Source organism: Malania oleifera, chromosome 4 (genome assembly GCF_029873635.1).
Source record: "Malania oleifera isolate guangnan ecotype guangnan chromosome 4, ASM2987363v1, whole genome shotgun sequence".
Lineage (NCBI taxonomy): Eukaryota > Viridiplantae > Streptophyta > Magnoliopsida > Santalales > Ximeniaceae > Malania > Malania oleifera.
Window position 1 is genome coordinate 116,814,632 of NC_080420.1, and position 72,089 is coordinate 116,886,720.

Consider the following 72,089-nt stretch of genomic DNA (forward strand, 5'->3'; position numbering starts at 1 on the left):
GTTTTCTAATAAAGAAAAGAGGTGCTATCCTCTTTTACCAAAGAAAAATAAAATAAAATTGTCCAACCAATACTTTTGAAGGTAATAAATCAAAACAAAGTAGATGCTCTTGGGATTATAGAATTTTCAAAAAATGGACATATTTTCGTCTACTTTATTTTATAAAATTACTAAAAATGTACATGAGTTATACATGTTTGAGTTGGATTCCATATGAGAATCTTATTTGACATCTAAATAAGATTTCTAATAAGATTACCCCAAAATACCCTTAACCAACATATGTAACAATAGACACGCGCGCGCGCGCACACACACACACACAACCATATTTTCATAGCATGAAGAGAATTATTTTAGCATTGTAATATTACAGTCTATATTATACACTATAGTACATTATTTGTTGTCATAATGTAAAAATATTGCATTCTTAAAATACAATTTAATATTATTTATGTATTAAACAAGGTTATTTATATATTTCCAATAAAAACAAATTTACACCAAGCAAAACAAAATAAAATAATAGAAGACCTACAGTTAAGCATTTAAAAATATATTCCCCCATCTTATTAGGGAGAAAATTGCTTTACTATGTAAATTCACCTTTCAAAGCATTGAAACAACGAAGACAAATCATTTCAACTTTAAAGTCATAGAGATAGTTTTATATTAATCATGCCATGTGAAAGATTCGAGTATATCAACTTTATTATGTGCGATGATATGTGTATTCTGTTAAAGTCTCGTTTCACTAAATGATTGAATTATTATTTTTAATGACCTTACTTCTTGAAATATGTTCATATGTTTCGATTCGTATCAGTATTTTAGCATCATGTGAAATTTTCTTCATGCTACCTCTAGGCTTTAGTTAGCTTAAATTAGTAATACTTATATTTTGATTGTTCGTTAATTTAAAAGATCAAAGTAGTCAACAAATATACGAAATAAAAAAGAGACACGATCCGTTCTCTAAAAAATTTGACAATTTTCAAAAGACAAGGAAAGAAAATTGACTTTAGTTATTATCATTTTGTCGTCCTCATGTGTATTGCAAAAATTAATGAAAAATTATTAATATTTTTTAAATTCATTAGAGCTTCAATAAACTTAAATTATATAAACAAGTTAATATATTTTATCTCAGAATTCTTTGGGCCGTTGGATGTGCCCTAAAGAATATGATCAACGGCTCAAGATTTCTCAAATATAATGATTTCATGGTTTGGACACACCTTATCCCTAACAGATGTCGGTCGAGATACAAAGGAGCACGTGTCCCAAGAGGAGATGTACAGAAAAACGCTCTATTCTGTGGTCGTGTACCTCACGGTTGGGTCGGACGGAGCACAGATCGCCGATCTGAACGCAATTGAATTCTATCTGGCCGTTTTATTCACGTAGTACAGTGGCGCGTGGAGGTAACACATCTTGGACAGCTGCATCAAACACGGTTCCTTCTTGGGGATCGGGCGAGTAGAAATCATTGGCATTCGGCGCAGCTCCTCCGCTGATTGCTCCGAGAAGGAGAAAATGGGAAAAAAGGAAAAATGATTGACCAAAACGACGTCGTATACCTGACTTTGAATCACCCTCTTAACACTCCTTTCTCCCTGCTTTTGTATATATACACATTAGCGTTCACTCTGTTTCTCCCACTCTGTTCCTGCTTCCTCTGTTTTGCGTGTGCGAGTAGAGTGAGAATGAGGGTTAAGGGGCTGTTTGGATGGGTGATATTTGTGGTGGGGTTGTGGGAGGGGGTGAGGGGGGGAGTGCCGAGGAAGGCAGTGGATGTGCCATTTCACAAGCACTACATGCCCACTTGGGGTGCTGACCATATCAAGTATATCAATGGCGGTTCCTCTGTTGAGCTTCTCCTTGACAAGTTCTCTGGTATATTTATATTTATATATACATATTCACTTGCTTATTTGATTTTCCTCTCTTTTTCTCTTCAGCTAATCTGACTTGGGCTTTATCTGCTATGTATACATTGTTTTGGTATCTCTCTCTGGCTGGATTGAAGCGCTCATACACCCTAAGGCAAAATTGGAAACCACTTATTTTTCTTTCCCGTTTTCCTTTTTAAAACGCAAAGCCTTTAGCATTAAATTTAGATTTGGACTACATTTGCATAAGATCTAATGTAAAGTTTTACTCTGTTCTTTGCAAGCAAAATTTTCGAATTTAAATTTAGATTTAAGTGAATTTAAATAAATTTTAATATAATTTTATATTATAAATCTTATTTAAATTCAATATAACTTTAAATCCAACTTCTTTTTAGAGATGGTACAATTTATTCAAATTCACCCCATTCAATTTCAAAGTTTCAAATCATGCTCACAAACCGAGTGTAAAGATGCGTAAAAATTTTAACCACAAATATCATAGGGCTCTCTCTCTTTCTCTTTCTGTGTTCTAATATATAGTAGGCATTCAGTTTGTTCATTAATCTAATTTGGGTTTTATTTGTACGTCTCTTGTTTTGGAAGGAACTGGGTTTCAGTCAAAGGGAAGTTACCTGTTTGGGCATTTCAGCATGAGATTGAAGATGGTTGGAGGTGATTCGGCTGGAGTTGTCACTGCATTCTATGTAACTAATACTTACTTGAAGCCAACTTATGCCTCCAAACACAGCCTTAGAGATTTTACTGGTGTTTACATATATTTGCTCAAGTTAAAGACTAATAACTTTGAATTTAATCATTTTTCCTTTCTGGGTTTTGGATGGTAATGGCAGCTGTCATCTCAGAGCACGGAGCACGATGAAATAGATTATGAATTCTTGGGGAACAGAACGGGGCAGCCCTACATTCTGCAGACCAATGTGTTCACAGGAGGGAAAGGGGACAGGGAGCAGAGGATTTACCTCTGGTTTGATCCTACCACTCATTTTCACACTTACTCTGTTCTCTGGAACATGCATCAGATTGTGTAAGCTACTTTTCTTAAGTGCTTTTACTTATTTCATCTTCATTGCTACCTACCATTTCTAGGTCTTAAATTTAAAGCTACTTTTTAAAAAAAGTTAAATGTGCTGTGAGGGGGTCAAAGGTTCTTTAGACTTTTTACGCAGTATTTACCCATGAATGAAGATGGAGTGACGCATAACTCAACTTTTCCAAAAAGTTCATTAATTACTTGCTGAAAGTTCTTGAACCAGCACTTTTTTTAAAAATCCGTTTATGGGCAAAAAGTTCTGATTTTCCCTTTTAAATTTTGAGGAAATAGAGACTCTTTGGAGTACAACAATAACAATAACAATAACAAAACCAAATCTTAATCCTTGTGAGATCGATTATATGAATCTTTTTTCCTCGATTTATATATTATAGATCATTTCTTTTGATAGATTTAAGGATATTAAATCCTTACTTATTATCTTTTTTTAAATTATTTTAGGCCTACTTTTATCCTTTTTATTGCCTTTCATTGTAATTAAGTCATTCTTTGCACTATGTGGTCTACGTTGCAAGTGTCCATACCATCTGCGTCGTCCCTCTCTTATCTTATCTTCTATAGATATAAAAGTTATACTCAACTTATCACGAATATATTCATTTTTTAATTTATCTTTCAATGTCCATTCATTCATCAACTTTTCATTGCCTAACATTCCAATCCATATATCATTGCTGGTCTTATAGCTGTCCTATAAAACTTTCTTTTCAATTTTAAGGGTATTCTACGATCATAGAGTACACTTGATACACTTCTTCATTTTACCCAACTTGCTTTAAGTCTATGCATTACATCATCTTCAATTTCTCTTTCAGCATGCATAATAGATCTAAGGTATCGAAATCTACGGGTGCTATTTATTTCATCTATCATCATCAAGTGATTTTAAAAATTTCACGAGATAATTTCACGAACTTCTCATGAGGTTTAATTTTTAAGATATTTATACCATTTAATTTTTCACTAAATATAAGGGAAAATATTTTATTCTTAAATTTTAAGGAAAGTTTGTGAAATTTTTAAAATTTAAAAGGAAATCATGATTTTTGAAACTTTAACAAAAGTTTGTCTATTTTTTTTTTTTTTATCAAATTTTAGAGATCAATATCTTTTTTTTTTTTTTTTTTTTATCACAATAAAAACCTAAGAAGGCAGCCCATAGATAGAAGCCTTTGAATTGACCGAGCTTGTCACAATCATCATAAGTTATTGTGAAAAATAATTATTGAATATTTAAAAAATCGGTTAAAATTTTAAAAAAATCGTAACCAAATTACCAAATGTTCGGTTCTTCGGGAATAATAAATTCAATTTGATTTTAAAAATAAACTTTTTTCATGCTTTATATTTTTTACTTTTGTAAGACTCGTTTTAACTTAGAAAATATTCAACAATTGCTTTTCACAAGGATTGTTGAGAATCAATTGGGTATTTTGATTCTTAAATATTAAATGGAACAATCATGTGTTAACATACTAATTAAGTAATTATATTAATATATATAATTTAAATTTAAATAGGTTTTTTTTTTGGTTTGGTTATATTTTGGAAACCGAAACTGAAAATTTACATTTTTTAAGATGGAAATCAAATACTGAAAAATTGAACTGCTTGTGATTTTGGTCCCATTTCGATCTGGTTTTTAATTTTTTAGTGATTTTTGTACACCCTAACGGTGAGAGAACAAATAAATTACAAAAGCAAAAAGCTATGCACGAAATGGGCTGACCCGCTGGCTGTTCAATCTGGGCTGGGCAGGCCTAACAGGGTCCGATGGGCTTGGGCTTACTTCATTTCAAAAATTGCAGATTCTTTGTGGACGACGTCCCAATTAGGATTTTCAAGAACCTGAAGGGCCTGGGCGTGAAGTTCCCATTCAACCAGCCCATGAAGATCTACTCCAGCCTGTGGAACGCCGATGACTGGGCAACCCGAGGTGGCTTGGAGAAAACCGATTGGTCGAAAGCACCCTTCGTGGCATCCTACACATCGTTCCACGTGGACGGCTGCGATGCCTCGTCACCCCAATCGGTCCAGGTGTGCAACACACGTGGCAGGAAGTGGTGGGACCAGAAAGCCTTCCACGATTTGGACGGTCCACAGTATGCAAAATTACGGATGGTTCGGAACAAGTACACCATTTATAATTACTGCACTGACAGAACCAGGTCCAAGAGTGTCCCTCCCGAGTGCGCCCGAGATAGGGATATCTAAAGATGGCCACATGGCAGGATATTATTGGGTGAAATATTGTGAGTCCCACACTATTTCATCTAGGAATGATCTGCCACATGGGTCTGGGTCATCGCCCTAAAGCTTGAAATGAAACCTATTCATTTTCCCAAGAATCGAACAGAAAAGTGATTGAAAATTTTCGTGCAGTCGGAGTTATTTACTTTTATATGTATATGTAGTATTTTCAATTTAATAAATGGGTTAATTAGTCTCTTTCTTAATTTAGTTGTTTTATTTAGAAGGAATCTTTCTCGAAGTTGTGTTGCATTTTGTGGACTTGAGGTGCAAGTAAGTACAAAAATTAGATTTAGACATCTTAACTAATCTTTGACGTTACCAAATTAAGCATGTGCATTCATGCACATCCAACAATTTTATTAATAATTTTGTTTCTTGTATTGTAAGTTTTGTTATTTTATTGTTTGACTTTCTCTCTTACTATTTAAAATTGCATATTGTGGTTCGGTGCTTCACCTCCCGGCTCTGTCTAAAATATGTGTCATCGGTCATTAGACTCATTAACATCAGACATTCATTGAGATCCATTTGTTATATGAGGATCTTATTGTTGTGAAAAATATTTAAGAATGCCGAGTTGTGTCTCGAAAATGATGGTGGATCCCACAACCATGTGATTCCCCATGTGAAATCTATGCCTAAGTTTAGGAGGGCATAGGTCTAGAAACTCTCTCTTTCTCCATTGTTGAACAAGGTTGTTTTTGGGATTTATTGGGTGTATTAATTTAATTCATATCACACAAATTCATATCATAATCCTAAACTCCAAACATGATCACTTAAGACTATTTAATAGCTCTTACTTGAAAATGATTCATGCCCACGTGTCAAAACCGCAATCCCATGTTTGAGAGATTACAATTTGTACATTAAATTTAAATTTATATAAACTTTGATAAATATAGCACAAAACCATAGCCGGTATTGTACAAGTTCATAAAAATTTATATCAAAATCCCAAAATATCTGTTAGAGACAACCCAACGTAATTTGTTAATAGCATAATGAAAATTTTCTCAAAAATTTTGTACGAGTAATTCACTCTCAAATTACGTAGAACTACTATGTTTAATCTTTCTTGTTAAAATTGGTTCTTTTGTTTTGTAAAAACAAATGATCTGGCAAGTCGTATTCATGATAAGAGAAACAATTGATTTAAAAAGGAAAAATAAAATAAAAATTAACGAACCTTATATCGGGAGGTGGGACTCATTCCAACTCAGTGTGCTTGAGATGCTTTTGGGATACGTGCTTAATATTTTTTTATTTAAATCCTTGTAGCAAAGTTGTTAGAATTTGATTCTTTGACGTAAATTTGCTGCAACTCGCCACAAAATGACGCAAATTTGTTGCAACTCGCTATGAAATTGTACCTTGTGTCACAACCACTCCGTAGTACATGCCCCTTGAACTCGCAAAGTGGACCGTCTGAAATGTAATAATAAAAAACTTAGGTGTATATAATATTATATAATTTAATATTAGACTATAAGATATGAGACAAGAAGCAAGACATAGTTAAGTATTCAATTTTTTTGACTAGTTTTTGTGATATCTAGATGCTTAATAAATTAATTCTTGATTAATAATAGCTATAGACCCTCCAAAGAATTAGAAATATAAAATTTTTGTATTTTAACTATCATGATGTCATTCTAGTACTCAAGATGATCATAGATTAATCATATAATTTAAATCTAAATATATTTACCATTTTAATTTAATATCTTAATTGATATTTTTCTTCATATGAAAGTAATGGGTCAAACGATGAATAATAAATAATAATTAACTTGATTTTAACAAAAAAAAAGGGTCGCACAATTCGTACTCCAAAATATGTCATTGGCATCTTATTTTTATTTAAAAATATATTTAATGATAATTTCGTATTTTAATTTTTACTTTACGAGTAAAAAAAAAAGTAAAAGAGAAAGGGACTAATTCGTCATTTTATTTAGTAAAAAAAATAATAGAGTTATTTTAGAGTACCGATAGTAGCATCGTACGTATGATCGATGTAGTTAATGCGTTCGTTTGGGTCGATAATGGAGCTGTCACATTTTAAATATTATAAATAAGTATTCATGTGTTTACGCATGCATGAATACGACCAAATAGAGCCTATTTGTAATTATTTAAAAAGCAAAAGGATGCACCTTTCCCTTCCATGTGGAAACAATTATGAGTGTAGCAAAATGAATGGCTCAATTTTGAAGGGGTGTACCTTTTTTCTTTTAGGATAAGAGTGAAACGATATTTATCAATAAGAGTCTGCACAATTATTTTCATTACAAAATATGATACGATTGTGATTAATTTGTTTTTAAATTAACAAAAAATACTTTTCACAAAATAAGTTATATTTGGTTTGATTGTCACGGACCTCAAATTAGACCCAATTAAGGGACCGCACGACACTCCTCATTAGGTGGGATCGGTTATATGAATCTTTTTTCACATAAAGTAATTTTTTTGAATGAATCCTAACTCAAACACTTTCTACTACTACTTTCCTTTTCAATACTTTTATATTATAAAATTAATTTAAATTATTATTTATGATTTTATTTATCTTTGGTTTATGTTTACATCCCTAATATTATAGAATTAATTCTAATTTATATTATTCAAAAATGTAGAAATATATATACTTTTAGTACATTTCTAATTACTCAAATTTTATATTTTAAATTTTCATTCAATATTAGTATGATCTATATTTTATTTATTTTTCATTAATTTTACATTTAAATTGGTCTCCCGCAAATATATTTAGATCATATAAATTTTATGTACTACATATAAATTTTATAAATATTATATTATTCATATATATTTATTAATATTTGACAATTCTGTTGAACAAATTATGTAAATTAAATAAGGTGTTAAATTATGATATTATTACTAATCCTGTATTTGGAGAAATTTTGAATTTGAATTTTTATTGAATTTAGATGAGTATAGAATTTAAAAAGTTTTAATATTTAGCTGGATGAAATTAACGTTTTATTTGCAAGATGAAACACAATATGAAAACAAAGTAAAATAAAATAAAAAAATTAAGTGATAAATTCGATTTCATTTCATTTCCGTTCATCATATATATCCTATGAGCTGATAAAAGGTGGCATGTTAATTGAAGTTAATTAAATGCATAATGACATGAGCTCGCGACATTAATTTTATTTTAGAAAAGTACTTAAGAGTTTGAAAATAAGACAAGCCTTAAATGCACAATGACACGAGTCGGTGACATTAATTTTCTTTTAGAAAAGTGGCCTTGCCTACTTTAAGAGTTTGAAAATAAGGCAAGCCCATTACTCCAAAAGGTATGCATCTTTATAGTGGTGCATTTTGATATTATTTATTTATTTATTTCTGAAATATTTTACTTGTATATTTAAAGTTTGGTGTTCAGATCTTAAATTTAGGTTTATGTAAATTTGAATAAAATGCAATATAAAATTATGTTAAAATTTTTAAATCTATAATTATTGAGATGTAAGATTCAAATTCAATACGAATCTAAATTTACCCAAATCCAAATTAAAAGCTTGAAGTTCATGATTCCACAAAAAAAAAGTAAAAAAAAATTATAAAATAAAAGAATCACAAACATTTTCACAATTTCAACAACGAAATTGCAAAATTAGGCTTATATAACAAAATTAAATTAAACATGCCCTAGTTTTATGCATATAAACACATAATGCAAGCAAGAAAACATAGTATTTAATTTACATGGTTTTGCAGTGCGTTTATGAAGCCTTTGTGAAATCTTCATTACTATGTCATTGATAGATTACAAGAAAATATATATTTTCCCTGTGAAAATTTCAAAATATATAATCTTAAAGCGTTATAATGATCACACTTAGAGGCCCTGATCACCTTCTGTGTGAAGAGTCTTATTACAAATTCAACAAACATAGATCTTATAATAAGATCAAACAGGGTGTTTTCATATATTCTTTGAAAATTTATTAACAAGAAAATCACAAATTTTTTCTTTTCTTTTTGTTTATTAATCTGTCTAAAATTTTGTTTAAATTTGATAGTTTGCATGTGTTTGTCTATTTGCACACACTCATACACACAAAACAAATGGTCGATCATTAGATCTGTAATAACCCCAAAAAGTACTATACAAGATTAGTGGGGTGATTAAAAAAAATTAATTAATTAATTAATTAATCAGATTAAAAAATAATAATTAAATTTTTTTTATTTTTTATTAATAAAATATATTATTATTAATAATTAAATATATAATAATAATAATAATAATAATTATTATTATTCTCCTGAAGCTCTAGCTTCAGGAGATTTATTTTTGTTTCTTTTGGTTTTTTTTTTTTTTTTTTCATTCTTCTTCTTCTTCTTCTTTCTTCTGTCCTGCGCGCGACACACACACACACACTCTCTCTCTCTCTCTCCTTTCATTCTCTCTCCCACTCTCCTTGATTTCGTGACGAATTTTCGCTCAATTGAAAATTGGAAGATACTGCTGGACTCCATTATCCGCTGCCGTCATTTCTACCGAAACGGATTGGTGATAAGAGCGACGTAGGAGTATCTCCTAGGGTAACTCAATTCTTATTTTTTTCTCAATTTCTTACAAATTATAAGTCCGATTAACGATCGGACACCACCACGAGAATCTAAGGATGATTCTCTACAAGTCTAGCAGGACAAATTTTTTGTGAGATCATCGTGGGTAAAATCCTAAATTTGGGATATGGAGGTTATTAAAGAGTTTATTTTTAATTAATTAGAATTAATTTATAAATACTAAAATATTGAGCATCTGAAGTTAAAGTAGAATTTTTGAAATTTAGGGCTCGGGTGAGCATTGCGGGTGTAATTTTGGGACCTACAGATAAAATTTAAAAAATTAAGTGGGGGTGTCAAATATCGGTTTGAATGTTAATTTGGAGTACATGAGACCTAAGGAAGGCTGGATGGGTAGTATTTTGGTGAAATGAATTAATTAATCTGAAAAAAATATAAATTGCAGGAGTTGAATTTCGGGCTCCAAGAGCGTAGGATTTGGGTCCTAACGAGACTCTTAGTAAGCCAGGTAAGGGGAATAAATTATAATAGCATTTTTAGAATTACTGTGTGAATTAATATGTGAAAATTAACATATGATATTTTGCCTGAAAATTACTATGATATAAATATCAGATAAATTGTGTGGCATTTGAATAATATTAATTTATGATGCTTTGAAATCTAAAATTAATTTATTATGAATATTAGATGAAAACTGTGTGGCACATGGCATGTGTTGAAAAATGTGAAATATAACGATAAGTATTTTTTGAGAAAATATTGAAATGAGAATCATTGATGTAATTAGTGAAAAATAATGAAATGTGGTATTTATTTGTGAGTGAAAATTATTTGCATGAGAAATGAGTTTGTACAAATTATTGGTATGAGTATTTTAGGAAAATGTGAAAATACGTGAAATATGATATATATTATTACGAGATGATGAAATGTGCACAGAAAATGATGAGAATATTTATGTTGAACTGAATTGTGATATACTGGAATATGATTGATGAAATGTCAATACTGTATAATGATTGCGGGTATGTGGTAGTGAACCTTGATGGATGGTTATAATATTGAGTACGGTACCGTTGCTAGTGGTGTTAGTGTGCAACCACATGGGCTCTTGGAGCGTGTGGCGTGACAGTTGACTGTGCCATTTTGTAGGGTTGTGGGCCCCCTGAGTTCGGATTAGGGCTATAGGTCGGCCAGTTGTACTACAAACGCGATATGATATTTTGATCTAACCGGGTTAGTCAACCGAGGTTAGATCCAGCCTTTGGGCCGCACAACCTTGACCATAGAGGGAAACATGACGTGGATAGAAAGATCCTCAGGGTGGCCATGAGTTACAAATGTGATGTTGGTATTTGATACCAAGGATACTCATGAACCGGAAAATAAAATGGAAACGGAAAGTGAAAGAATGATAAAATTGGCTAAAATGAGAAATGAAAGAAAGAATGGAAATTGAGAAACAGAGAATGATAAAATTGAGAAATGGAACTGTGTGAGTTAATAATATAAATAATTGAGGGGAAGTGAAACTCTCCGCCTGAGGGCTTACTGAGTAAGATGAGTGCCTTGATAGATATCAGATGTGGTCATACCTGACTGCATAACGTGTTAGGGCAGAGGGAAGCTACCTATATGGGCGGATAATCTTCCCTATTTTCTAGAACTTCGCGGATAATTATGTGTTGGAAATCATTGAATTTGATAAATGATTTTAAAGTTTATAAAAGTTTGTGTTGTATATCTATATGATTATGAGAATATATTTGTCAGTGTATTTTCTCAGGTGAAATGATGATTTGAAAAGTAAAGTGTATTATAATTGAACTCATATGGCCACACACTGTAAATAATTTATTCCTTCTTACTGAAATGTGTCTCATCCAAATTATCTAAATTTTTCAGGGAACAGGGATAGATCGAGTGATAGAGCTCCGTGATAGTGAGGAGCTGGAATCCTGATATACAAGGTGAGTTTGGACTAGGGAGGTGTGATTCCCTAGGGTTGTATCGTTTTTGGGTATAAGATAGTATTGTATATTTATATATGTTGATACTCTGAGTATTGTATTCTGGATGTTATAAATATAATGTCTTTCACTGTTAGGTTGTATAAATAAAAAAACTTTTTACCCGGTACCCAATGTGGGTCGGGTTGTATGAATGAAAGTAGGGTATTTGACGTGGCCGATTTTTGTGAATGTTATGGATGATGCATGAATATTAAATTAAATTATTTATTATTAAAAAAAAAATTGTACGAAAATCGGGACGTCACGAGATGACTCCTTTGAAAATACTTGAAAGTCCTACATGCGATCCATACATCTTCATTATAGTGGGAAAGTGATCTAATAGTCTAATTTTAGTTCTTTTTCGGAAAAGTAAAGGATGCACTCTTTACAACAACTCAAGATCCTATTGGTTTATAAGAATAGTTACGATTGAGTTGTATTGTATATCACAATGAATAAATCATATTTAAAAGGATGTATTTTTTTTCCCAAAGAAAAATGGTATTTTCAAAGAAAAAAAAGTAAAACTAAATTTATTCGAGTAAATTTAAAGCAAGCAATCGATAGTTTCCATATGCAACGCAAGATCCTATTAGTTTATAAGAACAGTCACGGTTGAGCTTTATATCACAATGAATATTTAAAAGGGTGTATTTTTGTTCCAAAGAAAAATGGTCTTTTCAAAGAAAAAAGAGTGAAACTAGATTTGTCTTAGTATGGTATTTAAGAAAAGAAAAGGAAAAAAATAATGATTTTTGAGAAACGCAATTTTTGTTTGTTATTAAGGAAAAAAACAAATTAAATTGATGTGAAATTAAATATTATAATAATAGATTTAGTGTTTTAGTCTTTTCCATACAAGAACAATAACAGTAACAAGGCATAAAATCCTCGATGCCATAATCATTTTCACTATTTTGTATAAAATTTTTGACCAAGTGAAAAAAAAAAAAAAAAACTAGCTTATAGTTAATATTAATCTTTTAATTACCTATCGAGCAATGCTTGGAGTCATCTTAATGCTAATCAAGCCCAATTAACATTGGTCATAATTTTGCAAGTCAAGATGATTGAAGATGGAATGGGTGCTTGTGTGGGGGTGGGGTGGGTTGGGTATTATAGGATAGTTATATAGAATTGTCCCTTTGAGGCATTGCAAAGTCAACATGTCTACAAAGGATGGTCCAAGTTAATTAATCTAAACATTACTCCAAATTATAATTTAATTAGTATTTTATACATTAGATGCATGGTAGACATCATGTGAAATGACTAATAAAAAATAATTCGATCATTTGATTGTTAACGAGCATGACAGGTGTAATTCATACGTATATTTTAGTCAATAATGGAGTTGTCAATATTTGAACGTCAATGAAGAGCCAACAATCATATTTCTAACTAAATTTCAAAAATACAAAAAGGGTGCATTTCTTATCACAATTAAAATCAAATACATGTCTATGACTTGATCTTTAGACCATTCTTTTAGAAACTCTAGAAAGTCTCACATGGGATCTATGCGCCTTCCCGATTACGATGAAAGAGTTAAGAAGACAATCTTTACCTTAAATTTTCTTTAACTTAATCAATAAAAGTACGATCATAATATTTTATAAAATAATCATGAATGTAGCACAATTAACGATTCATATCTAAAGGGATAACCCTTTTTCGAAAAAAAAAAAAGTGAAATTAGATTTGTCCTCATCGACGTGATCTACACAATAATTTTTCATAAAATCATTTAAAGCGTATTTATAGGAATATCATAACTTACATAAAATAACTTGGTCATGATATATGATCACTTAATTGCTTTTATAATAATTTAGCCTGCAGCTAAGCAAATGCTATGAAGCCTACTTTTATTAGGCATCTCAGGCTTTATTTGGATTGTAGAAATTATGTATCAAAAAAAAAAAAAAAACAAAAACAAAAGGAAATGGAAAGGAAAGGAGAGAGAGAAGAAATTTGGAGTGCCATTTTTTTGTTAAGAAAAAGAAAAGAATAAATGATAATTTCAAAGAAATGTAATTTTGTTTGTTACAAAGGAAAAATAAGTGGAAAAGAAAATATTATTATATCCCCTTTTTATGTACCTTATTCTTAGCCATATTTGTGTTATGTTTCCTATACCAATTGTAAGTATTTATCTCATCCATTAAATTTTTTTTATTTATTTATTTTGATAAAAGAGGGCGATACTTCCATTTATTTATTAATATATTTTCACTTTTGGCGAAAGAATATCGTGATTACAAGATAAACAAAATAGAGATTACAAAAAAAACCCTAAAAAAAAAAAAACAACATCAGCAACCAACCAAATTACGATAACAAAACTAAACATAACTAACAAAGAAGATAAAAACATAAACATAATCAAAATCAAATCAAAATACACCAAACGAAACTTTAGAGTTGAACTAACGTCGAACGAAACCGAGACCCCACCTATCCATCCGAAGAATACCTTTCAGATAACATGGTAGACGGTTTTGTTTTTCGTAGATTATATTATTTCCCATTTCTCTTTTTTTAGTAAGAAAATCAGCCGCACTATTACTTTCCCTATATTCAACTCAACTCAACCTTGATACAATACTTGAGTCGAGTTTTGAGCTTAATCAAAATTTTTTTCATTTTATTATTTTTTATATTTAGTAATTATATATTAGTCGAGCTCGAGTTTTTAAAACTTGTAGTCAAGTTTGAATTTAACAATTTTAAGATCGATTGAGTTCAAGTCAAGATTTGAGTTCAACACTTTTATGTCAAGTAAAGTTCGAGTATGTCACTTTGTTGACTCAACTCGACTAGAATGCACCCCTATATAATGCTCAAATAAACCAAAATGCATTTTAATAAACAACCTTTTATAAAGAATGAAGTAGGAATCAACGAGCTTCAAAAAAGGGTAATAACATCCTTTTAAGATTTCTTGGGGTAAGGAACTCTTATGTACTTGACTAGAATCGCAGATAGTTGGAGAGAATCACACAATATAAATATAGAAGATAACTCAGATATTTTGTTGAATAAAGTATATGGAAGGTACGAAGCAAATATACTTCACACACCAATACCTTCCCCTCCCTTAGTCGTACTTTCGAATTCGACTCCAATTTGCGTATGATCAAAACTCTCCCTTTTTATATATAAATTGTACTTAGACTTGTTATTCTTTCTTTAAAATAACAATAGTTTAGTCAACTAATAACACATAAGCAAATAAAAAAAATAGCGATAATACTATATATCAAACCAATTAAAAAAATAAACTCAATTTTTTTCTCACCTAATACTATTTTATTTTTGGAAGAAGAAGAAGAAGAAGAAGAAGGGAAGAAGAAGAGAAGGAAAAACCATGGACTATGAATGTGGAATATAAACAAGAGCAAGGGCAGATGCAGCTTTTGTTGACATGTCATTTTCTTCCATCTTCTTCTCTCATTGGAAGAGGGAAATGTGCCCTTAACTAAAATCGTCACGAGGTCAACAAAGAGTGCCTTCAATTTGGACCGACTTGGTTAATAAATGCCCTTACCCATTCTATCCACTACTTTTCTACTGTGCCATCACACGTTTATACACATCCCCCATTGACATTATTGGATTATGTAGTGAATGTTTGGTGGGAAACCACCAAGCCATTTCCTATATATGTGTGTGCTATCCCCCCCTTTTTATATATATTCTTTTATCATCATCCAAGAAATAAAAATTGTTTCAATTTACAAGTTGCCTTTTAATTTTAATATTTACAAAAAAAGAATAGATGAGTAATTTTGATAAAATTATTTTAATTTTTTTTTATTTTAAAGTTTTAAAATTTGTTCTTAATTCCTTCATTATTTCTTAAAAACATACAACCCCTTCCATTATACCTTAAAAAATAGCGTCTTTAGAAACAAAAAATAAAAAAATTACGTCATTTGGGAAAACCAATTCATCCTATCATGTCCTCTCGTCCAATAAAATCACTCCAAACAGTAATAAGAGCAAATTTGTAACTTTGGAAATCCCAAAATCACGGGTTCGATTCCATTCTAAGGCATTACACCAGTGAATTACCAGGGGTACGTCAATGGGTGGGCGGCAACATTTCACCCTTGTGGGTTTGGTGCCGCACTAGGGGATCCAGAGGACTCATCGGTAGCTGGAGTTCCCACGTCATTAAAAAAAAATAAAAAAAAAAATCACTCCAAACAGTGATTCTCATATGGTAGGACCTACATGTATTTTAGTAGGTTCTATTATTTAGAATGATTTTATTAAATGGAAAGATTTAATAGGAGGACCACGCTGAGAGGACTTATATTTTTCTTCAATTTTAAGGTTGCAAGAAAATGCGTATAAGAGGTGTCCACTAGGGGTGAGCAAATGGTCGGTTCGGTAAAATTCTGTTAATTAACCGAATTAACTAAAAATTTCGGTTAATCATTTCCATTAACCGAACCGACCGAATAAAGGGTATTAACCAAATCTCGTCCGACCGAATTACCTATTCGGGTAATTCGGTTAACCTAATTTAACCAAAATTATTTAAAAATAATTATTAAAAATAGAATTTTGGTGAAACTTAGTTATTTAACATATATTAATTTATATTTTAAATTTAATTAATTATTAAATCGGTTAATGGGTTAATCGAATTTATATTTCCTATTCACCGAACCAAAAACCGATTCACCGAATTTTTTACCCAAACCGAACAGACCAATTTCGGTCGGTTAAATCGATTAATTCTGGTTTCCCCAAATTATGCTCACCCCTAGTGCCCACCAGTATAAGTATGTATAAAGGAGGCTATTTTTTTATTTATATTTTTTTCTTCATTCTTTCTAAGATACTTTTATCTTACTAGTTTAATTTAAAATTGAAATAAAATTATAAATTGAAGGATAGTTAATAAGTTCATATTTCTTAAAAAAATGTCACATTTACTAATTACCACTAATTTATCATTTAAATTTTAATTTTGAACTTGTTGAAGAAGAACATTTTAAGAAGAAAGAGTAAAAAAAATACAGGCTAAAAACTATCATCACTTTTCTTAATTAATAATAGAGATATTTTTTACATGGTAAAAAGCTGACGGCATCACATTATCAATAAATAATGAAATAATAAATTTATATAGAAATAGAAAGAAAAGTATAATATCATAAATAGATTCTCCCGTTCTTTCCTAATCTTCCTAAGTATCGTTGTATCGTTTTTAAAAAAATATGTATATAAATCAAAATTAAATTTGTGATTTAATACATTAAAAATAACAGGGAAGTTTCAATATATATATATATATATATATATATATATATATGCTTATATACATGTATTGATAGTGATTGGGATGAATTATGAGGGGCTTTTGCTTTTTTTGTCATGTGTCTGTCCTTATCTTTACACATCTTGATAACAATTGTTCCTATAATATTTTGGAAAGATAACATTGCCACTCTCATCTTTGTTGATGCAACACTCTTTCAAAAAGTCATAGTGGGGTTTGGTTACACACCAAATGTGGACTAAAATAGTCCCTTTTTAGGTTGGATCTTGCATTTGTGGAGGTTAAATTTTGAGATTTATTGCACCAAAAAAAAAAAAAAAAAACCTATTATGGCATATTTTGTGAGTGAGTTGTAAAAAAATTGTTATTTTCGATTGTACCGGTGCAAGTGATGTCAGCTAATTAATGTTATTTAAAATCTAATTTAGATTTATTATATTTGATAAACACACATGATAAACATTGTAATGTTAACCAAATAGTATGAAGATATGAAATTAATGTAAAGAAGAATGTTCAATTTAATTAGTCTCATTTAGAACTTGAAAATAATAAGAGAAGAAAATATACGATGCAATTAATATTTAGTGTTTTTTTGTTAATTTTTGATAATATTAGAACAATTTCTTGTAGCAGCATTTAATATAGAGAGAAAAAAATATTTTTATCAAATCTGTTGTACACCCTAATCAACATTTTTCTTACCATTTAACGCTCAATTTTTCCTTAAAAAAAATTAAGAGAGGATATATGATATTATAAATAGATTTTGTTCTTTTTTTCTTCTAGTTCTTTTTTTTTTTTTTTCCAAAAATTCTTGATTGACTTGTTTCAAATAAATGCTTAAAATTCATTAATCTTCAAACAAAATAAATTTTATTTTTTTACTTGTTTTTTTAATTTTTTGATAACTCGAGGATTCCATCCACTATCATGCCACATTGGACACTATGGTATGACACAAAACTTGGGGAGGAGGGTGAAAGGCGTCCGTCTCTTGATGCACCCTTGGTAATTCACCGACGTAATGTCTCAAGAGGGAATCAAACCCACGACATTAAAGTCTCCAAAATCACAAGTTCGCCCTTACTACTTGAACTGACCGGATTAGACATAAAATTTTATTTTTTTTAGTCCAAGTATGGATAAGCATATGACCCCTTTTTCTTTCACTTTCCATGCATGTTCTTCATTCACACAATTCCCTTTTGTTAAAAATAGAGAAACATAAATGAAGGATTTGGAGTTGTTGGCGCGCGCGTATGTGTCTGTGTGTGTATATATGATAGACAAATGGTGATGCAAAAAAAATCTCAACTACCTTAGCTTCAATCTTCCTAAATACATAATAATGCTTCCTTGCATTTCCATTTTCCTTTTTTTGTGGTACCATATCAAGTCCAATTTGAGTTATGTATATATAAGAGATCACTATGATCTTCTCATAGTGGACCTCTACCATTCTTCTAAAATTATTTTATGCATCTTAATTATTTTCAATTTGATACAATAGATTTGAGTTATGTATATATAATGGAGATCACTATGATCTTCTCATAATGGATCACTAGCATTCTTTAAAAATTAGCTTATGCATCTTAATTATTTTTAATTTAATATAATAGATTTGATGTTAGCATCCAAGGAGTCCATAGATGGGCATGATAAACATGGGTGAGTACTGACTTGACCTAAAAGCTTAGGTCTATTGGGACTTGAGTCTAACCATGTATATAAGTATTAGCAAGACATTCCCCTCAATCAATTCCATCCATGAAGACATCAGTTCCGCCTATGAAGAAATTTCAAAAAATCATGAAGAAATCAATTCCATCCATGAAGACACTTCAATTCCATATATGAAAACACTTCAGCAAATTCCTTATCAATTAAAGAAGAATTCAAACATTCAAAACGTTGTTGTACACTTGTTGAAAATTTGACTCCAATATTCAAGGAGCCTCAAGGAGCCGATTTTTTTTTTTTGAAATTCAAAATACCACAATTGTATCGTTCATCCCTTATAAATACCTATGATTGTGTCTTCTCTAAAGCATGTAGTATTCACGACTCAGTACTGAAATAAAAATACTATTGTTCTTTGTGTTTATGTTTTTCTTTTATAAGCACCTACCATCCCCTCAAATTTTTTAATGTGGGACGAACTCACAAGTGAAATTATCAACAATCTCCCCCTCACTTGTAAGTCTCATTCTCTCTTGAACAGAAGTCATCTCCCTCATGGGAGCAAGTCACCAGAGGCGGAGGAGTCCATGGGTGGACATGATACACATGAGTGAGCACCAACATGACTCAAAAGTTTAAATCCGTTAGGTCTTGGGTCTAACCATGTAAATAAACACTCATAATTCACTTAATTTTTTCAATGTACGACAAACTTAGAAGGAAAATTCTCAACATTTGATATAATAGATTTTTAATTTTTTAAAAATTATTCTATGCATCTTAATTAAAAAATAAATAAATTCAACATGTACGTCAACCACATGAGTGGTTGTCTTAGATTATTTTTATTTTAACACACCAGAGTTTGCTTTTTTTTTTTTCTTGAGAAATTTTAACATATTTTTTAGAGAAATAATCATACATATTGTAGGCTTTTGAGATTTTTTTTTTTTTGACCAGTTCGGATTAAGGATTTTATTTAGAAAAAATAAAATAAAAAAATTATTCTCTACTATATTTTTGCTCTATATCTAACACCATTTAAAATAACAAAAAATTGTTTTGATATAATTTAAAATTAAGAAAAATCAAATTTTAAGGATGCATAAAACTAAAAATTTGTTTATTGATCCAATATAATTTTTATTTTTTTTCACTTTCCTTGATAACCAGACATGAAAAAGTGAAATTTTCTTTATTTTGCTTTCCTTTTTTCAATATTTTTCAAGTTTCAAATGGCCATTACTGATTTTTAAAATGTATGATCTAAATGGATAGTGTTTAATCTAAAATCTAAGGGTGTTTAATATCTTTATTATTTTTATGTTATATATATATATATATATATACGTATGTATGTATGTATGTATGTATGTATGTATGAATGACATTATAAAGGTTATAAATTAATTAATCTTTATCTGCAGTACTGTGGTGTTGTCACGGGCGCAATAGTGGACTAATGATTTAGTGCTTTCTTTATGAGTGTAAAATAATATATATATAATTTTTTGTTAGCCGTGGTAGGTGAACACATGAGTAATAATTATTAGATTATATTAATTTGCATGAAACAAATAAAGCCCAATAAAATTAAAGAATTTATTTGCCAATCTTTTGATTGCCAAATTCTACAGTGCAGTAAGATAAGGTTGTACGAATAATTTTCAATATTTATTTTAATAACTCTTTTCAATAAGATCTTAACTTATTTGAAAAGATTAATTCTACAAGTGCATAAAAATCCTTTAAATTAATTTAATGGCTTTTGTACAAAAGTATTTTGCCAATGATTTTTAAAATCTTAAACAAACTTTTTTAAATATCATTACTCTTTAAATTAATCAATGGTCAAGCTAATGAATTCCTTATTTAGGAAATGGACGATGTTTTTAAATTGGCGCCAGGCTGATGTCATCCTTGTACAATAAATTTTGAAAAATAAAATAAAGTAGAGTCACGTGTCTCCACTACTGCAAGACACGTACTCCACTTATCATAATCGGGTCAAACCTGGTTCAGATCGTTCGAACCAGTATGATTTTTGAACCACTGGTATAATTATTGAGGGGGGGATTTATCTAACAAGATCCCCTCCTTTTGAGTTCTTATTAGACATTCATAAATCGCACTATAGTTTTCATTTTCCTTTTTAAATTTTTATTTATTAATTTCATTTATTAATTTTAAAGGATTTAATTAAAAACCATTAGATTCAATTTAGGAATAATTCATAATTAGTTAGGTACCATTCATAAAACAAGTGTGTAGGGGGTGCTAGTACTTTCTCCTCGCATAACTGAACTTCCGATCCCAACTCTAGTAAATGCAAACTAAGACTACTGATTCCTTAACTTAGGATTAGTTTAGAGATCGATCAAAGAGTAATAATTAGGTGAACTAACCGCACCTAGGTAAGTAATAGATTAGTGGCGACTCCATCAAACTTTTAATATTATTATTCTTCGTCATTTCAAGCCTTTCTCTGAGATGTTGCGATAAAGTCTATCAAACATCATATGATCATTGGGTTTCAAAGAGTGTCATGAGGTTCACCCCAAACTTAAGCCTCAGGACCGTACGAAATTCTATGCAGGATCCAAATAACTTAGGAATACATCTCTTAATGCACACAAGTAGCTTAGAATTAATAGACTTTCAACTCGTTGATTTAATCGATAGAATTGATGCGTTGTGAATTCTACTTAACGTCCTCATTTGATATAATTATGTTTTTTTTAATAGAAAATAAGCTATAAGGGAGAGGTAGGTAAAGACAAAATCAAACCTATTAATGTTTTAAAGTCCAAAAAGTAAGAGAAATCGTGCAAAATGAACTTTAAAAAAATTTTCAAAAAACATTATTCAAGATCCATGAAAAATGGACCATTGACATTTGACAATAGGAACTAATAAACTACTACCAATGTAATGCTTTGAAAATATGAAAAAGTGTCAAGATGAACACAAATAAATGAACAAATGCTAATTGGTCATTGCACTTTTCCTTTCGTTAGAATAATTAAATTAGTATAGTCAAGTTTATTTCTTCATTTTTTATTTATTGTCTGGATTATTTTTTTATTTTGCATCTTTGAATTAGTTTTAGTATGGAGAACTATGGCCGTGAAAAAAATTTCTTCTTATTCCAATATTTAATCAATTAATTAATTGACACTAAATAGGAAGACTTTGGACCCCAACATTAAGTTGTTTGCTATTTGGCTAAGTCTTCATTGCCATGATAAGAAGCACTAGGAAGGAATGATTCCTCTCTCTCTCTCTCTTTCTCTCTCTCTCTCTCTCTCTCTCTCTCTCTCTCTCGTCATTAATGAATTGACTTGATTGGGAATGAAATGAAGTGAAAAATTATATGTAAAATTTATGGGTGGCAAAACGAGTCTAAATTCGACAGGTGACCTGTGATCTACCTCGTTTAACTAAGGATTGAGTTTAATACAAGCTGACTCGTTAATAAACTGGTCAACTCGGATCGACCTATTTATTAAACAAGTAGGCCTGGCAAAACGGGCGGGCGGGCCGGGTCTAGGCGGGTCACCAACGGGCCGGGTCATAAACGGGTTGATGTTAAACGGGTCACACACATGCCAATCCTAACCCGCCCGTCTAATAAACGGGCGGGTAATGGGTCACCCGTTTAAAATATATAATTTATTTAATTTAAAATTTTTCAAAAAATTCCATATAAAATGACTTTAAAAAAAAAAAAATACTACATTATATTTATTAATGCAGGACTGTGGAGGTGTGGATTGTGGAGGCTGGAGGTGGGGCTTGATCTGAGACCGTGAGTTCGCAGCATCGGAACCGCAGCAGGTAGCAGCGCACCAAAGGAGAGCCGGAGAGGAGAGGATTGAGAGAGTGAGAGCTGAGAGGAGAGTCGTGGGCCGTAGCGTCGCTACGCACTAGAGATCCAGAGGAGATGAGAGGATTGAGAGGGTGAAAGCTGAGAGGAGATCCGAAGAGGAGAGGATTGAGAGAGTGAGAGCTGAAAGGAGAGCCGTGGGCCACAGCGTAGCAGCGCACCAGAGGTCCAGAGGAGAGGAGAGGATTGAGAGGGTGAGGGCTGAGAGCATGAGAGGAGAGCCGTGGCCGCCGGCCGGCAGTGCAGGTTAGGGACTTAGTCACTTAGGGTTTTTTTTATGTGGCTGTGTGGGTGGAGACTGGAGAGTCGTGGAATGCCGAGTCTTCTGAGTTCTGAAGGGTGAAGGCTGAAGCCTGAACTGAAAATCAAAATATATATATAAAGTATCCAAATTAACGGGTCACCCAGCGGGTGACCCACCCAAACCCGTTTATAAACGGGTCAACCCGTGACCCGCCCAATTATTAAACGGGTTGATTTTTTTAAATCCAAATCCGTTTTAAACGGGCGGGTCCGGATAACCCAACGGGTCATGACCCGTTTTGCCAGGCCTATAAACAAGTTAGGCGGATTCGGGTCGGGTCACCCATTGAAAAATAAAATGGAGTGGTTTTTTTTTTTTTTTTAAATCCTTTTATATGAAATGTTTAAAATTTTTTTTAAACGGGTGACTCGTTTATTAAATAGATGAGTTTGAATTTACATAGTAGTCACCCATTAATAAATGGGTCAACCCAAACCCAAACCCATTTAACCCCGACCCATTTATGATCTGTCCGAAACCGACCTATTAACTTGATTTACCACCCCTAGTAAAATTGTATGATTTAATTTCATTTCATTCTTAATATATCGAAAATATTTGTGATATCGTACCTACAGTAAAGTTAAAAAAGCAATATAAAACTCATAGAATCACACTGTTTATGATGAACAGTCGTAAAATACATGTATACTTGTCGCTTGCATACTTTTAAAACTCTAACATAACATAATTATATAATTAATGATTAGTACATTACAAATCAAATGAAGACACAAACCTTTGAACAATATAGGACATCAACATTAAAAGTTTGAAGCTAAGCCTTGAGAAATATGAAAAGGCCTCTTCGTATGACATCATAGCTAATGAATGAATGGAAGGGGAGTCTTACATGTTTACTTGGTCTCCATATTATAAATAAAGACTTTAGGTTCTATTCCACTAGCGAGGGGTTGTGAGGTGTGAGCTAAAAAATTTTTCAATAATATATTTGGAGTTGACTCCGCGTATGCACATTTGCATTAAAGTGATACCCCTTCACTTTTAAGTTGTAGAGATTTCTCCCTCCATTATTCACGTTTTGACGAACCCCACCGCGGTGGGTTTGGTGTCCATGCTGCGTTTCAACATTTTCTTTTTTATAATTCAAAATTCTAGTTCGGATCTCTTCAAACAACACCAAATCGAAAAAAAGAACAAATTAAAAGATGTGATTGCGTGGCTCCATAATTTTTTCTTGATAAATAAAAGTATCGATTTTCAGGCAAATCAAACTTAAAACCTCTAAAAAAGTCCATCCTAGCCAGTTCAAGTGGTAAGAACGATTTGTAACTTTGGTGACCCCAAAGTCACGAGTTCTATTTCCCCTTGAGGCATTACGCCTGTGAATTGGTAAGGGTGCGTCAATGGGTGGACGACTTTCACCTCTCCGGGTTTGGTACCGCACCATAGTATCCAAAGTAGTACGATGGTGACTAGAGTCCCCGGATTATAAAAAAAAAAACTTCTAAAAAATTGTAGAAAATGTTAGTCCCCCAACATCTTTGTTTGGTGTTATGTATGTGGAAAATATTAAAAGAAATGGGATTCACATAATAACGTGACCCGCATATAAACAAGAGATACATAAACATGTAAAGAGACATGAACCTTTTACACTTTCCCAAAATGATTAGAGCCCACCTGCAACGGGAAATTATAGATCGAGGAGACTTATTCCTCCACGTGTTCGCATGTTTGTTTTCTAAATTCTAGACGTATGGAAAATGGGTAGTTCTCTTCTTTATATATCTAATATTAATGAATGCAGGACTGATTTTTGTAGGCACGGACCTATATACATGCAGGGCTGACTCTTCACAATATGGGGTCTTAAGCGAATGATTTAATTAAAGACCCTTAATATTTTGTTTAATTTTTATTTTTATTTAAATTTAATTTTTCTCACTTTTTAAGATGCAAAATCACTAATCAATGTTATCTTTATCACTATTATTATTATTATTATTATTATTATTATTATTATTATTATTATTATATTAAATTCTAATTCCATCTCTAGAATTGATTGCTCATTTCTTGGAGGATTTTCATCTTACTCATTTATATTTTTTTTAGAACTAAAAATAGATTTATCAAGAGCTCCCTTTTGAGATGACACTAATTCTTCTATTTTTTTTTCTTCGTTTTTCATATCCGAATTCATATTTTCTCGTTGACATAATTAAATTTCAAAATTAACACTAACTATAAAATGATAAATTATGTAAACAAATAAAAATAAATTTAATAAATCTATAGAAATAATAGATTGAAATAATATAACCTAATTATTATTATTATTGCAAATCGATTGGTGAGCGAGACTTTAGAGATATCGGATTCTTGTTGGATACAACGCTCTAACCTCAAAGCTTCCAAAATCTAAGAAAAAATAGAAAAAAAAAAAAAAAGAAGCTTAGATTGAAAATAATAGAAAAATAATGCACAAACATTGAAATCAAAATTAGGATTGATGAAAATTACAGAGAATCGGAGGTCCGAAAATGATGAACACAAGAGTCGGAGCAAAAATCATAGAGAGACCGAAAGATGAGAGTGAGAGTGTGAGAGATGGAAATTTTTTTTTAGAGAGTTTAAGAGAAAAAAGATGAGAATAATAGATAGTTAAAAATATAATAAAGTTGTTAGTTGGGAAGTTAACGAGAGTTGAAAAAAAAATAAAAATAAATTGTATTTATTTTACATTTTAAAATACAATTTCATTTATTTGTTAGTTGAGAAGCCAATGTATGGGAAGAGAGCATAATAAATAATATTAACATTATTTAATTTAAAAAAAATTTGGGCCCCAAAAAATATATTATTATATTAAAAAAATTTTGGGGGCCCCAAAAATAGAAGAACACCTCAACCACCTAATGGTTAGGTCGACTCTATATACATGTGTAAAATTTTCATAACATAGAGATGTTTAAGGATATGCTTCCATTAAAAATATTCATTTGCTCCATATTCAAAGATAGAAAACACGAGCTACAGGGCGTGGGATTAGTCACATGCCGGTGCGTGCGGACCGTAAAACGGACGCGCGTTGACGGCTGTGGATACCCGGCGTTACCCAAAAAAAAAAAAAAAGATAGAAAACACGAAAAACATGAATTTTTAGTAAATGATATATATATATTTTATAACTCAGGGACTGCAGCTACTATTGTGTCATTTTGAACACTATGGTGCGACACCAAACTCGAAGGAGTGAAAGTTATTTGCCCATTGATGTACTCTTAGTAATTTATCAGAATAAACTTTTAAGGGGGAATCAAATTTGTGATTTTAGAGTCACTAAAATCACAAATCACACTTATCACTTGAACCCATCCGGCTAAACTTTAATAATTGAAACAATTAGTACTAGTGCTCAATGTGAACGTAAATATATTTAATTATTTAAAAAAAAAATTAAAATATATATATTTGATCTATTTAGTTTTTGTCCCGAAGAAAATTTTTGGGTGTAAAATATAGGCACACGATCAAGCAGAGCTGCGTGGTGCGTTTGGATATTTTTAAACACAAAAAAAGCATTCAAATTGGAGGGAGGACGCCAAACCTAACCACCAACCTAATGCTAATGCTAGTGCTGACTGCTGAGCCATCTTCCTTCCCTCCTTACGAAACTACGTACTCCTTCCCTGTTATGGCGCCCCCTGGTTTCTCTTTTTTGACTTCTCTCTTCTTCCACCCACACACACGCATAGAATAATATATATAACCCTCTTCCTTTCAATTCTCTCTAGAAACTCTCAACTACTACCTCTCCCAATACTTCTCCCTCTCGCTTCTTCATTCTTTAGATATCTATTGCATGCCTTCTTCTTTCTCCTCCGGCCAACTCTCGGCGTCTTCCTCCTCTTTCCGGTGAGCCCCCCCTCCGTCCTCATTTGAAGTTTAATTCACGTTTAATTAGTACGTATGAATAGTTGAAGTCAAGTTTTTTAATTACTTAATTTTTACAATATACATTCTTTATTTTAACTAATTTTTATTTCATTTAATGCCCCAAAATCCTCCTCTTGTTTTGATAATTTCTCGAACCAAAAAATATTTCGTCTTCATTTTTTTTTTCCCTTGGCTGATTTAGATCTGGGAACTTATCAATAGAAGCCTCGAAATCCCAAAATTGCCCATGCACTAAACATAACCCTCTAGGGTATTATTGTCATTTCATCGTATCAATTATGAATTTCTTCTAATTTTGAGAAAAAAAAAAAAACAAGTGTCTCCTTTTTAATTTCTTTTTTACTATTTCTTCTTCTTTTAATCTTAGTTTCCGTTTTTATTCAAAATCTCATTGAGGATTTGAAAACCCAAAATTACCCATGCACCGAACATACCCACTGACGTGTTTTTCTTTTTTTCTTTTTACATTTTTGTAGAAACACAAAGGCCTGCAACTCTTTATATTTAAGCTAGGTACGAAGAAGAAGAAGAAGGAAGAGAGAACAGCAGATTTGGTTCTGGAAGGAGAGAAGATCAATGGAGATCCACCAAGACAATAACCAGCAGCATCCGGATCCATGGCCCGAGGCCGACGCGGCCGGGAGCAGGCGGGTCGGGCACAGCGGCCCTCTGGTGAGCGGCAGCAAGAGGAACAGCAGCAAGAAGAGCGCGCGGTTCAAGGACGAGTACGTGGAGATCACGCTCGACGTCCGCGACGACTCGGTCTCCGTCCAGAACATCAAGGGCGGCGACCCGGAGACGGCGCTCCTCGCCAGCCGCCTCGAGCGCCGCCCCTCGTCCCTCAGCTCGCAGCTCTCCCTCCGGATCCGCCAGGTGTCGCAGGAGCTCCGCCGAATCGCCTCCACCTCCACTTCGCGGCCCTTCAACAAGGTCGACCGTAGCAAGTCCGGCGCCGCCCGCGCCCTCCGCGGGCTCCAGTTCATGACCACAAACGTCGGCAGCCGGTACGAGCGTGGCTGGTCGGAGATCGAACGCCGGTTCGATGAGTTAGCGGTGGACGGCGCTCTGCCGAAGACGCGGTTTGGTCAATGCATAGGTACTTCATAAACGTATAATCTAAAATTACTTACCCAAAAAAAAAATACAAAAAATCTTACACAACTGTTTAGTATTAAAAAAAAAGATTTTCTTGTAATTATTTAATTTTTTTAAGTAGGAAAAAATTAAAGCTATACCAAAAATAATTAGAATTTTAAAAATTCAATTCTACACCATGCTTAACTTCATTACAATAATTTCTCTCTTTCTTTAAGTTAAATTTTCTTTTTATTCATAAAAAAAATATTAATTAACGCAACGACGAACCTTCTTAACAAACATCAAAATGTATACAAGATTTTTTTAATTATTCAATTTGGAAGATAAATTTTAAGGGGCCATAATGTGATTAATTGATTGATTGATTGATTATTAATTAGTTGCAATAATCAAGGGAGATTGAGGTTTGAAAGTCAATAGAAGACAAGAGGAGGGATTACTTTAGAGAAGGAGTGGCAGTGGCCAGTTGGGACAAAAGCCAAAATAATACTTTATTTCTTGTCTTAACATTATTTTTGGACCGTCAGTATTTCAGTAGTACTTTTTTTTTTATATCAAGCTGGCATGTTGATAATGTAGGAGTTGAATAAAGGGGTCTATTTGTCCTGTTTGAAAGTACAAAATTTTAAATATTAAATTTTATAAAAATTTAATTTTAAGTTCGAATCTTAATTTATCTAAACATAATAATAATTTAAAATAATATATAGTTGTCCATACATGGGTCATGCTTGATGTAGATTTCTGATGAAGCTAAAAAAAATAATCTAAATTTAGAGAAATAATGGTTGAATTATATAGATAATTTTAGCGCTATGGACTTATGAATTTTTTTTTAAAAATATTATTTTCAAATTAAATTTATTTTTTTTAAAAAATATTTCACAATCACAAAAATAAACTTTAGAAATTAGTTAAGTTCAATCCTTTCGATTAATGTTATGACTTCATTTTATGACATCCATTATATTAGGGTGGAGTGCAATTAAAAAAGTATAGTAAAAATCTTATAACAATGATTGAAAGATATCTTTTTCACTATTATATGAAAGGTATGTATATATTTTTTTCTAAAAAGAAAAATATTAAAACTTTAAAGTGATAATATTATTACTCTCTTTGAAATCGAGAAACAATTAAAGAAATAAAAAAAATGAAAGGATATGTATTTTTTTCCTTTATTGGTTTTTTTAAAAAATACATTGTGAAAATGAGCAAGAAAAATTTTTATTTTATACCCCATTAAATAAAATATAATAGTGAAATACTATACTTAATTTGAATCCATCAAATTTATTTTTATTCACTTTCTTTTTATAGCAGGGAATAAGTATAAGTGTAATGTTTAGATATTAAATATAAACTATTTAAATAAATAAATAAAGTCCGAAATATCAATAAAATAGGACACACGAGAAGTAAAATAATTTCTAAAATTTATATATATATATATATATATATATATATGGGCACAAAATTAAGTAATATTTATTTTATTTTATTTGTTTTTATTTTTTTGGAACGGGACAGGAATGAAGGAGTCAAGCGAGTTCGCCGGCGAGTTGTTCGACGCGCTGGCACGGCGGCGGGGGATAATATCGGCGTCGATCGGCAAGGCGGAGCTGCATGAGTTCTGGGAACAAATTACCGACCAAAGCTTCGACGCCCGCCTCCAAACCTTCTTTGACATGTAGGAAATTTTCAAATTTAATATTCCTATTATGCCCTTGCTTTGAACTTTTATTTGACCCCTAATAATGTAGGGGCAGTTTTGGGTACGCGTCAAGCGCATGAACCCCAACCCCCCCCCCCCCCCGGCCCACAAGGTGGAAAATTTTGACTTTTGATTTGGGGTTGGTGGGGTAAATTCATTTTTATTTTATTTTATTTTATTTTTTTTTCAAAAACCCAAATGGAGTCCACGTGACTCAATACATGATTCTTAGCATTACAAGTAAAATAAATACATAAAAAATTAGTTTTCTATCATAAATTTATTGATTTTATGGAGAGAGAAAAAATTATAATCAATAATTTTTAAGAAATATTAATTTTATTATTGCTCATTTGTTGGTATTTTAAAATTGCGGAAAAATAAAAAATATTTTAGAAATAATGATAAAAAATTAAAAATTGTCATTTTTTTCCTTAATAATAATTAAAATTTTAAATGATCAAAATATTTTACCTTTTTTTTAAATTTTATTTTGGTCGCTCCTTTATTAGCACAAATTATATTTTTATGATTCAATTTTTGCCCTTTGCAAGTGCTTATAGACCTCATTTTAATCAAATGTAGGGTCGATAAAAATGCTGATGGTCGAATTACAGAACAAGAGGTGAAGGAGGTGAGAATTTTAATTTATAAATTAAAAAAAAAAAAAACTTAGATAGTGTTTAGAAGAATTATTTTGGATTAATAGTTATGTAATTTATTTATTTATTTATTTTTAAATGTGCAGATTATCACACTAAGTGCTTCAGCCAATAAGCTTTCAAATATCAAAGAACGGGCGGACGAGTATGCCGCTCTTATCATGGAAGAGTTGGATCCCGATAACCTCGGATACATTGAGGTTCTTATCCAAACACTGGTCCTATAATTAATAAGCTTTCTATTTATTTTAATTTTATTAAGCTAAACTTAATATCAAAATTTTGGTGAGCATGGGCCTCGTAGGATCTGTTAGCATTGATTTGAATTGGCCCAAATAGAGGCCCATTGAATTCCTTGCCCACCAAAATCAGAGTGCTCAGCCCAAGTGCACTGCTGGACTCAAAGAACGAGCCCAATGGCCCAATAGAAATTCACTTCAGCGCAATCCAATTTACAGCCCACCATGAACCTGCAGTAGGAATCTAATCTCACAAGATAGAATTAATTTTAGGATCTCATATATACATTAAATAAAAATTTCATAATTAATTTATTTTAATAATTGTGTCAATGCATTTAGGCTTATTTATTTTGAGGTGCAATAATTTTTATTTATTTATTTATTTTTTGTGGTGCAATGGTATTGAATAGTTGTACAACTTGGAGATGCTGCTGCTGCAAGCGCCGGGGCAGTCGGCGAACCTGACAACGAACAGCCGAGTACTGAGTCAGCTACTAAGTCAGAAGCTGGTGCCCACCAAGGAACCCAACCCGCTCCGGCGAGGCTACCGCAACCTCCAGTACTTCGTGGAGGACAACTGGAAGCGCGTGTGGGTGATCCTGCTGTGGCTCGCCGTCTGCGCCGCCCTCTTCACCTGGAAGTTCATCCAGTACAAGCACCGGGCAGTGTTCGACGTCATGGGCTACTGTGTCACCACCGCCAAGGGCGCCGCCGAGACCCTCAAGTTCAACATGGCCCTCATCCTCCTCCCCGTCTGCCGGAACACCATCACTTTCCTTCGCAGCCGCACCAAGCTCGGCGTCGTCGTCCCCTTCGACGACAACATTAATTTCCACAAGGTATATACATATTCATAATATCTCAATCTTACAAAAACTCAAAGATGGATTTATATTAAAGTCTTCTGTTCGGGGACGATTTGGGTTTATCAGGTTATCGCGTTTGGAATAGCGATCGGAGTAGGGCTTCACGCCGGAGCGCATTTAACGTGCGACTTTCCGCGGCTGCTGCACGCGACGGACGAGGAGTACGAGCCCATGAAGCCGTTTTTCGGGGAGAAGAGGCCGAACAACTATTGGTGGTTTGTGAAGGGGACGGAGGGGTGGACGGGGGTGGTCATGGTGGTGCTCATGGCTATCGCTTACGTGCTGGCCCAGCCCTGGTTCCGCCGCAACAGGCTAAGCCTCCCCAAGACCCTAAAGCGGCTGACGGGATTCAATGCCTTCTGGTACTCCCACCACCTCTTCGTCATCGTCTACGCCCTCTTCATCGTCCATGGCTACTACCTCTACCTCTCGAAGAAATGGTACAAAAAAACCGTAAGCATCCATCTCTCCAACACCCACTACTTCATTCATATTCGAATTTCAACATCAATGAATTGAGCGATAATTAATTTGAGAGTTTGAGCTTTGAGAATTACAACTTTCAATAGAAACGATGGTTCATGCACTAATATTTCTTTGTCTTTTTTTTAAATGTTGCAGACGTGGATGTATCTAGCAGTTCCTATGGTGTTATATGCGTGCGAGCGATTGATTCGTGCGTTTAGGTCGGGATATAAGTCGGTCCAAATTTTGAAGGTGCAATTTTAATTCTAATTTTGCTTTGCGATTAACTTTAGGTTTGATAATTTAGAAAACAATGCAATAACTCGTTTTTTTTTTTTTTTTTTTGTTTTCAATTAATGATGAACAGGTAGCAGTATACCCTGGAAATGTGTTAGCTCTTCACATGTCAAAGCCTCAAGGATTCAGATACACGAGTGGGCAATATATCTTCGTGAACTGCTCAGATGTGTCTCCATTTCAATGGTAATTAATTAACTAAATTTCAAGAGTGAATTAACTAATATATAATACATTAAAGCTCATTTAATATAATTAGGATCGAATAATTAATTTTTAAAATAATTATTTAATCGTTATGGGCATGCAGGCATCCATTCTCCATTACGTCTGCACCGGGAGACGATTACGTGAGCGTCCATATTCGCACATTGGGCGACTGGACATCCCAGCTCAAGGCCCTCTTCTCCAAGGTACCTACTCGATCCACACAACGTACTAACTAATGAAATTTCCTTCTTCCTTTTTCCCGAGAATCAAACAGCCCTAAAATTTTCTTTCTTATATTGATGAAGTTTATGACCCGTGTGCTGCATGCAGGCATGCCAGCCTCCAATAGCTGGCCAGAGCGGCCTCTTAAGAGCTGACATTGGAGGCAGTAACAAGCCCAGGTACTCTTTAACTTCTTTCTTTCCCTTAATTCTCTTTTATACTGTTCACTTAATTACTTGCTTTAAATATTAAAAAAAAAAAGCAAAAATCCCCTTTGATCTCTTTGAAAAAATAAATGATAAAAGACAAATCTATTTGACAAAAAAATATGGTCCTTTTCTAAAGTTTTAAAAATTCCTATGATTCCCCTTGGGGCTTCAATTTTTTTACAGTTTTTTTTTTTAAGATTTGTCAAAAAAAAAACATGAACTGTCCTTTAAACTTGATGAAAAGATAAATTTTTTTAGCAGTATAAATGTCTTAAAAATTAATTATCAATAAAATATTGTGTGATATGTGAAGCTTCATGGGAGAGTTTAAAAAGATACTCACCTTCCTATAAATTTGGCAAAAAAACTCTTTTTGAAGGGTATAAGTGTCCTAAAATAGATTTTTTACGGCTTTTTATTTGAAATAATATTTTAGGAAGAGAGATAAAAGGATAAACTCATTATTTCGGTGAATTAATCGATTGTGAAAGGGACCCTCGATACCATCCTTTCAAAAAAAAAAAATGTTATAAATATTAAGTTCTTGGAGAAGTATGTGTCATTTTTAAAAGTTTGAGGGAGGTTTATTAAATTTTTGAAATTTTAATGAGGTTTATTAAAAGTTCTTATATTTTTGTCAAAATTTAGAGAAAATAATAATAATCATCATTTATGAACTCTTCCCGCCGGCAGGTTGCCGAAGCTACTGATCGACGGCCCGTACGGGGCGCCGGCGCAGGACTACAAGAAATACGACGTGCTCCTCCTGGTGGGGCTGGGGATCGGCGCCACGCCTCTCATCAGCATTGTCAAGGACGTTCTGAACAACATCAAGCACCAGAAGGAGATAGAAGAAGGAAGATCGCCGCCGCTGGCGGCAGGGGGGATCAAGCAAAGGAGGCCGTTCGCGACGAAGAGGGCGTACTTCTACTGGGTGACGAGGGAGCAGGGGTCGTTCGAGTGGTTCAAGGGTGTGATGAACGAGGTGGCGGAGAACGACAGGGAAGGAGTGATAGAGCTCCACAACTACTGCACCAGCGTGTACGAGGAGGGCGACGCCCGCTCCGCCCTCATCGCCATGCTTCAGTCCCTCCACCACGCCAAGAACGGCGTCGACATCGTCTCCGGCACCCATGTCAAGACCCACTTCGCCCGCCCCAACTGGCGGACCGTCTTTAAGCACGTCGCCATCAAGCATCCCGATCAGCGAGTTGGTACGTAAACGTTATAACTTCAATTGCTTGCTTGATTCGTAGCTAAACCAACGAAAAAATAAACAAAAAATATCTTGACAAAATCAAAGAACCCCAATTTTCTACACAAAATCTGCAAAATTATAAAAAGAAGATGCTATTCTTAGCTTTTATTTAAAAAGAATAATTTATTCAATCTTCAACAGGTTATAATAATTTTTTTTTTTTAAATCTACAAACCCATTTTTAATTTTTTTCAAAATTGCAAAAATGTGACTTTACTTTAATTTTCAAACATTTACGTAGAATTTTTTTTTTATAAAAAACAAAAAACAAAAAGATGAAGAACTTAAAATGGGATATAAATAATTATTTTTCATTATTAATAAATTTCAATTTGTGAAATTAATGCAGGGGTGTTTTACTGTGGTGCACCTGGACTCACTGGGGACCTAAGAAGGTTAGCCCTAGACTTTTCCCGGAAAACCTCCACCAAGTTTGATTTCCACAAGGAAAATTTTTAAATTCTTTCTTTGTTTCTTTATTTTTTTTCCCCACTTATAGCTATACGTGTTATAATTTTTTGCCCAGCTAATTAGAGTAGTGTACGATAGTCTATACAAGTAATGTCCTTTTTTTTTTTTTTTTTTAATTTCTTAATTAGTTTGTTTTAATTAAGTATATATATAATATAGATGTATTTAATTAATGAAATACTCTCCCCTTTGTAAGTGTATTTATCTATAATGTAATGTTTCACCCAGAGTCAAAAATCTGAAGTTATATCAATCTTTTTTCTATACTATTATCATAAAAAGTCGTAAAAAAGACCATTAAAATTTTGTTTGTATGAGAGAGAGAGAGAGAGAGAGAGAGAGAGAGAAGGGAGGACACCACAAGCTCGGGATCATCACGGGCTCATATGACAGCATCAGGTTAAATCAAGTAGGTGAGGTTCACTTTGCTTCATCCATATTGATCTTATCACACGAATATGTAATGTCACGTGATTATAATACTCTATCTTTTTTAAACAAAAAAAATCTCACCGATTTAACGATAACATACAATATACCTATAAATTGATTAATCTAATAATCTTTACAAAATGAGGATATAATACCGTTAATACGAATAGGATATGTGAATCACTTAGTGCTTTTGTAAAATACATATTCATACACAGACTTTGTAATATTGATCTTTCCAACTTTTTAGAAGTAAAATATTGAGTTAATTGAGTAAAATTTTTACAAATAAATTTCACCTACATGCTTCATGTTTATATATATATAAAAATAATTTGTTACTATATATACATGCATCTTCAAAAGTACAATCTATATTGTGTTACATCATGTAGAAGTATCTCAATAATGGAAAATTACTGGCCAACACTACATTATTGGTCTATGAACAACTAAATTAATTCGCCCTTCAAGCGTAGTTTGGATCACGGTTGATTAAATTATCAAAATTCACTATTGTTTCACAAGTAAACTCATATTTTCCTGATTAAATGCTCAAAATTGAATCTTGGAATCATGGTTTTGTAGATAATACATTGAGAGAAGGGTAGAGGAGCAGGTCCATTGTCCCAGTAAATTAGTCAAGTGTCTAAAGAATTTCAAATATCATTATTTTTTAAATAAAAATAACAATTAAAATTTTGAGGCATTACGCCAGTGAATTGCTAGGGGCGTCAATGGGCCGGCGGCTTTCACCCCTAGGTTTGGTGCCGCACCATAGTGTCCAAATTGTCCAAATCAAACGTCTCAAGAAGTATTAAGACTATACAGATAATTACAATGATTAATTTATTTTTTTACACCAATGCATCATCTACATGCTAGTATTGACATGTGTAAATTATAAAACTTGAAGATCCTTGATGCATTAATTGCATTTTCTAAAAATATATTTTTTATTTTAGCCATTTTAAATATTTGATGCATTTTACAACTTTTTTACTAGCTTTTTTCTTTTTTTCTTTTTTATTTTTTCTTTTTAACAGTTCCTTTCATCGGAAAATGGAACAATTTTTACAACAATCTCAGTTAGATTTCTTTCATAAATTTCCTTTTAAAAGTTTTTTTTCAAAATTCGTAGGCCAAACTAAACTTAATATAAATGATAGATACACGTGCAACCCATGAAAAAGTTATTTACTTTTCAATTTTTTTAAACATTGTGCAATTAATGTACAACTTTATTGGTAAAATATTATTATAAAAATTATAACTTGAAACATAACAAAAAATTGTAAAAATATTTTAATTTTTAAATTATCCCTTATCCTATAGAAAGAGATAATTGCTCAATTGAGTCAATTTAGTTTTACTAGTCATTTTCTAGAAATATTACCGAACATATATATCTTTTCATAGTGTCAATTAATAGTGTGTACTTTAAAAACTTAGACGGTATGAGATAGTGAAAATTTAAAAATAACTAATTTAGAACTACTTATAAATATAACGAGCTATTAATTTATGTGTCAACCTATTAAGTTTAATTAATGTGTTACCATTTTAAAAAACAAAATCCTAGTAAATATTTATTTTAATTAATCTAGTGGAGACTTATGCAATATAGACATGTGCATTAAATGAATGTGTTTTCTTGTTTAAAAAAAGCTCAAATAAATGTATATTTTTAAAAGTGTATGAATTGTTATAACTTATAATTAACATATTACGTATTTATTATACAAAACATGTATTTGATTGGGTCTAATAATTTATTTTATTTTTAGCTCATAATTATAAAATTTACTATCGAAATTTTAGAGGCTAAAGATAACATCTTATTCTCCTCTTATATATTTATCATCATTGCTTCATTTTAGGTCGATAAGAAGTTTTTTGTTTTAACAAGGAAAAAAAAATTGTTGAACTCGCCCTCGTTCCACTTTTTATACTTAGGTCCGACTAAACTCAAATCCAATTTTAATATATGTTATAAATCAGTAGAATTCAATGGTATAGGACACTATTAATCGTAATATAGAAATAAACTTATTTAAAATTAATAATTATAACTTTAGATTAATAATGTATTTTTCTTTTAATATATATATATGTAAAGATATTTTTTATTACTAAATTGTTAAATTTAGATGACTGTCGAATCTTTAACTATATTGTCATTTAAGACAAATGATAAAAGCATTTCAATCTATTCCTAATTTAAAGGAGTGTAGACTCTAAACAATTAATTTATGAAGTAATAAAATATTACATTCATTTTTGTACATATTATTCACTTAAAAAGCGTTAAGTAAAATTTAATATATTACTAACTTGATTGATTGAGGTATTTCCAAAAGTAAGATATCAATATTTAATTAATTTAATAAAATTTTGTTTTCTCAAAAAAATTGATTTGGGTTAAGAATTATGTGCGAGGTGGAAAATTTCATTTTTGATTACTTTAATATAATAAAAAATTTTAAAAATTAAAAATTAATAGTCATGTATAATTAAATTTTTATGCATATTTTATTTTTCATTTCTTTAATAATTAAATATGAAAAAATAAATTATTTTATTTTTTGACACGCTCAAAGCCCCCAATTTATGTCACCTCATGACCCCATTCTCCACTTTGCATAAATGTATAATTAATTAAGTTCGTAGATAATCTATTCAATGAGCATCTGATGATGATTAAAGCATTAATTAAAAATTGCAAAGCTATGTTGTTTATGTGTATATTAATAGCCTAAGGTTCAATAATTAAATAATAGAATACTCATATTAAAGGTATTAAGTTTATATCTTAGGGTGGAGTTTGAAAGAAGAGACAAACGAGGAAATCCCATTATGTCAAATGGGTTTTAGCTGCTTAGTGATATAGTATTTTTTGAAGAAAAAAAAATGTACATGCGAACATTTTTATTTATTTTTATATGATTAATTAGTTATAAATTATTATGTAGAATTAATTAACATATATTGAGATAGCTAAATTTATATGATGAGTGTCGCTTCGCATCACTAACTTTTCAATCAATCGTAATGACCAATTGTGCAAATTAACGATTCGTCTCATATTAGGTTGAAAGACTATTGCAACACTGTTATTTTTAAAATAAAACTAATCTATCTCACGATGGTCTAAACTCAGCTTACGTTCCCTATTAGTGATGAAATATATTTATTTATTTTTTCATTTTTTCTGTTTTAAATATCGACTCACCATCACAACATGATCTATTATAAGTCACTGAACAAAATAAGGTTTGGTAAATTTTAATTATTTAAAAGTTAAATTTTTAATTAATATTTTTTAATATTATATTATTATCATAATACTGAATTAATACTTATCTAAGCCTATTTTAAGAGATAGGAAATAAACAATAAAGGGAAAAATCCGCTTTATATATATATATATATATATATACACGTATATTTTAAGAAATAAAAAATAAATTCAAAATGGTGGAATCCTTTTTATATATGTTAGATGATAATTTAAAATTACAATGTGCAAACATATATTATTATTATTATTATTAAAGCAAGTGAAATTGAGGATTATACGAAGGGGACGTTTGTTTTATTTAATGGCCTCTGAATGGAAATTATGTTTAAATATATAAGTAAACCAGTTAGACATAAGAGCATTTGCTACAAATTTAATTTTTTTTTTTTAAAAAATCCTCTAATAGAACTATACCATGGAAACATGTTCAATTTGAATTCAGATGTTTCTCTCTAATTTTATCCCTTATAAAAAAGAAAATGACAAAAAAAACTCAATATCCAAATAATTAAAATTAAAATATAAGATTTTATTTTTGACAATAAGTTTTATATATATATATATATATATTTATGATTATTAACTAAAGATACGCTAAGAAAATATTATATGTGTTAAATACAAAATTTTAAATAAAAATAAAATTTATTTTTTGACCATTCAATACACCTTTATTTTTTTGTTTGGTTATTTTTAATTGATTGATATTAAAATAGGAACCATGAATTAACCAACTAATAAGGGCATGCTTGGGCCATAAGAGTGCATTTCCCAAAGTGACTTAAAGATTTATTATTTTGGATGCTTAATGGCTACGCCAAACAACTTAACTGTGTACTTTTTTTTCTTTTTAAATTTTTTGGGAAAGCAAGTGCCAACTACCCAAGAAAACGTCCCTTTGGCCAGCTATGACAAGTGTGTCCATCACATAATGGCCATGGTTACGCACCCCATGAACCACTTCGAATATTTTAATAATCCATCTGAATTCGAGTTTTCAGGGTTACGATTTTTCAATTAAAATAATATCTTAATATTTAAGTGAGAAAGATAAGGATACAGACCTATTATCTCAATTGATTAGTCAAGTATTCCAAGAACGTCAGACACTATTATTTTAATTTTTAAATTTTCCATACCATTCATATTCTCAGTCATTAAGTTTAATGTATAATTTTTAAACTACTTACAACCTTAATTTGAGATCTTTTTAAGTTACTTGTAACTTCCGAGTTTCTTGAGGCCTTTCAACCACTTGTAACGTGATTTCTTTTTTATATATAAAGCTATGAGGATCAATTGTGAACACACCATAATCATGATTGTATACCATCCAGAGTAAGAATAGAGACTATAAAATTAGGAAGGAAAGATTCGAATGAAGAATGCTTTAAATTGAGAGTCATACAAATAGAAGTAATTCAAACAGACTTAAATACTCCTAGAAGCTTAAGTAGTAATGGAATATAAGAAAGTTGCCCCATAAGTAGAACTTTTGAAGGAGATGCTCTGTGATTATTAATTAGAATCTCCTTTCAAAATCTTTCTCCAAGCCCCCTTCCCCCCCTCCCAAAAAACTGAATTAATAAATTAATAAGAACTTCTTCTAAAGGGGTGCATGGAGGATCAAAACTCCCTTTACTAAATGCAATTTTTATGAAAAGAGACTCTCCCACACTTAAAATAACAAAAAATGACTATCCTGAAAGGGAAAAAAAAAATCCCTTTATACATAGTACTTCACTAGGCTTAATGTAAGAGCTAGCATACATATTGTAACGATCCCAAAAATAATATGTATGAAAGTATAAAAATAAAAAATAATAATAATAATAATAATAATATAATAAATAAATAAATTATTATTATTAATTAAATCATATAATATAATATATTAATGTAAAAGCTTATATATATATAAATAAGGAATCTGGATGCTAGAAGCATCTGCATTAAAAATTGAAGGTGGGATTTTAAATGGGAGACTCTCTGGCCGTGAAGCACTTCTCATTCTCTCTCCTCAAACTCCCACTCTTTCTCTAATATTTTTCTCCATCTGTAATCCAAATCGAAAAATGAGCACCATATCTGAGTCCTAACTCCGCTCCTGAACACTGTAATCGGAGTAAATTTATCGTTGGGACGTCGTAGACACCACTCCAGGACTAAGATAAGGGGAATAGATTATGTCAGTTATTTTCAAAATTGAACCGATTAAATTGAGAAATTGGATACCGAAATTCTATATATGATTTTTATGAATTATTTAGGCATATGAAAATGATAGTTTTGGTTTATTATATATAAATGTGTCTGTTGTAAAGGATTTTCTGAATGAATTAAACAGTTGAAATATATGGTTTTGGTTATTAAAGCATGATATATTTTGTACAAGTAGTTTATTTAAAGTATGGTTTATTACTCAAATCGTGTGGCATGAGGATGATTATTTTTACTGTATAAATAAACTATTTGAAATATGTCTATGGTATCCTACAAGAAAGTTATGTTTTATACTGGTTTTTTTTTTTTTTTTGGAAATAATGAGAATAATACGGAATATGTGAAATGGATATGACGGCTGAGAGCCGAGTTATGAAATGATATAGTGTTATACAGAGATATGCTATGACAGATATTATACAGAATGGTGAATATGACAGATTTTATATGGAATTATGAAAATGAGTTCAGGTTATTGTTTTAATTACAAAAATTGCAATATGTGGTTTAAGAACCCTAAGGTGCCAAATGAAATGAGAGCTCGGTACCGTACCCATAAAGAGGAAGTATAGTGCAACCACACTGGTGGGAAAAGTGTGGAATGGAATAGTGGATTTGACCTAAGTATAGCTCCTCCTAAACGAGAGACCCCTCCCGAAGGATTTTTCGGGACAGAGTAGGCAAATCGAACTGACAGATTGGACCTTAATGACTTGGCACTAGTCGGTCGGTTATGTGTTAAGTCCAGCCTTCGAGTCGTACAACTCATCATGGGGGTGAAACATGTTGGTAGCCCAATAAAGTTGGTTCTCCTATGCATATATGTGAATTTATGTTAAAAAGGGGTTATGTTGAACTAGATTTATGAAATGAAGGAAAGATAAGTATTTTCAATAATAGGTGTGACTTACAGTTATTGTATGCAATTGTATTTAAAGTGGAATTAACAATTATATTTTGTTTACACTAAAACTCATGTTGCCACACACTGATAATAATCTATTCTGTCTTACTGAGAAGTGTGTTACCCCATCATGATCAATTATTTTTCAGATGCCCTGTGGAGTATGATAGGAATCAGAGTAACGCAGTGGACGCGTGGGTGGGACTAGATAAAGAAGCTTAGATTAATTGTTAATTTTGTTATTCTGGTTTATCTTGAAATTTCTAAGGAATTATTAAATTGATATTAAAGATATTATTGATATTTTTTATTTATGTTTTGATGAGTTGGGAACTTCATTGAGATATTGGGATTCACAATCGGACATATCATTCAATTTAGCATATGAATCATTTTCAGATTTGTCTACTAAAGCAGAAGGAATGGAGATAACCTCATCATCAATTAAAGCAACAAAACACTGGTTACCTCCCTCAAGATTAGTGAACCTTGAGTCGCACGGAGAGATGACTTCCTTTTGCATGGACGCTCCATATCTCCTCTCAAGTTCATCCCAAATCTGCTTAGCACTACTACACGCCATAACCTCATATAAAACATTAGAGTCTAAAGCATGCAGTAAGGTATTCATGGCATCAAAATTTACCTGCACTAAGTTCCTATCATGATCATTCAGTTCACACTCAAATTTGGGAACATCAATACACCCAGTAGATTTCATAGGTACACAATCACCCTAATCAATGACATTCCAACATTTTCAATTTAAGGCTTTCACATATATAGTCATTCTAAATTTCCATACTGCATAGTTTTCACCACAAAATACTAGTGGGTGTGTGACCAACCTTCCCTCACATAAAGGGGATGCACTAACACGAGTCATCATAATCTTTTACTAAATGACGTTTAAGTTTAAGTTACGAGGCTCTGATACCAATTGCTAGTTTTGGAGCAACCCCAAGATGGGGGGTGAATTAGGTGTTTAAAATTTATCGCCTAGGTCTATTGGTTTTAACAACAGTATAACACAACCTAGGGTCAATCTATGCAATTTAGAAATTAAGCATACACATGCAGAAAAGTAAGGTGCAAAAAAGTAAACAATACATGCGATATGTTATCGAGGTTCGGCCAAATTGCCTACGTCCCTGCCTTGGCCACACCAGCACAAGAATTCCACTACTACTCACTTAACGGGTGGAGCGGCACTGGTTACAACCAGGTCAATTCAAGGGGCTGATCTCAACCAACACGGCTTACCTGGAGAGCGCACCTAACTTTCCTAACCGGGTCTAAGTTAGTTCGGGACTATTCAACAAGGCTAATCTCCCTCTTCAGGCCCACGCCTGGAATACAATCAATGTGTATAAAATTTGTACACGGAAATACACTTCTTACACAGGCATATATGTGCACCAGTACAACTCAATCAATATTGCAAGCACGAATGATATGTAAATATGTTTAGTGCTCTAATGTGTGCTAAACACTCAATCAAGTATAGATTATCAGTCCAGATATAGAGTGAATATCAAAGCAAGATTTGACACACAATACGTGAATAATACAAAATCAAATCAGGGTTTCAAATATGCTAAGCAAGTTGATTCAAACAATCTCAACAAGATATTTCAATATACAAAGCACAATGGAGTGTTTGAAAACTAGCTTTTGTAAAGGATTTTGCACACAAAGATTATAGGTTTAGGTATCTTGCAATGACAATGTAAGAACCACAACCTTCTAAGTCTTCCCACACAAGATTTATCAAGTAAAATCGGTGGAAGGACTTAAGGTTACACTCTCAAATAAAATCAATCAAATAATATACCAAATGAGAGTACTAGCTAGTAAGACTAAGCACAATCAATTTAAAAATACTCACAACACTTAAGAGATCAAGAAAAATGGAGTGTATGAGTATTTGGGAGTAGTATAGGCTAAAAGGAGATTTTTGAAATTGAGAGAATTTTGACCTTAATCAAAATGTTAATCCTTACTAATTATGACAAATGAATAGGTATTTATAGGCAAGGAGAAAATTTTGACCGTTGGGGACCCAATGGGAATAATTAAATTTATTTTAAAAGCCATTAAGAAAATTAACCCAATTTACCCTATTGAAAAATCAGTAAAAAATATTTTAACCCGTAAGGTTCAGGTGCCCAAATAGACTCACTCAGAAAATCGATTTTTAATGGTTCGGGTACTTGAAGAAACAGTCGGTTGGCTGAACAAAAGTTAGTAGCATTTTGTTCGTAAATTCGAGTGCCTGGTTCCAAGTTCAGTTAACAGAACCAACCAATTCGGTCGCCCGAGCCTAATTTGAACTTGACCGTTCGATCACCCGAGTAGTTGAAGTGTTCTGACACAGGTTCGGGTGCCCGAGGGAGATACGCTCAAATCAAGTTCGGGTACCTAAACACAAAGTGAACATATTGACTTGTTCGGTCGCACGAGCCATTTTACACAGCTTGGGTTCGGTCGCCTGAACCCTCTCAACATTCTTAATTAAGTTCATTTTTAACCAATTTTAATTCCCCTGATATGAAGAGTGATGTTGGGGATTTTGTGTACTAAAAGTAGGTACCTAAGGTCCAAATAAGGTCTGTATGAGCATACTTACATACCATGCATGATGCAAATTATTACAAGCCACAGGGTGTACAGTCCATAAAAAATATTACATCTCAGAATGAAGAAACGACAAATACAAATACAGCACAATATTATTCATTCTTTGGCACGAACACCGCACGCCATCATGGTATGTCTTTCTGTCCAAATACACGTGCACAGTAAACCTGCATGCAAGCCTTAGTACAATCATCAGTACCAAGAGTATTTGTCATGATCAAAATTGGGCGTGACCTATCAGGTCAACAACTGGGATGGATTTATTGTTATATTGGGATATTTTAGTTACTCTGGTAATATGTTTGGAGATCTTCTGCTGTGTAATTATGTGGTATCAGAGATTTATTTACAATAACACTCCGGAACCCCAGTTTCAGGTTCAGGGTGTTTATAGTTGGTATCAAAACTTAGGATATAGATTCTGTAGGCTCTAGGAATGATTATTACCAGAGTATAGATATGAGTTATGATGAGGATAGGAATGGGTAGACTAAGTATTGTAAGGTTGATCGGGTATAGGATGCATAATGGAACAAAATACAACAAGCAAATTGGAATTTTGATTTCTGTCTTGCAGCCTCGAAGCAGAAATCCATCAATGGCTTTCTGTGATTTTTCTGAATCAGACCATGGTTTCATAAAAGTCACGGCAAAACCATAGATGATTTTGTTTCCGAGCAGTGAGACTAAAATGCAAAATTGGAATGTGGACATTAAGTTTGGGTTAATTGTCAGTTAGTAAATTTCGAGAATGAAATTTTTATGAGGGGAGAATGTAACGACCCCAAAAATAATATGCATGGAAGTGTAAAATAATAATAATAATAATAATAATAATTATTATTATTATTAATTAATTATTATTATTAATTAAATCATATAATATAATATATTCATATATTAATACAATATGCTTCTATATATGTAAATAAGGAATCTGGATGCTAGAAGCATCTAGATTAAAAATTGAAGGTGGGATTTCAAATGGGAAACTCTCTGGCCGTCAAGCACTTCTCGTTCTCTCTCCTCAAACTCTCACTCTCTCTCTAAGATTTTTCTCCATCCGTAAGTCAAATAAAAAAATGAACACCATATTCGGGTCTTAGCTTTGCTCCTGAACACTTTAACCGGAGTAGATCTGTTGTTGGGACGTCATAGGCATCACTCGAGGGTAAGGTAAGGAAAATAGATTATGTCAGTCATTTTCAAAATTAAACCAATTAAATTGAGAAATTGGATGCCGAAATTTCTATATATGATTTTTCTGAATTATTTAGGCATATGAAAGTGATAGTTTTGAGTTATTATATATAAATGTGTATGTTGTAAAGGATTTTCTGATTGAATTAAATGGTTGAAACAAATGGTTTTGGTTTATTAAAGCATAATATATTTTCTACATGCAGTTTATTAAAGTATGGTTTACTACTCAAATCGTGTGACATGAGGATAATTACTTTTACTATATAAATAAACTGTTTGAAATATGTTTATGGTATCCTACAGGAAAGTTATGTTTTATACTGGTTTTTTTTTGGAAAGATCGAGAATAATACGGAATGCAGTTATGATATGACGACTGAGAGCCCATTTATGAAATGATCTAGTGTCATATAGAGATATGCTATGACGGATATTATACAGAATGGTGAATATAACAGATTTTATATGGAATTATGAAAATGAGTTCAGGTTATTGTTTTAATTACATAAATTGCAATATATGGTTTAAGAACCCTGAGGGGGCAAATGAAATGAGAGCTCGGTACCGTACCCATTGAGAGGAAGTATAGTGCAACCACTCTAGTGGGAAAAGTGTGGTATGGAATAGTGGATTTGACCTAAGTATAGCTTCTCCTGAAGGACATTCTGAGAAACTCCTCTCGAAGGATTTTTCGGGACAGGGTAGGCAAATCGTGTAGAGACCTGAACCAAGAAACTAAAATAAAAATAAAGAAAAGAAAAAGGAAACAAATGGAAAGAAATTAAAAGAAAAGAAAAGAAAAAGAAAAGGATGGAGATGGTTTGGTTCAGCACGACCCTCTTAGAAAATCGTTGATGGTTTGGCGCAGGGACTGCTTGTTTATAAATAGACGTTAGGTCACTTTTTTCATAAAAAACCTAACCCTCGACCACAAAATACAAACTGACGTATAGCCGTCGATTAAAACTTGACTCTCGGTCGTCAAATAATAATCTTGGCCCTTGGCCAATCAAACAATACCCGGCCACTGGCCGTTAGTTCAAACTCTTGCATTTCATAAACAGTTCCAATATTTTCACAAGCATTTCCAGTATTTCTCAAACAATTCAGTATTTCAAAATTCCAAATCCAGATATACAATAATTCATACCAATTAAGTTATCTACCACACGATTTTCCACATTTTAACATTTTCATATAAACAAACAAGCTTTCCACCGTTCATTTTATTTAAAAATACCATACCATATATCCTCGGTTTGTAAAATCCATTTCGAACAATGGGTTTTCAAAATAGCCTTTAAATTCCCAGATGAATAAATAAATAAATAAATATATTTATATAAACATAACAATTAAATTAATTCAAATTTCATAAAATTACTAACTTAACTTAATCCCTTTACTTGAATCCTGAAAAACCCGCTAACACCTCGGCCTACGCCCCACGACGTTCAAAATCCTTGAAACCCTGAAATTCAAATTTCACTACATTACTCATCACAATCCTTAGAGTAATTTTCCCTAAAATTTCCCTAAGTTCTGAATACTCTAAATAGCCTAATGAAGCTTAAATTATTAAACTTACCCCTGATTTAAGATTGGTGCCACAGAGCTCCAATTCAAAAACTTGCTCCAGTTAGATTGTAGAGAATCTCTCCACGAGTCTCCTGACAATTTTCGTTCGTTAATTGGGCTTATAGTTTAAGAAAATTTGAGTTAAGTTTGAGAATTGGCCTTACCCCAAGAGATATGCCTACGTCGCTCCCACGACAAATCTGCTCCAGTATAAGTGTCGATAGCGGAGAATGGAGCCCAACGGTATTTTCTGATTTCCGATAAGCTGAATATTGAAGATGAGATTGAGGAGAGTGGGAGAGAGGAGACGAGAAGTGAACGGAGCTACGCTGCCTCTTCTTTCTTCGTTTCTCAGGAAGGTTTTATATATATATATAAAAGTATAATATTAAATTATTATTATATTATATTATTTAATTAATATTATTTATTTATTTATTTATTTTTACTTTTATTTTTAATTTTTAATTTTTTTAATAACAATTTTTAAAAAATTTTTTTTTAGGATCACTACACTAGGGTTTTTATGTGCTATCAGTGCGGCAAGTACGGCCATATAGCCCAAGATTATCGTGAACTGCCAAACAACGCACCCGCTTCTGATCAGAACTGAGGGAACAATCAGGTGCCTCGAGGCGGCTCGGCACGTGTTTACACACTTACCCCTATCGAAGCAGATATTGCTAAAGGCGCGGCAGCAAGTAACGTGTTTATGTTTTGAGGCAAGCAATAGTTTTAATTAATACTGATGATGTAATTATTCATATCTAAGGAGTATGATGAAAATTTTGGTATAAGGTTAGTTAGGTAATACCATAGTTATGTAAAATGATTGGTTAACAAATTTCGAGGACGAAATTCTTTTAAGGGGGGGAGATTGTAGAGACCCAAACCAAGAAAATTAAAAAATAAAAAAATAAAAGAAAAAGGAAATAAATGGAAAGAAAAGAAAAGAAAAGAAAAGAAAAAGAAAAGGATGGAGATGGTTTGGTTCAGCAACAAACCGTCAATAGTTAAAGGCCCTCTCAGAAAATTGTCGACGGTTTAAACTACTGAGAGCTATTATAAAGGGACTTAAGGACCAAACCGTCGACGATTTTGCGCAAGGACAGCTTGTCTATAAATAGACGTTGGGTCATTTTCTTTTTAGAAAAATAATTTCTCTCTCTCAGCTCCGAACCTCTCTCTCTCTCTCATCCCTTATGTGACTCTCTCTCACTTCTATGCTCACCCGAAGCCACTCTCACTCTCCGATCATCTCTCTCTCCTCTCTTGGGTTGTTGGATTAGTTTCTGCAACAATTTCGTAAAGCTAAGGTTTTCATCTCCTGATCGTTTCAGGCATATTTTCAAGATTAGGTAAGGGGAATAAATTATGCCAACTTTTTATTAAATTTGAATTGATTAAACTAGAGTTTATGATTTTAGAAACGTTATTCTAGTTGTATTTTCAAAATCAAACCGATTGAAATTGAGTATGCCTATAGGGATTATATGATATCAGTTTAATTTGGAAATAGAACCATTTAAAATTGAATATGTGGATACAGGAACAACATATGATATTTTCTAAATGTAATATATGTAGGAAATCGATGGTTTTGGTGACAATACACGTATTTTAGGGAAACTGAGTATTATGTGACATAATTTCTCTGGTCAAATTATTAAGGTATGATATGACATTCAAACCGTGTGGCATGAGATTAATTCTTCATAATAAACTGTTTTGATTTCTGTGGTAAATGAATTGATATGTTTGGATGATTGTTTTGTGTGGTTATTCGTGTATTTCACAATATGACATTGGCAGGCATGAGAAGTTCGTTATATTGCCTTTGACATAAATTGTGATATAACGTTGGTAGGGTTTGAGGAGTTCGTTATATTATCATTTATATAAAGGGGATAAAATGTTGGCAGTGACATGAGGAGGTCGTTTTACTAGTTTACCATGAATAGGTCATTATGAAAGTGTAACGGTTGTTTGTTGTGAAGTACATACTGAGAACAATGGGGAGGGGATACTCAGTACATAGTGGGAACGATGGAGAGGGATGCCTGGAAAGTAAGAAAGTGTTGGGAAGTGAAGTAAATGTGCATTTTCATTTTTGGAAGTGAGTACATGTTTGTGAATTGAATGTTTCGTGATTTTGGATATGCTGCATTATTATGTAAAGTACGTGTATGTGGATTTTGTTGTATGATTGATGTTGAATGTGTGTGAGTACATGTATGTGAATTAAAATGCATGAACATTTATGGCAAGGTAAGACTCTCCACCCATAGGCTTGCTGAGTAAGGTGAGTGCCCTGATATCAATTGTAGTCACACCCAAATTAAAAGGGCAATGATGTAGGACGGGAATGGTTGACCTATGACCTACGATTCAACCCTCACACAAGCACATACACTTAAATACTTTAACTTAAGAATTTAATTTTCCAAACATAAATACAATAAATCATGCTTTATTTCACATGTTCAAGGATTTTGAAAAGGTATATGACTTGTCCAATAATTAAGTCCCAATTGGTTTTTTCACAAAGGAATCAAGTTTCTTTCACAAAGGAATCAAGTTATATACTGAAAAGTTGTTATTTCAAAGATTCAAGAATAAAAGTTCTATGTTAGCAAACTAATATTCATACAATTTATTTTAACTAGTAAGTACCAATATTGCAAACTATGGATCAAATGGGTTATTCAAAGATGTGATTTTAATCTACTAGCAAGGGTTCACAAGATATAGCAAAGGATTCGAACACAAGTACTAAAGTTACAAAGGGATTGATTTGGATGACTTGACATTGTTCCACACGTAATTAGGTCACACCGTAGGTCCTTCGTACAAACTTTGAATCACAAGATGAACGCAGCAATGAAGTGTAAATGATGATCATTGTGCGGGTGTATGAAGGTGCTAGTCGTGTGGTGTTGATGGGGGCTGTGAGAGTATTAGATGGGAGAGGGATTGATGGAGTCGTTGGATAGTTTAGTGGTCTCTCACCACTTGATCTCTAGAGAGAACGCTGTAGCCTCACACTATTCACTCACAAGGAGAGGAACAAGCTTTACAAACTCAAGAAAAGAAATGTTTCTTCTATATTCAACTTCAAATTCATATCTTGTTCTTACAATAAGAAGGCTATTTATAGGCATAGCCTGGAGGCAAAGCATTAAACACTTAACAACTCTCAACAACTTTCAACAACTATTAACCTGGCACAATTAATACTTACTAAAAAAAAAAGAAACTCCAACTTATAAGCACATAATTCAAGCTTAGTTGTCTTACGTTATTACAATTCAAATTTGAAATTTAAACATATTCCAAAAGGAATGCCAAAACCGTGTCGGGCCCATTAGAGCCATGTGGGGCCCATTGGGCTGTGTGGGGCCACCATGAATCTCAGACTCGAACTTGCTTTGGCATATGAACTGGGGTCTTCATGCACCGAAGGTCCCCAAGTAGTCTTTGAACAAAAAATCTGTGTGGGACCCATGAAGTCATGTGGGGCCCACAAGATTGTGTGGGCCCACATGGGTCTTAAGTTGGACTTTGCTTAAATACTTTACTTGGGTCTTTAAATATGTTCTTCAAGCACCTAATAGCCTTGCATATCCAAGAAAACTTATAAAGTCAACATATTAATAACAAAGTCTTCAAGTCTTCCATCCAAATAGTTAGATGGTCTTCAAGTAAGATCTTCAATTAATTCACGTGTTCCTACAAAATAGATATAAACAATAGTGACATTTGGAGGTCGTCCATGCGTCACCATGTCAGCAAAGGAAAGGACATCGGGAGGTCGTTTATGTGTCATCATATCAGTAAAAGGGATACATAAGGCATGTTGATCCCCATCGGGCAAAGTTACAAATGGTATTAGAGCAAAAGGGTGTTACATGTTATGAGCTTGTAATCTCCCCAATACTCGGGAACTCCGCTTATGAATGTTTGTGTATGTGTGAGTACAGTCTGCATATGTCTTTTCAGTTGTTGATTAACAAACGGTTATATTTTGTATACACTAAAACTCATCTGCTACACACTGTTATAATTTATCCTGCCTTACTGAGAAGTGTCTTACCCCAATAGACAACCCATTTTTCAAGATCTTTCAGAGATCAGGTTTAAAAAGCTTCGGCAGGGTTTAGTTTTTTTTTTCGTGATTGTGAGTGAATGTACGATATGGAACTTTATGTTTTATTTTAAATCCTTGGATTGTAATAACATTATAATGTTATCTAGAGATGTTTATATTGGTGATATTATAGAACTCTGGTATTTTATTTGAGGATGTTTAATTATATTTCGTTGCTTAATGATATTTATGGTATTAGAGATAGGTGAATTGAACACATAACACCCCGTGCTCCACTGGGCAGGTTTGGGGCGTTACAAATCGTACTGATAGACAAGACCTTATTGACTTGGCATTGTTCGGTTGGCCAAGTACTAAGTCCAGCCTTCGAACTGCACAACCCATCATGGGGGTGAAACATGTCGATAGCCCAATAAGGTTGGTTCTTCTATGCATATGTGTAAATTTATGTTAAAAGGGGGCTATATCAAGCCAGATTTATGAAATGAAGGAAAGATAAGTATTTTCAATTATAGGTGTGAGTTACAGTTATTGTATGCAGTTTTCTTTAAAGTGGAATTAACGGTTATATTTTATTTACACTAAAACTCATATTACCACACATTGATAATAATTTATTCCGTCTTACTGAGAAGTGTCTCACTCCATTATGATCAATTATTTTTCAGATATCCTGTGGAGTAAGACAAGAATCAGAGTAGCGCAATGGAAGCGTGAGAAGGACTAGATAGAGAGATTTAGATTAATTGTTAATTTTGTTATTCTTGTTCATCTTGAAATTCCTAAGGATGTATTAAATTGATATTAAAGATATTATTGATATTTTATTTATGTTTTGATGAGTTGGGAACTTCATTGAGATACTGGGATGAATTTATTATTATATTGGGATATTTTATTTACTCTGGTAATATGCTTGGAGGTCTTTTGCTGTGTAATTATGTGGTATTAGAGATTTATTTAGAATAACACTCTGGACCCCCATTTTCGGGTTCAGGGTGTTTACACTTACTCAAAAGATCACATGGACCACTAATTCTACTCATCTTAATTAACCACCGTCAATGAAACAAAAACTTATTAAGCCATTGTGACTCTTAAAATTGTTAGGTCACAAGACTTAAATGTAACAATTGTTGGAGTAAAAAATCCATCATGAGTATTACTACTGCAAATGTGTTGTCACTTTTGCGATAGTCATACAAGTAGTTTGCAAAACCTATAGGGAGATTGAATAGATAAAACACATATGTGGAAGAGTCTAAATAGTTAAAATAAATTGAACCAGTAGAACATATGTATTGGAAAATCAAAGAGAAGGTCATCCTAATGACACTATGCATTCAGATAACCTATGGTTTTGGATAGAAAGAGTGTCATGTCAATATTCAAAAAGTTCTAGTTAACAGTATGTTAGACACACATTACTTCTATTACCATTTGTGAGCTTTCCTCTTTCTCTCACCTTATCTCATAAGTCAAATTAATTATCATGTGCACATTAACTTTTTTAGCTCATTCCTTACATCATCATCAATAGAATCCATTACCAACATCCTATAAGATATTGGCCAAACATAACTACTCTTTCTAGCTTCAAGAGCATGGCTATGATTAGAGTTGGACATTTATATAAAAAGTTTTGTTTTTATGACTTTGAGAAAGATTTTGAAACAAGAGAAGAATTATCCTACAAATAATGTTTCTTTTATTTTTTATATGACCTCATTGATGACACCATTTATTAATGTTAATAGAATACATTAATTGAACAATATAAAGATTACATCAACAAATATTTGCTCCTTTAGTTTTGTTACACTTTTAAATAAAGGAAGGAATCAAATTAGGGATCCACTCTCTAGTTTTATCTTTTCTAAGGAGATTGGAGTGCGTTGTCATTTGGAGAACCTTTTGTATACCATCAATCATAAGTTTGTTGCATGTTAAGATGATTTAAGTGGTTTAAGTATCCATAAAGAGTTATTCCTCTATAAATTTATTTCCTTTTTTTTGGGTCTTTTCTCCAGTTTACCTAATAAAAAATTTAGTAGTTCACATCTCACGTTGACCCTTAATTATTTTAGCTTTCCTTAAAAAAAATTATAAATCCTTATTTTAAATTAAATTCATTGTTGATTTGTTAAAAGCTATTTATTAGAATGTTAAGAATTGAGATTTAATAAAATCAAAAATCCACCCACCCTATTCCCAAGTTAAAACCTTTACCATAAGAATTTTTTTAAAATAAATCAAGTTATAGAAGGTAAAATTCAACTAAACGGTTATTAGATGAAACACACTTGTTCTTTCATTGCTGCTATTATCTAAAACCATAAATGTGACGTCCCGATTTTTTATACCATTTTTTTACAATAAAAATCATCAATAATGATTAAATCATACACATCAAACATCACATCAGTCATGTCAATAACTCTGATACCACTCACATGACCCGACCCGCATTGGGTACCGGGTAAACAAGTATTTTGTTTATATTAACCTAACAGCGAAAGACAAAATGTACAAACCATCCAGAATACAACATCCAGAGCATTAATATCCATATACATACATTTTTACCACATTCCCAAAAACCATAGAACTCTAGGGAAAATACACATTCCTAGCCCATAACTCACCCTGTATATCAAGGTATCTGCTCCCCACTATCTCGAAGCTCTTTCTCCTTATCTAACTCGATTTCCTGAAAAGTTTAGATAATTTAGGTGAGACACATTTTAGTAAGACGGAATAAATTATTTGCAGTGTGTGGCATATGAGTTCAGTTATAATACAATTTACTTTTCAAATCATCAATTCATCTAAGAAAATACACTGATATATATGCTCATAGTCATATAGATATAAAACACAAGCTTTTATAAGCTTTTAATTTCATTTTCTACTCATTCGCATGCAACTCATGTTTACCAGCAAAATTCCCGAGAATAGAGAAGTTTACCCACTTATACAAGTAACTTCTCTCTACCCTAATATCGTTTGTACCCTTACCAGAATAGTTCGAGTGCGGTCACAACTGATACTTATCAAGAGACTCACCTTACTCAGTAAGCCTTTAGACAGAGAGTTTTACTTTGCTTAATTATTTAGGTTATTAAACTCACACTTTTTCGTTTCACTTTTTGTCATTCTTTCCTTTTTCTATTTCCATTTCCATTTCACTATCCAGCACATGAGTATCCTTGGTATTAGTACTAACATTGCATTTAAAACTCATGGCTACCCTGAGGATCTCTTTTCCACATCATACTTCCCCCCATAGTCAGGGTTGTGCGGCCCGAAAGTTGGATTTAACCGTGATTGTCTACCCGATTAGATCAAAAATGGAAATCCATCCATGCGTCTGTAGTATGAATGGCTAGCCTATAGCCCTAATTCAGACTCAGAGGGCACAAAAACTCTACTAAACGGCTCAATCGACTTCCCACACCACACTCTCCATGAGACCGTGTGGTTGCACTAACACCTCATTAGCAACGGTTCCATTCACAATATCACAACCCATCATTAGGGTTTCCATATTCATCCATCAGGGTTATCATTACCACATACCCACAATCATTATGTGATATTGGCATTTCATCAATCATATTTTAATGATCCCATTGTAACTTTTGCACTTTGCAATGTTCACATTTCAATATTCATATTACAGAATTTATTTTGCAATATTCACATTTCATCTCATACTAATATATATATATATATATATATATATATATATATATATATATATATCATTTCACACATTTCAGCATCTCATAGTAGTATATATCATGATTCACGTGTTTCGTATTTCTTAAAATACTCATATTAGTAATTCACACATTCTCATTTTCATAGAAATCATTTCTATTCACATATAAGTACCACATTTCATCATTTTCCACTAACATATCAATAATTCTTATTTCATTATTTTCTCAGAAATTACTCATAATAGTATATATCATGATTCACGTGTTTCAATATTTCTTAAAATACCCATATTAGTAATTCACACATTCTCATTTTCATAAAAATCATTTCTATTCACATATAAGTACCACATTTCATCATTTTCCACTAACACATCAATAATCCTTATTTCATTATTTTCTCAGAAATTACCCATCATTGTATTTCACATTTTCAATATACGTCATATGCCACCCAACTTTTGTCTAATACTCATAATATACTAATTTTCAGGTAACTCGTCATATTCCATTTTTACAAAATAATTCATTCAGTATTCTCCAAAATAACTGTTATAATCTATTCCCCTTACCTGGTTTCATGAACTACACCTGCAGGAATTCCGAAATTATACCCGCGGCACTCACTCGAGTCCTAAATTGAATAACCCTAGTTCAATCCCAGAATGCCCAATATTCCAATATTTCTAAATTTATATTAATTAAATAAAAATTAATTCCTAAATAACCCTCTTATCCTAATTTTAGGGCTATGCCTATGACGATTCCACGAGAAATACGTTCTACTAGACTTGTAGATAATCATCCCTAGATTCTCGTGGTGGTGTCTGATTGTCCATTTGGCTTAAGATTTAAGAAAAATTGAGGTAAGAGTGAGAATTTACATTACCCCAGGAGATATGCCTACATCGCTCCTATGACAAATCCGCTCCAGTATAAATGTTGGTGGCGAAAAATTGAGCCCAACGGTATTTTTCGATTTTCGATCGGCGCTTACTGGGCCGATGAAATCGAGGAGAGAGGGAGACAGGCGGAGACAAGAGAGTGAGCGCTGAAGGTGGGGGGTCTCTACGTGAATTCTCCTGAAGCCAAAGATGTTATATATATATATAAAATATATTAATTTATTATTATATTATATTATATTATTAAATTAATAATTATTATTAATTAATTAATTAATATTTATTTATTTTTATTCTTATTTTTTTTAAATCACTCCACTAATCTTGTATAACCATTTTTGGGGTTATTACAATAAATACACTGTATATATAATTTCACATAGTAAGATTACATTGACTTGCAAAATGACTACTCTTAAGAATAGAGTGATTATTGTTGGGAAAAATATTATATATGAACTAATTCCCACAAGTAAATCAATGGAGTAATGCAAATAATAAATAAAAATGAGACACACAATATTTAACGTGGTTCCCTCAAATGTTGAGGTACGTCCATGGGGCTCGGTAGTCCAAATCCACTATCACCAAAATGTTGTACAAAGTGAATACAAAAGGCATAAGCCTTACAAATACACAAGAGTGTATAAATAAATATAGTAAGATGGAAATGTCTCACCAAATATTCTGAACAAAACTCCAAAGAACCAACCAAAAGACCACAATAAAAGAAATCCCAATATGCTATAAATAACACACACTGTGACGCCTCGATTTTCGTATCAATTTTTTTTCATAAACAATTATAAATAATTTTCACGTCATAAACAACATCCATAAATTAGTCACGTCAACAATCCTACTATCATTCATATGACCCAACCCGCACTGGGTACCGAGTAAAAAGTTATTTTATTTATAAAATCTAACAGCAGAAGACAATATATTTATATCATCTAGAATATAATACTCAAAGTATCAACATACACATATACACAATACTATCTCATACCCAAAAATAATACAACCCTAGGGACTTACACCTCCCTAGTCCACCAAAAACTCACCCTATGTGTGTCAGGGTCCCAGCTCCTTATGACCACAGAGCTTTATCACCCGATCTACCCATGTTCCCTGAAAAATTTAGATAATTTAGGTGAGACACATCTCAATAAGAAGGAATAAATTATTTACAGTGTGTAGTCATATGAGTTCAATTATAAAATCATTTCTTAAAATCAATCATTCCAACATATTTTTACCTGCGAAGTTCCTAAAAATAATGAAGATTACCCACCCATATAGGTAACTTTCCTCTACCCTAACACATTATGCAACCGGATATGGTCACATCCGATACCTATCAAGGCACTCACCTTACTCAGTAAGCCCTCAAGCGAAGAGTTTCACTTCGCCTCAATTATTTATGCAATTAACTCACACGGTTCATTTATCATATTTAACATTCTTTATTTCTCAATTTCCATTCTTTCTTTCATTTCTCATTTTAGCCAATTTTATCATTCTTTCACTTACCGTTTTCATTTTACTTTCTAGCTCATGAGTATCCTTGGTATCAAATACCAACATCGCGTCTATAACTCATGCCTATGCTAAGGATCTTTCTTTCCACGCCATGCTTCCCCCCATGGTCAAGGTTGTGTAGCCCGAAGGCTAGATCTAACTGCGGTTGGTTGACCCGGTTAGATCAAGGTATCATATCACATATCGCGTCTGTAGTACGACTGGCCGACTTATAACCCTGATCTGGACTCAGGGGGCCCAACGACCCTACAAAATGGCTCAGTCGACTGTCACGCCACACGCTCCAAGAGTCCGTGTGGTTGCACTAACACCACTAGCAACGATACCATGCTTAATATCATAATCATCCATCAGAGTTCACTACTATATACCCGCAATCATTATGCGGTATTGGCATTTCGTCAATCATATTTCAATATATCACAATTCAGTTCAATACAAATATTCTTATAATTTTCTGTGCACATTTCATCATCTCGTAATAATATATATCATATTTCACGTATTTTTCACATTTTCCCAAAATACTCATATCAATAATTTGTACAAACTCATTTCTCATACAAATAATTTTCACTCACATATAAATACCACATTTCATTATTTTCCACTAATCACATCAATCATTCTCATTTCAATAATTTCCCAGAAAATACCCATCGTTATATTTCACATTTTTCAACACATGTCATGTGCCACACAGTTTTCATCTAATATTCATAATATATTAATTTCAGACTCCAAAGCATCACAAATTAATATTACTCAAATGTCACACAATTTATCAATATTTATATCATAATAATTTTCAAGAAAAATACAATATGTTCATTTTCATATATTAATTCAAACGGTAATTCTAAAAATACTGCTATAATTTATTCCACTTACCTGGCTTACTCAGAGTCTCGTTAACACCCAGATCCTACGCTATTGGTGCCTGAAACTCAACTCCTACAATTTGCATTTTCGCCAGATTAATTAACCTATTTCCCCAAAATACTACTCATCTAGCCTTCCTTAGGCCCCATGTACTCCAAATTAACATTTAAACCAATATTTGACACCCCCACTTAATTTTATGAATTTTTCTTGTGGATCCCAAAATTACACCTACGACGCTCACCTGGACCCTAAATTTCAAAAATTTCTACTTTAACTCCAGATGCTCAACATTTTAGCATTCCTAAATTAACTCTAATTAATTAAAAATAAGCACCTTAATAACCTCGTACCCCAAATTTGGGGTTTTACCCACGACGACCCCACGAGAATTCCGTCCCGCTAGACTTATAAAGAATCATCCCTAGATTCTCGTGGTGGTGTCCGTTCATCAATCAGACTTATAATTTGCAAGAAATTAAAGAAAAATGAAAAATTAGCTTACCCCAGGAGATACGTCTACGCCGCTTCTACCACCGATTCGCTCCGGTAGAAATGACAGCAGCGGAGAATGGAGTTCAACTGTATCTTCTGATTCTCGATCGGGCGAGAATCTGCCATGTAACTGAGGAGAGAGAAAGAGAGAACGAGGAGTGAGAGAGACGAGAGACTGCTTGGGGAAGGGGAACCTCTGTGTAGGATGCTTCTCTGCATCCTCTTCTTTTTTGTTCTTTAGAAACCCTCCTAAAGCTTCTACTTCAGGAGGTGAAGATATATATATATATATATATATATATATATATATATATATATATATATATATATATAATAATAATAATAATAATAATAATATTTAATTAATATTAATAATATATATTATTAATAAATATAAAAATAAATTTTAATTATTATTTTTTATTTTTCCTTTAAATATAATTATTATTATTTTTTTTTTTTTTTTGGAATCACTCTACTAATCTTGTATAGTCCTTTTTGGGGTTATTACATTCTCCCCACCTTATAAAAATTTCGTCCTCGAAATTGCTATTCATCTGCTTCCCATCCCTAGAGAAAACACTTCCAATTTTATTAATTACCCTCACTTATGGCGGAGGAACACCGTGGTTACAAAGAGGGTTTTAGGAGATTACAACTATTCCAAAATTCTCCCAAAGCCATTCATATTTCAAAACTAAAAACCATATTCATCCTACGTTATACTATACAAATAAAAATATACAATATTATTCCATTCACTTGACGGGCTCAACTCTAAGCTCCACTAAATAAGTATGGATATCTTTAGCGCATCTGATCCTCTAGTTCCAAGGAAGCTTCCTCAACTGCATGATTGCGCCATAAAACTTTTACCAGTGGAATCTTCTTCGTGCGTAGCTCCTGTTCCTTCCAGTCAAGAATCTGCATTGGCACTTTCTCATAAGCTAAAGTGTCTCCCAACTCCAATACTTCATAACTGATCACATGGGAGGGGTCTGTGACGTATTTCCTCAGCATAGAAATGTGGAATACGTCATGGATCCTAGATAGGACCTGTGATAATGCCAAATGATAGGCAATTGGACCTACTCTTTCAAGAATCTTAAATGGTCCAATATACCTAGGGCTCAGCTTACCCTTCCTCCCAAACCTCATAACTCCCTTCATCGGCGCCACTTTCAGGAACAAGTGATCTCTTGCGTCAAACTCTAATTCTCGCCGACGAGTATCTGTGTAACTCTTCTGCCAGCTCTGTGCTATTCTGATCCTGTCTTTGATAAGTCTAAATTTATCCTGAGTCTGGTGTATCAGCTCTGGACCCAATATCTATTTCTCCCCAATCTTATCCCAGTGCAACGGGGATCAGCACCTTCTGTCATACAGCGCCTCATACGGTGCTATCCCAATGCTGGCCTGGTAGTTGTTGTTATACACAAACTCTACTAGTGGAAAATATTGCATCAAACGACCACCAAAGTCCAGCACACATGCTTGCAGCATATCCTCAAGAATCTGTATCGTCCTCTCTGTCTGCCCATCTGTCTGAGGATGAAAAGTTGCACTGAACGACAACTGAGAACCCATGGCCCCTTGCAAACTCTTCCAAAAATGAGATGTGAACAGTGGGTCTCTATCTAAAACTATGGACACTAGGACGCCATGGAGCCTAACTATTTCCTGGATATATAACTCAGTCAATCTGTCCATGGAGTAGCTAACTCTGATCGGCAAAAAGTGCGTAGTCTTTGTCAGTCGATCCACCACTACCCAGATAGAGTCCTGTCCATGCAATGCAGGCAGCAATCTTGTGACGAAATCCATCGCTATATGCTCCCACTTCCACTCAGGAATGTTAAGTGGTTGCAATGACCTTGTCGGTTTCTGATGCTCAGCCTTTACTTGCTAGCACATCAAACACTGATCATCATACTGGGCTATCTCCCTCTTCATGTTGCTCCACCAGAAGGACTCTCGAAGATCCATGTACATTTTAGTGCTACCTGAATGTACAGTATACAGAGATCGATGTGCTTCATTCGGAATAACTTTCTTGATCTTAGGGTTGACAGGAACGCATAACTTGGTACAGAACCTCAAGGCTTCATCATCTGAAATGTTGAACTCTGTTTCTAGACCATCTTGTACCTTTCCCATAAGATCTACTAGTTCTGCATCATTTCTCTAGGCTACTTTAATCCTCTCCTATAAAGTTGGCTTCAAAACCAAGTCAGCCATAAACGCCTGGTGATCACCCTCTACCAGCTCCACACCGAGCCTCTCTAGATTCATCTGGATCGGATGCTGAATCTTCACTACAGACATAGATAAATCCACTGATTTTTGACTCAAAGCATCAGCGACCACATTAGCCTTTCCTAGGTGATAGCTGATAGTGTAGTCGTAATCCTTTATTAGCTCCAGCCATCTCCTCTGCCTCATATTCAATTCCTTCTGCGTGAAGAAATACTTTAAGCTCTTATGGTTAGTAAATATCTCACACCTACCCCTATATAGATAGTGCCTCCAAATCTTTAGGGCGTAAACAACCGCCACCAATTCTAGATCATGCGTATGATAGTTCTTCTCATATTCTTTCAACTGTAGTGAGGCATACGCTATCACTCTCCCTCGCTGCATCAACACGCATCCGAGCCCTTTATGGGACGCATCACTATAAAACACAAACCCCTATTCTCCTGAAGGAATTGTCAACACAGACGTAGTGATGAGTCGTTGCTTCAACTCCTGGAAGCTCTATTCACTCAGACCACTCAAACTTCACTCCCTTCCTGGTCAATCTAGTCAATGGGCCTGACAATCTAGAAAAGCCCTCGACAAACCTACGGTAGTACCCAGTCAATCCCAGGAAACTTCTGATCTCATGCACATTCTTTGGTCGTTCCTAGTCTTTTACCTCCTCAATCTTACTCGGATCAATAGAAATACCACCCCTGGATATAACGTGTCCAAGGAAGGTAACCTGTTCCAGCCAGAACTCGCACTTCTTGAGCTTTGCATTAGCTTCTTCTCTCGCAACATCTATAGTACTATACTTAGATGCTCCTCATGCTCCTCTGGGCTCCTTTTTGAATACACCAGTATATCATTAATAAATACCACCACAAATTGATCCAAATACTGGTGAAAGACCCTGTTCATCAAATCCATAAACACTGCAGGAGCATTCGTCAAACCAAACGACATAACTAGAAATTCATAGTGACCATACCGTGTTCTAAATGTCATCTTTGAAACATCTTCCACCCTAACTTTCACCTGATGGTACCCGGAGCGTAAGTCTATCTTCTAAAAGATCTGTGTCCCGTGTAACTGGTCAAACAAATCATTGATACGTGAGAGCAGGTATTTATTCTTGATAGTTACTTTGTTTATTTCTCGATAGTCGATGCACAACCTCATCGAGCCATCCTTCTTCCTCACAAATAAAACCAGTGCTCCCCAGGGCGACACACTAGGCCGAATGAACCTCTTATGTAACAATTCCTACAACTGCTCCTTCAATTCTTTCAGCTCTACCGGTGTCATTCTATACAGCGCCTTCGAAATTAGCACTGTCCTTGGAACCAGATCAATAACAAACTCTACCTCATGATCAGGAGGTAGTCCAGACAAATCCTCGGGAAATACATCAGGAAATTCCCTCACCACTGGGATATCCTCTACCCTCAGCTTCCCTTCTGATACTGCCTTCACACAGGCTAAATATATCTGACAGCCTTCTGATAGCAATCTATATGCCTAAATAGCTGATAATAACTGAGGTAGGGTGCGTACATGTGATCCCACGAATCTGTACTCCTGTCCCTCTTGAGGTCTGAATACTACATCTCTCTGATGGCAATCAATGCTAGCATAGTAGGCAGCTAGCCAATCCATACCCAAGATTACCTCAAACCCATGCATATCTAAACTACCAGATTAGTTGACAAAGACCTCCCTTGAATACCCATTGGACAGTCTCTGAGTACCTTTCTACATATCCCTACAGCGCCAATCGGCGTAACAACAGACAGACTAATATCTAACTGCTGAGGCTCAAACCCACACAACTTAATATATTCTTGAGCGATAAAAGAATGAATCGCCCCAAAATAAAATAAAACAGTAGCTTTAAATGACAGTATTGAAATCGTACCTGTCACAACATCTTCTGCCGCCTCAGCATCTCCTGGCGTCAGTGCATAAACTCATGCCTGAGCAGTATTCCTCTACTATCCACCTCGAGGTGCCTGGTAGCCTCCTCTATATGGTTGAGGAGCAGCCGCTACCGCTGGCAGTGCCTGATAGTTCCTCGCAATATGCCCAAACTGGTGGCACTAATAGTAGATAACCTCCCTCGCTCGACATTCTCCTAGATGCCTCCTCAAACATTTAGGATAAGGACGGGGCATCTGCCTACCCTGTACTGCTCACTCTCCTCCTTCCTATCGTCGTTCTTCTCTACTATCATATCTCCTCCATGGCCCTCGATTGGACCCTGCCTGAAAATCAGAAGGCGCGGGCCTCTTCCTCTGGCTCTGTGCTGTTGCGCCTCTCTGTCTGCCGCTCTCAATCACCGCAGCCCTATCCGCTATCTCTGAGAAGGTTTGAGCTCGGAAACCTACCACCTACTCATACAAGTTTTGTCTCAAGCCCTTCGCTAACTTCCTGGCCTTCCTCTCTTCATCAACACCATATACGGAGCGAACCGAGACAGCTCAACAAACCTTGCTGCGTACTGCTGCACCGTCATAGATCCCTGTGTCAGATACAGAAACTCTGACGCCTTCGCATTCCTGACTGTAGCGGGAAAGTATCGCTCAAAGAAAATCTCCCTAAAGTGACCCCATGTCATTGCTAAAGGGTCTGGCCTCTGCTCCTCCAGTACTCTCACTGACCTCCACCAGCACTTTGCTTCCCTGGTCAATTTAAACGTAGTAACTAACACCTTCTGCTCATCTGTACATGAGAGGACGGCCAGTATGTCCTCTATGTTCTGAACTCAGTTCTCTGCTACCAGTGGGTCCGCTCCTCCAGCAAAAGACGAGGGTCGTATACGTGTTAACTACTCGATCGTACAACTTTGCTCTCCTGAGCTCCTGGCCATCTCAACCATCACCTTCTGAGTGACGCTACGCAACACTGCATCAAGGTCTGCACCACCCATACTGGAAGGCCCTACTCTATCACCTCTCATATTCGTGTTGCTATTTTTCGAATCCATCATGCAAAGAGAGCAACTAATCTCAGCATACTACTACTATCACACAACCCATACACCGCTATAACTCATAAATTACTCTTCTATCCACATCCTTAATCCCCATTTAAGATTCAGTCCTACCACTCAGAAACACGACCCAGCGATAGTATCCATGGTTTTCTTGAAATCGTCACCCTAGGAAAAATACAGAAACAACCCCGTACTCCTGTCTCTAAGCTGCAAGATAGAACCCTAAATTCTCACCTCATCCTCAAACAACCACTAACTCACATTTCAATCTACCTATCTCCTATTCCCCTTAAAATTCACTCCTATACTCTGGTATTGTATTCCACTGTCTACTAAAGTCTATAGAACCCAGCAACCTAGGCTCTGATTGTGATGACCCGAAGAAAAATAGTATTTAAATAATGATTAAAAAGGTGGAAAATGGAGACAGTAACAAAAAGAGGAAGTAGACTTTATCGACAAACGCGAAGCGTTCGTCGACAACATTGCACTCTGGAAGGAATAAGCGAGAGAAGTAATCAGAGCCTCGTCGATGAACACAGGGGATTCGTAGACGAGGGTATAAGAGGACCTCGTCGACGAAGGCAAGATTCACCGACGAGGAAATACTGAGAGAGGTTTTGAGCAGTCTGAATTTCGTCGACAAGGAGTGGGTTTCATCGATGAAATTATTGAAGGACTCGTCGATGAGATGACATGGCTCATCGACAAATACAGTCCTATAAATATCAAAAACCCGGATTAAACATCAAAATTAAGGAAAAATTTCACTCTCTCTCTCTCTCTCTCCCTACGGTTTCTCTCTCTTCTCTCTTTGATTCCGGCTCCGTTGCTTGCCGGATCGACGATATGAAGCCACCACGACGCTCCTAGAGAAGTTCTCTGCATATCTGCTGGAGCGGATCGTTGGTAGAACCTCGTTGAAAATTATCCCTGAGTTGAGGTAAGGCTTTTTAAGCCAAATTTGGTCTTATAGTAGTTATAGGAAATGATATACATGTGAAAATACTGAAGTTTAGTACTAGGAGTTTTCATTTTCAGGGTATTGATCAGGGAATCCTACGAGTGTGAGTCCAGAATTTATAGGGGCTTTTCTCAGTAGCCAGTAAGGGAATAAACTAAAGCAGTTATTTTTCCACTCAAATTACCATTATTTCTCAGCAAATTGATTTTCAGAAAAACATGTATTATATATGAATATTATTGAGTAAATATATATTTGGGAAAATACTGCGGTATACAGGAATTATGATTTTAGATGGAACGTAAGATTTAATTCAGCATTGTGTGGCATGAGTATTATTTTTCATGAAATGTATTATGTTACGACAATTTTACGAATAAGCATGTTTTTCAGGAATTACGTAATAATGCAGTATATGATGATTTTGAAATACATGATAATTGAAATCTTCAATTATGAAATCTTCAGCACGAGGCCGTATTTATGAAATCTTTAGCACGAGGCCGTATTTATGAAATGTTCGGCACGAGGCCATATTTATGAAATGTTTGGCATGAGGCCGTAATTATGAAATGTTTGGCGCGAGGTCGTTTTTATAAAATTATGAAAAATGCTATAATATCATGTATTATATGTTATCAGAACCCAGATGTTAGTTTAGTTCAGTTTCAGGAGCTCGGTACCATAGATATATAGATCAGATATCTATGTTTAGACTTGTACTAACCACCCCACCAGGGGGTGGGAGATGAATAGTCAATGTGGCTTTCAGTGTAGAGTTGTAGATGTCCCATCTTCGGGCTGCACAACCCGTCATGGAAGGTAATACATGACATCAGCTAACTATTCATCCCGGGTATGTTTTCAGTATTATCATATATAACAGACGATTTAAGAATGATATGAGTTACTAAAAAAATATGAAAGTATATGATGATTCAGTATGTTATGACGAATATTTACAGATATATGAAATGTATTGTATATGCATAACGACATTATATATTCATGTTGCCACACAGCTGTATTTAGTTTATTTTCCCTTACTGAGAAGTGTCTCACCCCCGAACTTAAATTAATTTTTCAGGAGACCCTGAGAGACTGACGGGTCATGGTTGCCGTTAAGTGAGTTGAGTTACCCCACTAGGAGGGTAAGATTTTGATCTAGGATCAGGAGATTTTTATTGTATAATCTTAGGGTTATTTTGATGTTTTGGAGGTTGTATATAAATACAGTATATTGATGATATAGTAAACTCTAGTATTATGTAATTCATGTTTTGATGGATGAAATTTATTTTTACTGCTGCTTAGGTTTCCGCTGTTTATGTCAGGTTATCTCCGTTAGCCACGGGTTCGGGTTGATGTTGTTATTATTTATGTTTGTTATGTGGAAATTAAGCAACTCGTCACACTGATACCAAACTGTGACACCCCAATTTTCGTATCAATTTTTTTTCATAAACAATAATAAATAATTTACACGTCATAAACAACATCCATAAATCTGTCACGTCAACAATCCTACTACCATTTATATGACCCGACTCGCACTGGGTACCGGGTAAAAAGTTATTTTATTTATAAAATCTAACAGCGGAAGACAGTATATTTATATCATCCAGAATACAATACTTAGAGTATCAACATACACATATACACAATACTATCTCATATCCAAAAACAATACAACCCTAGGGACTCACACCTCCCTAGTCCACCAAAAACTCACCCTATGTGTGTCAGGGTCTCAGCTCCCTATGATCACGGAGCTTTATCACCCGATCTACCTATGTTCCCTGAAAAATTTAGATAATTTGGGCGAGACACATCTCAGTAAGAAGGAATAAATTATTTATAGTGTGTGGCCATATGAATTCAGTTATAACATGCTTTACTTTTCAAAATAACATTCCATCTGAGAAAATACATTGGCAAATATATTCTCATAGTCATATAGATATACAACACAAGCTTTTATAAACTTTAAAATTATTTCTCAAAATCAATCATTCCAACACATTTTTACCTACGAAGTTCCTGAGAATAGGGAAGATTACCTGCCCACACAGGTAGCTTCCCTTTGCCCTAACACGTTATGTAACCGGGTATGGGCACATCTGATACCTATCAGGGCACTCACCTTACTCAGTAAGCCCTAAGGCGGAGAGTTTCACTTCGCCACAATTATTTATGTCATTAACTCACATGGTTCATTTCTCATATTTAACATTATTTATTTCTCAATTTCCATTCTTTCTTTCATTTCTCATTTTAGCCAATTTTATCATTCTTTCACTTACCGTTTTCATTTTACTTTCTGGCTCATGAGTATCCTTGGTTTCAAATATCAACATCATGTCTGTAACTCATGCCCATCTTGAGAATCTTTCTTTCCACGCCATGCTTCCCCCCATGATCAAAGTTGTGCAGCCCGAAGGCTGGATCTAACCACGGTTGGCCGACCCAGTTAGATCAAGGTATCATATTACATATCGCGTTTGTAGAGGACTAACCGGCCTATAACCCTGATTCAGACTCAGGGGGCCCAACAACCCTACAAAATGGCTCAGTCTACTGTCACACCACACGCTCCAAGAGTCCGTGTGGTTGCACTAACAACACTAGCAACGGTATAGTACTCAATATAATAACTATCCATCAGTGTTCACTACCACATACCCGCAATCATTATGCGGTATTGGCGTTTCCTCAATCATATTCCAATATATTACAATTCAGTTCATTATAAATATTCTCGTCATTTTCTATGCACATTTCATCATCTCGTAATAATATATATCATATTTCACGTATTTTTCACATTTTCCCAAAATACTCATATCAATAATTTGTACAAACTCATTTCTCATGCAAATAATTTCCACTCACATATAAATACCACATTTATTATTTTCCACTAATCACATCAATCATTCTTATTTCAATATTTTCTCAAAAAATACCCATTGTTATATTTCACATTTTTCAACACCTATCATGTGCCACACAGTTTTCATCTAATATTCATAATATATTAATTTCAAACTCCAAAGCATCACAAATTAATATTACTCAAATGTCACACAATTTATCTAATATTTATATCATAATAATTTTTAGGAAAAATACAATATACTCATTTTCATATATTAATTCAAACGGTAATTCTAAAAATACTACTATAATTTATTTCACTTACCTGGTTTACTGAGAGTCTCATTAACACCCAGATCCTACGCCCTTGGCGCCCGAAACTCAACTCCTACAATTTGGCATTTTTGCCAGATTAATTAACTTATTTCCCCAAAATACTATCCATCTAACCTTCCTTAGGCCTCATGTACTCCAAACTAACATTTAAACCAATATTTGACACCCCCACTTAATTTTATGAATTTTACTTGCAGGTCCCAAAATTACACCTGCGGCGCTCACCTGAGCCTTAAATTCTAAAAATTCTACTTCAACTCCAGATGCTCAATATTTTAGCATTTCTAAATTAACCATAATTAATTAAAAATAAGCCCCTTAATAATCTCGTACCCCAAATTTGGGGTTTTACCCACAACGACCCCACGAGAATTTCGTCCCGCTAGACTTGTAGAGAATCATCCCTAGATTCTCGTGGTAGTATTCGTTCATCAATCAGACTTATAATTTGCAAGAAATTAAAGAAAAATGAGAAATTAGCTTACCCCAAGAGATACATCTACGCCGCTCCTACCACTGATCCACTGCAGTAGAAATGACGACTGTGGATAATGGAGCTCAACGGTATCTTCTGATTCTCGATCGAGCGAGAATCCACCACATAATTGAGGAGAGAGGGAGAGAGAATGAGGAGTGAGAGAGACGAGAGACTGCTGGGGGGGGGGAACCTCTGCGCAGGATGCTTCTCTACATCCTCTTTTTTTTTTTTTTTTGTTCTTTTGAAACCCTTCTGAAGCAAAAGGGGAAGATATATATATATATAATTATTATTATTTAATTAATATTAATAATATATATTATTAATAAAAATAAAAATAAATTTTAATTATTATTTTTTCCCTTTTCCTTTAAATATAATTAATTAATTAATTTTTTTATTTTTATTTTTTGGGAATCACTCTACTAATCTTATATAGTCCTTTTTGGGGTTATTACACACACATCCGAAGTAGAGAAGAACAACAGCCTACGGCGGAGAAGACGACTTGCACTGGCTGCAGACGTGGGCAAGAGGAGTTGTGAGGCGTTTCTGTCAGTGGAGAAAATAGAAAGTGGAGAGGGCTGCTTGTTGTGTTGTACTCAAAATTCTTAGGTGGGGAGAAGGAAGATGAAGAGGCTGCCTTAGGCATGAGGCTTGGGCTGCTGCACGTAAGCTGATTTTTTATTTTTACTTTTTTGGAGTTCCAGAACACAACTACACTGGGAAGCCAACAATAAAGTAATAAAAGTGGAACAACATTCAAGTCTTGGGCCCCACAAGGAGGGAAACCTAACAAATCTCCCCCTCCCGACTTATGGGGACGACTCCACCAATCCGACCTAAACTCGACACTTCACATGCTTGTCTCTAGACAATACTTTTGTCATCATATCTGAACCATTATCATCGGTGTGAATTTTGTCAAGCTGCAATAATTTCTTATCCAACACATCCCGAATCCAATGATATCTAACATCAATATGTTTTGACTTTAAATAGAAGATAGAATTCTTGTTCAAATGAATTGCACTTTGGCTATCACAATAAAGAACATACCTTTCTTGTTCCATGCCCAACTCTTTCAAGAATCTCTTCAACCAAAGCAATTTTTTGCAAGCTTCCGTAATGGCAATAAACTTGGCTTCCTTAGTAGATAGAGCAACATATTTCAATAATTTAGATTGTCATGCCATAACTCCCCCTGCAAAAGTCATCAAATAACCAGAAGTGGATTTTCTATAATCAACATCACTGGCTATGTCGACATCCGTGAATCCATGGAGCGTAGATTTACCATTTTCAAATCACAAACACACCTTTGAAGTGCTTCTAAGGTATCAAAGAATCCATTTTACCGCTAACCAATGCTCCTTTCCCGAATTAGAGAGAAATCGATTAACTCCAACGGTGTGAGCTAAATCCAATCTTGTGCAAACCATTGCATACATTAATGAACCAATGGCCGAAGCATAAGGAATTTTCTTCATCTTTTCCTTGTCTTTCTCACTTGTAGGACTTTGTTTTGTATTAAGCTTGAAGTGACTGGCAAGTGGGCAACCAACGGGTTTTGCTTTATCCATATTGAACCTCTCAAGCACTTTTTCAATGCACCTTTCTTGAGATAACCAAATTTACCTTTTTTCACAATCATGAACAATTCTCATGCCAAGAATTTTCTTTTCTGATCCCAAGTCTTTCATAGCAAAAGACTTGCTTAATTCCAACTTTAACTTGTCAATCTTGGAGGAGTCTTGTCCTACAACAAGCATATCATCAACATAGAGTAAGAGAATAATATAAGTACCATCTGGAAATTTTTTCATAAACACACAATCATCCGAAGAGGTTTTTGAGTAACCATGATCAATCATGAAAGAATCAAATTTCTTGTACCATCTCCGTGGTGCTTGCTTCAACCCATACAAACTTTTCTTTAATTTGCACACTAAATTCTCTTTCTCTTTTTGTTTGAAGCCTTCCAGTTGTTCCATGTAAATTTTATTTCCAAGTCTCCATGTAAGAAAGCAGTTTTCACATCTAATTGCTCAACTTCTAAATTCAAGTACGCTGCCATGCCAAGAACAACACGAATAGATGACATTTTTACAACCGGTGAGAATATTTCATCAAAGTCAATTCCTTTTTTCTGACCAAAGCCTTTTACCACAAGCCTAGTCTTGTACCAAAGATTCTTTCCATCAATTTTCAACCTAAACACCCATTTGTTTTTCAAAGCTTTAACCAAATCATAAGTGTGATTGTCAACTATAGACTTCATTTCCTCTTATATAGCCTCCATCCATTCAACTTTATTTTCATGGTTCATGGCTTCTTGATAGCTTTCGGGCTCCCCTTGATCTCTTAGAGTAACATAGTCACTTGATGGATATTTAGTTGAAGATCTTGGCTCTCTTGAAGACCTTCTCAATGGAGCTTGCTCTTGAACTTGTTGCTCCCCCTTATTTTCATCTTCAACATCACTAGGAATTTCATCATTTCCAACATCTTCAAAAGGTGGAATAACATCTTCCATATTTTCATCATGTGCCAAAGGTGGAGAAGGTGACTCTAAGTCATCAAAATCATTCCCATTCGATTGTGGTTGCTCAACCGTGCCAAAATCTTCAATTGTTTGATCTTCAAAAAATATAACATCCCAACTTCTAACAATTTTCTTGTCAACCGAATCTCACAATCTATATCCAAATTCATCATGCCCATAGCCAAGAAAAATACATTGCATTGTCTTGTCATCAAGTTTGGATCTTTCATCTTTTGGAATGTGAACAAATGCACGACAACCAAACACTTTCAAGTGATCATAAGTGACATCCTTACCTCTCCAAATTTTTTCGAGAACTTCACCAAGTAAAGGAGTTGAAGGAGACAAATTAATCAAGTCCACTGCCGTCCTCATTGCTTCACCCCAAAATGATTTTGGCAACTTCGCATAAGAGAGCATACATCTCATTCTCTCTAGTATGGTGCGATTCATCCTTTTGGCAATTCCATTTTGTTAAGGGGTTTTCTTGACAATCTTTTGATGTCTAATGTCTTGGCTATAACAATATGCATCAAATGGGCCAATGTACTCTCCACCATTATCCGAGCGCACACATTTCACCTTCTTTTCGATCTCTATTTCAACTTTAACCTGAAAATGCTTAAACACGTCTAAAACTTAATCTTTAGTTTTCAAAGTGTAAGCCCAAACTTTTTTTGAACAATCATCAATAAAAGTAACAAAATAAAGTGCACCACCATGAGATTTAACTTTCAACGGATCACATACATCGGAATGTATCAAATCTAGAACATTAGATTTTTTAGTAATAAACATTGTATGAAAAGGAGTTCTATATTACTTACTGGTCAAACAATGAACACAAGCTTTAAGAGGAGTACCTTTCATCCCAGGTAGGAGCTTCATTTTTAGCAAAAACTGCATTCTTTTTTCACTCATGTGTCCAAGCCGCAGTTTCAATAGAAACATGATGAAAAACACTATCATCAATCCATTGTCAGATAATACCAACGGTTTTCCTATTAAGTCTATTCCACTCATCATTACTCATGTCTTTAGGCTTTCGACTATCACCCTCAATAAGTCCATCCAAATCTTTG

The 72,089-nt window shown here is 33.6% G+C and overlaps 2 protein-coding genes across 2 annotated transcripts; both read left to right on the forward strand.

The window, feature by feature from the left end:
- Window positions 1-1,494: 1,494 nt before the first annotated feature.
- Window positions 1,495-5,426, forward strand: LOC131154237 (probable xyloglucan endotransglucosylase/hydrolase protein). Its single transcript, XM_058106877.1, has 4 exons — window positions 1,495-1,899; window positions 2,502-2,602; window positions 2,750-2,943; window positions 4,779-5,426. Exons 1-4 carry the CDS (start codon window positions 1,557-1,559, stop codon window positions 5,182-5,184), a joined length of 1,044 nt encoding a protein of 347 aa, XP_057962860.1. The 5' UTR covers window positions 1,495-1,556; the 3' UTR covers window positions 5,185-5,426.
- A 21,220-nt stretch (window positions 5,427-26,646) lies between these two features.
- On the forward strand, window positions 26,647-34,882 carry LOC131154303 (respiratory burst oxidase homolog protein B). The gene is made up of 13 exons (XM_058106990.1): window positions 26,647-26,873; window positions 27,392-28,011; window positions 29,544-29,703; window positions 30,313-30,361; window positions 30,476-30,589; window positions 31,042-31,470; window positions 31,564-31,950; window positions 32,119-32,214; window positions 32,330-32,445; window positions 32,570-32,672; window positions 32,800-32,870; window positions 33,594-34,114; window positions 34,508-34,882. The coding sequence occupies exons 2-13, from the start codon at window positions 27,492-27,494 to the stop codon at window positions 34,615-34,617; spliced, it is 2,676 nt and encodes an 891-aa protein (XP_057962973.1). The 5' UTR covers window positions 26,647-26,873; window positions 27,392-27,491; the 3' UTR covers window positions 34,618-34,882.
- The last annotated feature ends 37,207 nt before the right edge of the window (window positions 34,883-72,089 follow it).

What these genes read in the sequence shown, in the direction of transcription:
- LOC131154303 (XM_058106990.1), top strand. Translation starts at nt 27,492, where the DNA reads ATGGAGATCCACCAAGACAATAACCAGCAGCATCCGGATCCATGGCCC. An exon ending in ACAACATTAATTTCCACAAG is followed by an intron (nt 31,471 to 31,563) that starts GTATATACATAT and finishes TGGGTTTATCAG; the next exon opens with GTTATCGCGTTTGGAATAGC. An exon ending in TCAAGGCCCTCTTCTCCAAG is followed by an intron (nt 32,673 to 32,799) that starts GTACCTACTCGA and finishes TGCTGCATGCAG; the next exon opens with GCATGCCAGCCTCCAATAGC.
- LOC131154237 (XM_058106877.1), top strand. Translation starts at nt 1,557, where the DNA reads ATGATTGACCAAAACGACGTCGTATACCTGACTTTGAATCACCCTCTT. An exon ending in TCTCCTTGACAAGTTCTCTG is followed by an intron (nt 1,900 to 2,501) that starts GTATATTTATAT and finishes TTGTTTTGGAAG; the next exon opens with GAACTGGGTTTCAGTCAAAG. An exon ending in GAGTTGTCACTGCATTCTAT is followed by an intron (nt 2,603 to 2,749) that starts GTAACTAATACT and finishes TGGTAATGGCAG; the next exon opens with CTGTCATCTCAGAGCACGGA.